General features: G+C 43.8%; 2 protein-coding genes and 1 long non-coding RNA gene across 7 annotated transcripts; 1 reads left to right on the top strand and 2 right to left on the bottom strand.

Annotated features, from left to right (window-relative positions):
- Positions 1-14344: 14344 nt before the first annotated feature.
- On the bottom strand, positions 14345-19127 carry LOC117808039. 4 transcript variants are annotated; one of them, XR_004630106.1, is made up of 5 exons: positions 19054-19127; positions 18858-18902; positions 18622-18771; positions 17468-17564; positions 14345-14660 (listed from the first exon to the last, which is right to left on the bottom strand). It is a non-coding gene; the product is annotated as an uncharacterized LOC117808039 (long non-coding RNA). The 4 variants fall into 4 exon arrangements; XR_004630105.1 differs by lacking the exon at positions 14345-14660 and adding an exon at positions 15229-15522; XR_004630107.1 differs by lacking the exon at positions 14345-14660 and adding an exon at positions 15537-15633.
- Positions 19128-23185: 4058 nt separating this feature from the next.
- On the bottom strand, positions 23186-63869 carry LOC117808446 (probable phospholipid-transporting ATPase IH). Of its 2 annotated transcripts, XM_034678200.1 has the most exons (39): positions 63546-63869; positions 63319-63457; positions 62315-62816; positions 60640-61452; positions 59584-59912; positions 59002-59191; positions 56866-56939; positions 55278-56630; positions 53722-53888; positions 53440-53619; positions 37940-38062; positions 37586-37675; positions 37335-37415; positions 37128-37235; positions 36006-36134; positions 35817-35920; positions 35678-35725; positions 35526-35590; positions 35242-35323; positions 35014-35164; positions 34738-34935; positions 34539-34652; positions 33592-33651; positions 33339-33505; positions 33192-33263; positions 33041-33114; positions 32818-32921; positions 32529-32710; positions 32183-32434; positions 31929-32106; positions 31743-31845; positions 31481-31626; positions 31333-31392; positions 31116-31243; positions 30893-31028; positions 29719-29784; positions 29526-29629; positions 29154-29319; positions 23186-26688 (listed from the first exon to the last, which is right to left on the bottom strand). In XM_034678200.1, exons 10-39 carry the CDS (start codon positions 53482-53484, stop codon positions 26416-26418), a joined length of 3609 nt encoding a protein of 1202 aa, XP_034534091.1. In that variant the 5' UTR covers positions 53485-53619; positions 53722-53888; positions 55278-56630; positions 56866-56939; positions 59002-59191; positions 59584-59912; positions 60640-61452; positions 62315-62816; positions 63319-63457; positions 63546-63869; the 3' UTR covers positions 23186-26415. The 2 variants fall into 2 exon arrangements, with proteins under 2 accessions (XP_034534091.1, XP_034534092.1); XM_034678201.1 differs by lacking the exons at positions 56866-56939; positions 59002-59191; positions 59584-59912; ... (2 more) ...; positions 63319-63457; positions 63546-63869 and having other exon boundaries at positions 53440-53888; positions 55278-56823.
- Positions 55328-67307, top strand: tubgcp3 (tubulin, gamma complex associated protein 3). The gene is made up of 23 exons (XM_034678202.1): positions 55328-55547; positions 56551-56658; positions 57490-57557; positions 57649-57726; positions 58272-58480; positions 58997-59160; positions 59676-59788; positions 60656-60781; positions 60875-60943; positions 61048-61180; positions 61255-61421; positions 62077-62187; positions 62357-62468; positions 62858-63047; positions 63140-63275; positions 63350-63418; positions 63516-63651; positions 63747-63835; positions 64046-64177; positions 64269-64409; positions 64484-64600; positions 64688-64782; positions 64918-67307. Exons 1-23 carry the CDS (start codon positions 55472-55474, stop codon positions 64982-64984), a joined length of 2706 nt encoding a protein of 901 aa, XP_034534093.1. The 5' UTR covers positions 55328-55471; the 3' UTR covers positions 64985-67307.
- Positions 67308-70820: the final 3513 nt, after the last annotated feature.

Below are 70820 nucleotides of genomic sequence, written 5' to 3'. Positions count from 1 at the left end.
ATGCTGCTCAATTCAATTAGAGCCTTTCATGACAATCAATTAGGGAGTACCCCCTGGATCTCCCCGGGGGCCTATAATCATCACACACCGTCTGCTCTCTCAGATGGGCACCGGGGAAGCCCCGCCCACTGGGGACGAGGACGCCTCGCTGAGGAGACAGTTTGAAGGCGTTTAGATTAGGTTCTCCCCTCTCTCTGTGTCTGAGTGTTTTTACACTTTAAGTCCTGAATTTACATGAAAAGCTTCTATAAAGAAGTTTGTGCTGCTTATTCTCTTTGTGATCATTCATCCAGCCTGTATCACACTCAGAGGTTAACGTTTGCTTTCTGGAGAGAATCCAGAAGCTATAATTTCACGACCAGGATGACTAATAAGTTTCCACAGTAGAAACCTAACTGTGCTTTATTTGTGCGAGTTTACTTTCTGCTAAAGAAAACAGATACAATGTAGAAAAGAAGATACGGTGCAACAGAAATTAAAATAAGCTCCATCTTCATCAGCTGAATAAATCAGACTGAACCTTTTTCACAAACAGAAAGTCACACTCCTGAAAAAGTGCTTTTTTGTATAGTTTCTTAAGTCACGTGTGGCTCCACCTGCTGTGTCTGCTGCTTCTACCTCACAGGAGCTGTCCAGGTGCTGAAATGCTCTCATGGATCTCACTCCTCACTTTAAAAAAACATATTTCATTCCATTTTAAAGACTTTAATGAAGAATAAAGCTTCTGAGTCATCAAAATGAAACGAGAGAGAGAAAGAATGTCCCTCTGTGGTGTGAAACCTGCATCCGAGCAGGAGCAGCACTGCGGTAAAGCGCCTCATAGTCATCTCTTGTAAGTTAATTAAAAATGAGAAATATTGAATGAAATAAATATATGGTCAGATGGATGATTTAAGTCAGAAAAAAAGAGGAAAAATGCAGAAGTATGAGTGAGCTCTCCTCGAACCAATTACCTGGAGCAAGGCGCTGCTGCTCCTGGAGGGTTCAACCTCTCTGCAGAATAAAGAGAGAGAGGGAGAGAGAGGGGAACACTAACATGATTACACCTGTAGCCGGGGCTCAGGTAATCACTGGAGTTAAAAGGTCTCCTGCAGGTGCAGAGGCCGCTGAACCGCACGCTCCGTCTCACCTCGGCCGAGGAGAGCTCTGTCATTTACAAACTGCAGGTGAGATCTGATTCACACCTCTGCAACCTCCCGGCAGCCCCGGCACCAAAAACACGGCTCAATTAGTGCCAGTCATCAGCGCAGGGGCCATAATTACTCGGGGATGTTTGACACTGGGGACCTTTCTGTGAGAGAGAGTGTGTTTTTACAGGAAACGTGACTAGAACTGGATTTAAATCTAAAGAGCTGCTATTTAAGGCTTTACAATCGTGCTTGAGAATGAGACACTGAAGTTCAAGTGTGATGCTTTTAGATTCAAACTGCTGCAGCTTCACAAGCGCTCGCAGCAAAACGTGCACGCAAAGATAATCTGATTCAAGTGTGGAAACACTCCGAAACATCACGCACGACAAAGGATTGCGAAAGAGACAAATGTTACGCTTGCTTCTGTGTCTGTTCTTCAGTTTTTTCTCTGATCTTATCTCAGAGAAAGGAAACAAGGAAGGAAAGAGAGACAAAGAAGGGAGGGAGGTGATAATTAATAAAGGAAGGAAGGAGGAGTGAAAGAAACTATTAAATAAAGGAATGAAACAGCAAAGGAGGAAGAAAAGAAAAAAAGGAAAGGAGGGAAGGAAACAGCAATAAGAGTTTTAAAGGAAGTAAGGAGGAAACATCACAGGAGAAAATGGGGGATGTAAAGTAAAAGAAGAAAGACTGGAAAAGGGATGCAAGAACAAGAAAGGCAAGACCAAAAAAATAAAGGAAAGACTGAAGGAAATCAAAATAATGAAAGGAAGCTATACAAAGTAAGGAGCAAAAAAGGAGGCAAGGAAAGTCTAGGAAACAAAGTTATCAAGGAATTAAGGAGGCAAAGCAGTAGTGAAGAAGAAAAGATTTAAAAGAAAAGAAAAGGATGAATGAAAGAATAAAAAAGGAGGCAAAAAGAACTAGAACAAGGAAGGGAAGTAACAAAAGAGACAAAGAAAGACTGGGCAAGGAAAAGGAAAGGAGAGAAATATGTGGTAAACAAAATATAAAAGGAAAGACTAATAAAAGTACTCAAGAAAGTAAGAAAGCAAAGAAAAGGAGGAGGAGGAGAGAGAAGAGGGCAAGAAGGTAAGGGAACAAAGTTATCACAGAAATTAAGGAGGAAAGGATATAGGGAAGAAGTAGAGATAAAAAGACACAAAGGAAGACTGGATGAAAGGCAATAAGGAAGACAGGAGTGACTGAAAAGAAATGAAGAAAAGAATAAGATAAGAACAAGTTTTTAAGGAAGAAGTTTTCAGACACATGAGCATGCAAACTAAATACTTTCCACGTCAGCGTGCACTAGCTAAAGCACATCAGGACCAGAACAGTTCTGACCTGAGGAGACCTGAGCTCCTCTAGACCTTTGAAGGAGACGATTCTTAAAGTCCTGAAGTTGTGAGGTATAAACTATAAAGGCTAACCAGACGGTGCAGATTTGATCATGCATCTCGCTTTCTAAAAATGTTAAGACCTCTCTTGGGTGAAGCTGAGACTTTCTGAGACATTTTATGATCTAAACTTAAAAAATCTTATTAAAGACTTCATATTAATCCATATAAACTCAAGTGTTCGATGCTCTTTCTTATAAACACTGCATGACATCACTTTTTCTCCACACAGAGCGCTCATACGTTAACCGTGAGCTGTCAAAACAGCATCACAAAGTTTTCCTGCGTCCTCGTCTGAGCGAGCTCTTCCCACCAGCAGTGACCAAACTGACTCTTCATTTTCAATTGCAGCTTTAAGTGTCGGTGCATCACTGTGTGTTGGTATGTGTGTGTGTGTGTGTGTGTGTGTGTGTGTGTGTGTGTGTGTGTGAAACAATATGCTAATCTCCGGCATGGAGTGGAGGGATTTAGTGCATAAAGGAGAGAGAGGGGAGCATGCTTGTTAGCGATAGCCTGGCTCAAGATTCCTACAGACACCCACCTCCTTGATCCACTTCCATGGGCCTCCGAGTGTGTGTGTGCGTGCATGTGTGTGTGTGCGTGTGTGATCTGCTGGAGTATATGGTTTCATCTATACATGCTTTTCCTGTTTCTGTGTCATTTGCGGATGTTGCATATTGAATTATCCCTGTGTTTGGTGTGTGTAGGTGTATGTCTACGCATGTGAGAGTGTGCGTGTGTGTGTGTTAGTGTGTGTGTGTTTGTGTGTGTGTGAGTTTACAGGAGGATGATCTGTGTTGGCAGCTCGTAGTTGTGGACTCAGATTAAACATGGAGAGGGATTCAGTCTGAGGGTATTTACAGATTCTCATTATAGCCTCAGAGTATGAGCACACACACACACACACACACTCCTATACACACACACACGCACACACACACACACACGCACACACACAGGCTAATCTTATCACCTATACAGCTTAATCTGTTTACTGTGATTACACCCCGTTTGAATGTATCATATTTATATGTTTCTACTTTCTGTCCCTGAAAGTTGAGCGTTCACAAAGTGGATAAATTCAGGAGGTGAAACAATCACGGGGCTTTGCAGTGCATGCTGGGAAACGCGCCCTGTGGCACCGAGCGAGCGAGCGCAGACAAAGAATGAATGACTCAGTGAATCAGAGACAAACACAGCTGTGAGTAAACCTGATCGTAAACCTGATGTGACCTCGTCACCACAAAACGGAGAGAGTCTGAATGTTCTTACCTCTCCTCTTAGCCGTGAACTACAAACATGAACGCACATAAACTACCTCTGACATAAAAGTCTTCTCTTTAAGATCAGCAACAAACTTTATATAAATGAGGATGCATCATGAGCGAAATTGTGCAAACGTGCAAAGATTTAAAGATGTTAAAAGGCGGAGTGGACTTCTGGTTGTTGAGGCTCCGCAAACTACAAGATGCAGAAATGTTCCGTCAGTCATGTAAAGTCCACATGCATGAAACCGTCTGGGATTTAGACTGAGCTGTGTCAAAGAGAGAACAACTTTACATGTAGAGAGACAGAGTGAAGCGAACAACAGAAGCAGGAAGTGAAGCTGGCGTCACACTCATCACTCGTGTCAAACATCGCAGGAGGAAACTTCACAACAATGCTCCTTTTGTTCAGACGCAAACTTTTTCTTGTTTTCTTTAAAGTCGACAGCTCGGCTGGAGGAGAGGAGGAAGCAAGGGATGTGGAAGGATGAGAAAAGACAGAGGGAGGACGAGCGGGAGCATCCATCCTTTAACCGGTGGGGAGTTATCGCCCGACAACAGAGCCGCTCCAAACGCTTTAAAAAGCACATTTGAAGATGTATTAGAGCATCCTGAACCCGAGCGCTGCCAACAGGGGGCTGCTCGCTGGGTCTGTGTGTGTGTGTGTGTGTCAGTGTGTATGTGTGTGTGTGTGTGATTTATTTTGTGAAGCTCCCTCCAAATTCCCTTAGCGAGCGTTGCTAAGGTGCTTTAGGGATGGGATTAGCTGCAGGCTCATCACACATTCCCTAAGAGAAAAAAAAGTACCAAGAAAAAAGGAGAGAGATGGAGAGGAAGAAAGAGAGATGGAGAGAGAGAGAGTGCTGAGAAAGTGTGAGGAAGGAAAAGTTATCAGGGAAGGAAGGAAGGATGCAAAATCAGAGGGAAGAAGGAGAGACTAAAATTAAATAAAGACAGGAGGAGGGAAGGAGTGATGAGAGAATCTGAGGAGAGGATCAGAAAGGAAACAAGGATGAAGAGAGAGACAAAGAAGGGAGGGAGGTGATAAAGAATAAAGGAAGGAAAGGAGGAGGGAGAGAAATAAATAGGGAGAAAAGGGAGGCAAGGAAATTCTAGGAAACAAAGTTATCAAGGAAGTAAGGAGGCAAGGAAGTACTGAAGAAGAGATTTAAAAGATAAGCTGGATAAGGAAAGTACTAAAGGAAATAAAGACGAAAGGAGTGAAAATAATGAATGAAAGAATAAAAAAGAACAAGAACAAGGAAGGACAGTAACAAAACAGACAATGAAAGACTGGAGGGATATATCAAGGATGAAAGGAAGCAAGGAAAAGTTAAGGAGAGAAATGTGTGTTAGACAAAATATTAAGGAAGGAGTAATAAAAGACAAGTACTTAAGAGACTAAGAAAGCAAAGAAAAGGAGGAAGAGAGAAAAGAGGGGCAAGATGGTCAGGGAACTAAGTTATCAAGGAATTAAGGAGGCAAGGATATAGGGAAGAAGTAGAGATACAAAGGCATGAAGGAAGACTGGATGAGGGAAGGGAAATGCTCAAGGCAATAAGGATGAAAAGAGGGACAGAAAAGAAATGAAGAAAATACCAAAATAAGAAGAAGAAAAGAAGCAAAAAGAGGGAACAATAAAGGATGAAAGGAAGTTAGAAAAAAGGTAAAGAGACGGGAGAAAAAATAGACAAGGAAAGTAGAGGAGACAAAGAGCTCAAGGAAGTAAGGAGGCAAGGAAATTGGGACGAAGAAGTAAAAAAAGGAAAATAAGGATGAAAGAAATAAGGAGTGAATGCAAAAAAATGAAGGAAGGAATAAAGAAATAACACATATTTAAGGATGAAAGGAAGCAAGGAGACAGAAATGTGCTGTTGACAAAATGATCAAGGAAGTAAGGAGGCTAAACAAAGGAGGCAAGGCATTAGGAAGCAAGGGGTAGTGAAAAGAACAAAAGAAAGTACTGAGGGAAGAAGGGGACAAGAAAGAGGCAGACAAGAGGGGAAGATGGAGGAAAAGATGTGAAGAAAACAGAAAAGAATAAAATCAAAAAAGAAAGGAATAAGAGAGGGACAAAAAGAGGAAACAAGGAAAATATGAAGGAAAGAGGGGATTGAACGACAGAAAAACAAGTATGGAATTGATTTTTAGAGAACAAGAAAGAGACAAAGAGAAGAGAAAAACAAAAAGTTTAAAGAGAGGGCAAAGTAAGTGAGGAAAGAGGGTAAGAAGAAGGGGAGGAAAGGAGGAGGAGGAGAGGAAAGAGTGGGATGAAAGGAGGAAGAGGAGGGGAGTGAAGGAGTGATCTTGCTGACTGTTGCGTCAGCCGTTCACCGAGGGCAGTGTGATGAGAATAAGCTGCATAATGAAGCGTGGAGGAGCAGAGAACCTCGTCTCAAATCCATCACAGCAGCACTTTTTGGCAGGTTCGTCTTCCTGCAGATTAAAGATGAAACTGCTTATTTTCAAATTCCTGATGGGTTATTTTTAGTCCGGACGCTCTCCATCGACATCACCTGTCAATCAAACGGTGTGGGCGGCGCTGTGGCGTTATTTTTGTTGAGGTGAGATTTTGGTTTTGAGCAGAAACGTCCCTGAGATGGTACAAAATAAGTGTTAAAAAAGGAACTTGCACGCTGACCGATCCAGGAAGTGGACAGCAGCTCCTTCATTCAACAGATATCAAAGTCACTCCTTTATTTTTCTGACAAACTCAGATTCTGGATATTGTTTCTTTGTTTAGCTGAACACACAGCTGTCCTCTCTTACACACACACACACTGTGTTTGCAGAGTGTGCATGAGAAGCAGAGGGATCAGGCTAATACCTGTTGCATAGGTGTGGTCTGTTGGGTCTCCAGTTCCCCTCCTCTGATACCTGAGCCACCTCTGTTTGGACACATTGATCCCTCGCTTTTACTGTTCAAACATCTCTCACTTTCTATTTTATATTTTATACACAACAGAGAAAAATACAAGACTAATATTCAGGAAGGATTCAGGGAGTGTGTTATTTATTATTCAGAACTATAATTCTATTTTATTTGTTCATAATCACCCTGCAGTTTCTCTCTCTCTTTCTTTCGCCTGTTTAGGGTTTCCATGATCTCATTATGCATCTATGAAAGGGGACAGGTAATGCAATCTGGCGTAGCGTGCATGACTCTGTGTGTGTGTGTGTGTGTGTGTGTGTGAGTGTGTGTGTGTGATTACCTGAACAGTCAACAGAGTCTCTATTTCACCCACTTATCTCATCTAGAAATAATCATCTAATCAGCACACACACGCACGCACATATGCATTGAATGCAAACAGGCATGCAGTAACACACACACACACTCCTCTCTGAGCTCTAACCCTTTGTTAGTAACTTCATTGACTACCGCTTAAGAACAGATAACTTTTAAGCCCCGCCCCCTTTTGAACTGTGCTCCAATACCAGCTCAGCAAGTTTGCATCCTGCCAAAACCAATCATCTTCCCCTGTTCCTGATATTGAAACTACATTTTAAAGATGGGGAGGATGTTGTTGGTGGACCTAAAAGCTTTACTCTACACTCTCCCACATTTAAATTAAAAAATAAAGAATGAGATAGGATAGGATCCGATCATTTAGGATATGAAACGCTACGATACAGTACGTTATGGTACGATACAAAATGAAACAAAATAAAAAGATACAAAACAAGAAATGCACGATGACACTGCTTTACGTAGACGTCCTGATGGGACCTCTTGTAGTCGGGCTTTTTGATTTTCCCAACATGTGAATGATCGTCTAAACAAGAGCCATCTACAGGCAACACTTCTACAGGTGTCATATGTGCCCATAGAGCTCCACACATCAGGACAAAGAAATCACACAATAAGTGTTGAAAGCTGCAGAAAGCCAGCAACGTACAGGTGTTATGTGCCGTAAAATCAAAGATTACGCTGCAGCAATAATTCAAAAACGTTCTGAAAATATTTGACATAAAGAGCCCCAGATATTTCAATATTGTGCTGCAAGACTCTGGTAATGTTTGTGAGCAGAATAACAGAATATCTCCACAGTTAATAATGCTGTTACACAAACACACAGGAATGAAGCAGTCTGTCAACCTTGAAAAACAGCCAATGATTCATCTAATTTAATTTCAGAGGATTAAAAAGGTGTGTGTGTGTTTGTTTCTCACATTATGCTCAATTTGGAGGTGCCTATGATATTAAAAATCACATATTGAACGGCTGCAAACACGCGACAGCAAGAGAAGTGAAAAATAGATCAATCACAGCGATGGGGAGAGAGGGAGAGGGAAAAAGCGATGAAAAGAAAGGACGAAAGAAAGAGGGAGGGCGATCGACTGTAGCTCTGACCTCTCTGTGCACACAAAGCCCCCCCTACCTCAGAAACCACAGCCAGAGCATTTTACTGTATCATACCCCCCTACTCCTCCACCCAACCCTGCTCCAGCGCCCTCCCCACCGCCTGCCCCTCGTGGTTGGACAGCCGATAAGTTGGAGGCGAGGACTAAAAGCCCCCGCAGAGCCAGCGACAAAAGGACTCCTACGGCCGAGGAGAGGAAAGTGCTCTCTCTCTACTCCCTCACTTTCTTCCTCTCTGACTCCCCCTCTCTCCCCCGCTGTAGGGAGACATTATGGACGTCATTATTCTGCCCCTCCAAGTCGCCACAGCAGCTTCAGGGGCTTTGACCTGGCTGTGTGTGTGCGTGCGAGTCCGTGAGAGTCCAAGCTCTGTGGGAAATAGTCCCGCCCCACAGCGAGCGAGATGAGGAGAATTAACAGTCTTTTTTTTCCTTCGTTTTCCACTGAGAGGCACATTTTACATTTATACTGTACACACTTTGAGACGCTGCTGAACACACAAACACACCTGGGACCAGGTAAAGACGGATCAAAGGTGGGTTCAATCCACAAAATCCACACACCTTAAAACCACCACCACAAGTGTTTTTATCAACAAGGGATCTGACGCGCCAACACACGATTAATAGTCAGCACACACACGGGACAATTCAAATCAATTAGACGAAAAACAAATCCCCACATCCTCTTACAAACAACAGAGGTCTGTGTTAAATACTTGGCTCTGATTGGTCAAAACCCCAAAACAAAAGTGGTCAATTCTCACTAGGAATAACCGAATCAAACACGTTATTTCAAATCTATCTATTTTCTCCTCTGCCTGTTGACACTTTGGCAAAAAAAACGAGAGTCCACCTTGGGAAAATGAATAATTTTTTAAATCAATATTCTGTCAACTTCCTCACGGTGGTGCTAATCACATTAATCCTGCACTTGACCTTTTAGGGGCATAAAGTAAACTTAAAGGCAGCAACAAGTCAGCTGGTTTGGTAAAGCTGTGCAGGTGACAGGTGTATGCTGCAGTTTTAGCAAACCTGAAAGCCTCAAAATGTGATTACAGTAAGCCATCTCTATCATGACGAACACATTGGTGCACCAGCGCAGCTTTTGGCCACATCTGCTCAAATGTTGAATTTCTGTTTGCACCTGAGCAAAATGGACATTTGACAGTAAAAGTCAGGGCATGTGTTCTTACAGTCAGGCTTTAGTCCTGCTAAGCGGTTTTGATTTCAGTGCATCTGAGATCTGTCACAGAATCCTGTGATATCCTGTTTTATAAAGAGCCAGGTGCCGCTTGATGTGAACCGAATTGTGAGCAGTTCAGAGCAGAGGAAGGCTCGCTGGCAGACGGTTTTTAAGCTGTGAGAGGCAGACGGAGAGGCAGAGAGGAAGTGAAAGGTTGAGCTAAAAAAGGGGAGATTAAAAGTGGATGCTCCAGAAGGAATGACCACAATATAAATCAAATATAGAGCATGCATTTCAGATAGAGGCGTTTTAAGTGCTTCTAATAGTGTGCATCTTTTTTTTCTGGTTGTAAATACGACATTTTGTGGATTTGATAAGTGCTACCTGTGCATACTGTGATGAGAGTATGAATCAGGCTGTGTCCGTTGGCTTTTGGACGAACGATTTGGAGACTTGAGTTTGACAGTCTCCCCTCGATGCATCCCCCGTGACTCTAAAGGGGATCATATCTGACTTGAAACTAGATCTGGAGACCATAAACTTAAGGGGTCCAGTCCACAACTCTGATAATCTGGTGCACGCGGCGCTGCAGGAGCCTCATTGGTCAACAGAGCTGTCACATGACACCACATTGCCTCTTTTTAGCATCTAATAACTAATTCAAACTAAACTTGTCAGAAGAAAAGAACACTTGGCTGCAGCAGTATCAAAGAAGAACATTTTTTCTCTGTCCAGCCTTAAATCTCACTCTTTTTCTCCCACTCCTCGTCTCACCCCTCCTCCCTCCTCTCCTCCTTCAGTGACAGTAAACAGCCCTCCTGCTGTGCGTCTCCTACTCCAGCCTCCATCCTGATTCCTCCTTTCTCCTCTCTCTCTTTCTCCCCTCCTCTCTCTAACATCAGCGGGTCAGGCTAAAAGCTAACGGCCCTCTCCAGACACAGATAAAGAGACACGAGAGGTCCCGAACAATCAGAGAGGAGAGCAAGGACGAGGTCAGGATGATGAGGATGACAATAAAGATGATCAGGGCAGACAGAGAGCTCTGATGATCGCGTTTAACATGACAAATACAGAGATAATACACAGATTAAGATTACAGACTTAGTTTGTAGTTATAGATGATGACGATTGTATTAAATCTACACTTTGAACTGAATTAACTGTGTAATAAATGTGATGATTTTTTAAAGTATTTAAAGGAGCATGAAGGTGTTTTTTTATACATGGTGCCCACTTTCACATTTAGTGGTTGAAATGACTGAAAAGAGCTAAAACTCTCTGAAGACTAGAAACAGCTGGAATAGCTGCACCATAACATGCACCCAATCAACATGCGGACATTATTCTACTGAAAAAATGCTACTATGTTACATTAAGAAACAAAACTTTACAATATGATATGATGCAGTCCACTACAATACGAAGCGGTGTGGTATGGTTGTTGCAATGCGATACGAAATGATAGGATAAGGTATTTCACAAGAGGTAAAAACTATGATGAGTTGACTTAGTAATTGGATTCTATTTTAGCCGTACAACTACCGTTTATAGGAACTGTAGAATTTCATATAAGCACAAGTCAGTGTGATAATTTGCTACCAGCTGAACAATTAAAAATCAGTCCTCTCTGAAGACGCCTGAGAGATAAACAAAACCGAAACAACACTTAGCAATGATATGACGATGAACTGATGTCAAACGCAAATGTTTCAGACCCTGTTGGAAACATTCACACACTAACTCTAATGTCTGCTGCTCTGAAGGGATCTTAGAATTAAATTAAAAGGAAAGACAATTTTGCAAGAGGTCTTTGTGCTTTCCAGGAACAACTAAAAAGAAGTCTTAAATCTTCAAACTAACACATCCATCTTTGAAACTTGTGTGTGACTTCCTCTGCGTGTTTTAGACGTCTGTGCCTCTCTGCGTGTGTTTCAGGTCAAAGCTCAGGAGAGAAAAATGAAGAAAAATACAAAAAAATAAAAATCTGTGCCTTCAAGGAGCTTGTTAACATTTGTTAAATTTGCACTGACCTCCAAAACTCAGCATAAAAGATTCTATATGAGGTTTAAAGAAGAGTTACCGTGAAGAAGGAGCCGGTCAATACTGATGAAACCGCAGGTGAACACTTCACATGGTGCTCATTGTCCCTGCTGTGTTTCAGAGTCCTTGAAGACTTGTAGGTTTGAGAGAAAGTACGTACACTTCTGAAAAGGAGCGGCGACCTCGAGAGAACTCAGGGTATCTTTTCAGACGTATAGAAAACAAACTTGTGAAGAAGTCGGTGAACTTAACATGTCGATGATTAAAAACAGACTTCACACCCAAGCTGTGTGAAAACATCTTCATTATAACATGTGTGTGTGTGTGTGCGGCTTTTCAGATAAACTGTAGGATCAATACTTTTAAAGAAGTCAGGGATACATTTTTAACTTTAACCTTAAATGTTATCTATTAATTAGTGAATATAATAATGATTTTGTTGACTGACCTAAAAAAAAGCAGCCGAAATGTCCTCTAAATTAATTCCAATTAATTCCTAAATCAATAATAATCCCTAATAATCTAGGAGGAGTCCAGTCATGCTGTGCATAAATAAATAAATACAAAATATGACTTTTTATTTATTTAATTAATTACATATATTAAACTGCTTTGATTATAGAAGCAAGGACAACTTCTCTTATAACTCGGGCAGTTATTTAATTTTAAGTCTTGATATTTTCCTATATCTACCATTCAAGTCTCAAGATATTTTAATTGTTTTTTTCAAGTTATTCTTTAAAGTTTCTTTACATGTTTTATATCAATTAATACGTACATTTTTATTTGGCTTTTGTAAATTAGGCTTAAGCTTCTATGTTTTTTTATTAACTCAATCAAAACAAGTATGCAAACATTAATTTCCTCTTCCTGCTCCACCCCAGCTCCTCCTTTCTGCTGTGTCTGATTTTACCTGTATTGTCACTGATGCTCGCTCTGTTCTTGGGACTTTGCTGATGCTCTCCCTGCCTTGGCTTCTCATGCATGCACATACAAGAGATGTGGGGGGGGGGCTCTTCCTGCCTCAGGCGTTGGCACTCCACGTAGGCACGATCTCCTGTGCCAGTCTGCATCTACCTGAGTCTTCAACAAACACAGAGCATGACCGGGTTAAAGACTGTTAAAGAAGTGTGAGAGCCACTCAGTCCTTACATGTTCACTAAGGGTTTTTTGTGCTTCGTCTCAACAACAAGAAAACAAGAGCATCTCTAAACATTTTAAAATACTCCTTTAAACTTTCAAATAATCCTCTTATTGAAAACATTAAATTATGGAGCAGCTTTTACTTGTCCACAGAAACACTTGAACGCCTCCCATTGATTGTAAACAGGTAACGCAGCCCTGCGCTGTACCCTGCCTCTCACATACACACACACACACACACACACACACACACACACACACACACACACACTCCAGCTCTCACCTATCAAGCTCTCTACCTGCTGCTGGGATCGACTCCAACAACTGTCAATCATCCGTAAAACAATCCTACGACCGATTGATGGGCCGGGAGAGCGGCGGATCGAGTTCAGTCTCCTGGGGATGTGTGTGTGTGTGTGTGTGTGTGTGTGTGTGTGTGTGTGTGTGTCTGTGTGGAATCAACCGGCAACACTGCTAAGCTCTGACTTCAAGCAGCTCAGGTTGACTTCAAGTCGATGGGCTGATAACACCGGCAACTTTGTGTATGTTTGTATGTTTGTGTGTGTGTATGTGTATGTGTATGTGTATGTGTGTGTGTGTGTGTGTGTGTGTGTGTGTGTGTGTGTGTGTGTGTGTGTGTGTGTTTGTGTGTTTTACAGGTCATGCTGTCTGTGAGACTCTGGGAACACACCACTAATCCTTTAACCACCACAAAGAGAAACGAGCACTTTAAATCACAAGATGTTCACAAGCCTGTCGCGTCTGATCTCAGCGTCGTTGTGAAGTTGATCTGGTTTTTAGCTTCTTCAGGTTAAAGATTTTAAGATGTTTCAGATGTTTTTATGCTTTTAATGTTTTTTTTATAAAGGTGCTTGTATTTAAATCAATCAGTTTGAAGTAGTCTATGAAACACTTTTTTTTAGTATATTTCAGAGAAAGACGTCTCTGAAAGGATGCCAAAAAACGGACAATTACAAACCTAAGAAAGGGTGAAGCATTGAACTTAACCTCATGTTTCTAACATGTGTGTGACTGTGTGTTTGGTGTGTGTGTGTGTGTGTGTGTGTGTGTGAAGGGCTTGGGGCTGTATTAATGTCCAGAGTTAAACGCTGTAATTACCGGCCTTTATTGTCCTCATAATACAGCCTATCAGTCACAGCCTGACTCTGTGTTTGTCTTTGAACGCTGGATCAGAAAGTAAACTTTCAACTACGATCAGGTGACCGCTGTGAGAGGAGGAGGAGGAGGAGGAGGAGGACAATGTGTATGGCTGCATCTGCTACAAAACTGAGGAAGAAGAAGAGGAAGTGTAACATTATTATTTCTGAGTGGAAGGCTGATATCAAAATGGAGATGGAGACATGACCAAGACCAAGGCAGGGAAAGAAAGAGACAAGACCAATAGCAAGCCTGGGTGGGAACGAGACAAGAACAAGACCAAGAAAGGGTGAGGCCGAGACATGACCAAGGCAGAGCAAGACCGCAAAAGACCAAGGCCAAGGCAGGGCGAGAAAAAGGCAGAGGCAAGACCAAGTAAGAGCAAGACCAAGAAAAGACAAAGGCAGGGCGAGACTGAGACAAGGCCGAGTAAAAATGCTTACGATTGCGAGATGAGAATTAGACCTTAAAAAAGTCGTCTAGAGGCCGGTCTCAAGACTAAGACTGGTCTCGGGAACTACAACACTAAAGTGGATTGATTGCATGACATCACCTGTGCTCGTTTACATCCGGGTAGTTTAACACAACGTATAAGCGGCGTTTGGGGCCTACAGTATTAAAATCTTCTTCTGCTGCAGACTAAAGATGATGCATGTTTGGAGGTTTAATTTATGACTCAATAATTTCATCTTTAATAACAGACTCGTCTGTTTAGTAAAGTTGACATATCACACGGCGATGGTCAGAGGAGCAGCTCGGTGATGAAGACGACGATGACACCAGTAGGCTGTGAGAACGATCCCCGCCTGCGTTGATGCCGCATTCAGCTCCGCAATCCTTGAAAACTCCCCGAAGGTTAGAAAACTTCACCAAGCACCGCGGCTTCCCAGACTCGTCCTATTGTGGACGGCTCCACCTCGAGCACTGCGGCGCTCTGAGGCATCCAAGGTTGGAGCGATAGAAAGGGAGAAAAACAAAGCTGGAGAGGCGGAGGAGAGAAACGAGAGAGAGATGAGAACGACAACAAAAAGTGAATACAGTTTTCCAAGGCTGCTCAGATTGGATCGATTCAGCGCTGAATGAGGACTGTGAGGAGAGGTAAACACGCTGGATGGTGTATGTGTGTGTGTGTGTCTCAGTGTGTGTGTGGGAGTTTGAATCGAGTGCATGAGCTCTTTGTCTTCTACATAAATGGAAGAACGAGGAGAAATATGAATCCTCAGTCTGAACCCATTGATTCCACACAAGGTTAGCGACTGTAGCAGGAAAACATCAGCTCCCCAAAGCAGACCGACGACACAAACAACGATATGAAGACCCTCTCTACGTCCCTGAAGCCTTCTCTTCTGCAATCATATTTCTTATTTCTTAGGATTGGTTATTGTGTATGAAGAAGTCAAGATATCGAACATGGATTTACTGCATCTCTCTCAGAAACTAAACGACAACAGATCAAACCAAACATGCAGGCTCTCACATCGCTCTTTAGGAACTTGAAGCTGCAGCCAAACACAAGATACAACATCAGATAGTCACGCAACCAAATCTTATCGTCATCAACTTGATATTTATTTTAATACAGAGTGTGTGCAGCTGAAGCCACAGGTAACATGAGAGAAGGTGTGTGTGTTTACAGCACACAGCTGAATCCCACAGAGGTCCCTTTGAATTTCATTTCTATGGCCTGTTACCGTCCTCTTTCTGCCGCTGACCCGCTCTAATTATCCTTGTAATGATACAACCCAGGGGGGAAAGGGGATCTCCTCTGAGTCCTGCACACTCTCACAGGCCGGGGCCTCCGTATTCCCACAGCAGAGCAGAGAGGCTCCTGCTGAAAGACGCTGGAAGGGAGTGAATATCAGCCGTTAATTAGACCAGACCGCGCCTCGCATTCACGCTGTGAAAACGACCTGACCGCGAGGGCACCAGATCACAGAGGAGAGGAACTGTGGCTGCACAAAAAGAGGAGACACTGTTACAGAACTATTATGAAATAAAGAATGAAGCTGCTCCAGAGTCCACCTGCTCGTCTGCATCACATTTGATTACAAAAATCTACTTCCTGTCTGGTTCTGGGAGTGATGGAGTTATCCTACTGCAGAGATAAAGACAAACTAAACTAAACTAAAGTTCAGCTGAACAAACACTGCAATGTCCTGCACCATAGTGCAACCTAGCAGCCTTTTGAGGATCTGTGCATCATCATGTTGGTGCAAAATTCATGCACAGGAAGTTTCATCATCTAAAGTTCAGGTCAGTATAAAAAGAAGCACAGAATTATCTCTCCCTCTTCATATTTATAGTTGTCTTTACATAAACAAACAGCTGTAAACGAACAACCGTAGAAAATAAAACTCTGTCATATTTCACTCGGCGTCGTGGCTCAAGACCCCAGTTTTTCCTCCTGCAGAACACACACATCCATCAGCAGCCGTGTGACAGCTCAGACCTTTGAACAGAGAGGCGGGTCAGAGCAATTAAGTGAGATCGATAGCAGCCTCACACACACACACACACACACACAGATAGAGAGAGGGACCAACAGAGAGCTCATGTATAGAGATCCAGAGTTTATCCTTTGCAGCGGCTGTGTGGTGACGCTGTAGTCACAGGTAACAAATTAAAGGGTAGTTCTGTGATTTTTTGCAGTCTACATGACTCATAGATAAATGTGTTGGAGTTGCACAAGCTGAGATTCTACAAAACAGGTGAAAAATTATTAAACTCATCCTCTAAAACTTCTTCTTTCCATCCCTGACAGGCTGTGAAATTATGTCTGTTTGGACAGAAGCCTAAATCTGAAGACAAAGGGACAGCAGGGAGTAAGAGCGGTCCTTGTTGGTGTCGTGCAGCTCCGTGGTCACTCTCAGCACGCTTTTAATTTCTGTTAAACGCCGCTTCACTTACTAAAAACGCCGAAAAATAATCCACAGAACATGAACAGTGTGTGTGAAAGTGAGGAAGAGAGACACTGGCAGGAGGAGAGGAGCTTTGGCACGCTTTCAAATGTACAACAACTCACCCTGCGTACTGCTGAGTGTGTGTGTGTGACTGTGTGTGTGTGTGAGCAGGGCCAGAGGACAGGCGACATTTATTGACACGGCTGCTCCATTCGATAAGAAGAGGCGTAAAATCAATCAACCTGATTGGACGACAAAACAGAGGGAGAAAGGGAGAAAGGGAGAAAGGGAGAAAGGGAGAAAGGGAGGAGGAGGAGGAGGAGGAGGAGGAGGAGGAGAGGACAGGAGGCATCTAGCGAGAATAGGGTGGATTCAAGAAGATATTGAAACTTTGAAGGAGGAAGAAGAGGGCTTCGGTGCTCCAAAACAAGAGGAAGTACTCTATGTGGACTGTTTCTACTACATATAAAGTCAAGAAGTCTCATGGGGTAACTTTTAAAAAGACAAAGAGCTCAAAGCGTGCACTGGATTTATTCAGATACAATCGTCCTCAACTATTCTGCATGTGCTTGCACACCATCCTCCACTCTCTCTCATGCATTCACCTCCTTTTTCCTCATCATATACATCTAATTAAATGTCGACATGGTCTAGATGGTGCATTTAAAACATGACGTCAAAAATTCGTTCCTAAAGGAATACAAAACCGAGGTAAGAAGGGTACAAAGACGAGTCTACTCCTCAGACTAAACACAGCAAAGTTTAAGCCCTGCATCTACAGTCCTGTTCTGTTATTGTGACAGTTAAAGTAAGGGTTGTGGTTAGCCATTAATAATGTTTAAGTTGCACACAAGTAATCCAATGCACCAGAACTACAACAACTTACTGTATGTGGTCCTGAATCAGCCGCCTCCGGGTCTTCAGACACACGTTGCTCCCTCAGGTCCATCGCTCCCTGCACAGCTGCGTCAGGGTCAGCAACACTGATGTGACAGAAACATGACATTTAAACACTCATGCAACCATATGCACACTCCTAATGTTCATAAAGCTAACTATCAATGACAGCACTATAATATTGATGTTTGCAGCCTGCAGCATTGTACTGCTGTGTTACTGTCCTCAAATATGCACGTACTGCATGTATTTAGAAAATGTAGGAGTAGCAGTAATAGTATAGGTCTTTAAAAATACTTCTTAAAAAGGTGACATAAATCCAGAATTAGATGAACGTGTTAGCTAAATGTTTAGATTAGGTTTATTTAGGTCTGCATCAACAACCAATACTTAACTCCACAACATGGGAGCCATGTAAAAATCACAAATAAAAGCAAAAACAAAACAATCACTGAGGGATTCATCAAGAAAATATCTACATACACACACATATCGGTATGTACATCCATGCATACACATCCACATATATTTTAGCCAATCACATGCTGACCAAAAAAGGTGTAGGCCGAAGCCAAGGTTTATCCTGCTTACCCTTTTCACTTACACTGTATATAGGCAACATTGTGCAAGTAATTATGTTGTTTTATAACAAAGCAGTCTTTAAACATTTCATTCATAAACAAACGTACAAACAAAAAACATTTCAATCAACAAGCAGCAGTTCAGAAATCTAAGTGAAATCTAATCTAAATTAAGATTTTACACTTCTTTTATATTTTTATTTATCTGTTTATTTAATTTTTAAACATGTTTTTAAATACACAAAGGGACATTTGTAATTCCTCATCACAGCTGTTCCAAAGTTCCAACTGTTTAAATATGAATCAGTATTTGTACCCATGTAAAATAGGGGCAGTAAATCCATCATATAATAATAATCTGAAGAACTTCTGCTCATACAGATTAAATCACAGGTAACAGGTGAAGAAATGTCTCTGTAGACTACATACAAACACGAGACACAGCACAGCAAGTTTTTAAAGCAGCGTAACAAAGCGAACAGAGTTTAAACAGTGAATAAACAGAGTCGTGTCGGCACAGACAGATTTAAGATAAGATATAATTAAAGTTGTGTGTACTCACTTGTTGTTTGAAGCTCCTGTTTGTTTGTTTGGTTGTTTAAACAGGTGTTAGCAATTAGCATCCCCGTCAGGTAAATTAGCGACAGGTAATGCGTCCAACGGCCGTTCAGTCTCACATATCTTCACTTTTCGGTGTGCAACCGGCTTGAAACTGAAAAAGGAAGTCAAAAGTTGTTTTCCACTGCAGTTTGTTCAACAACAGGTCAATGTTTATCAACCAGAGAACACCTGTTTCACCTGAGGCGTCAGTCTCTGTTTGGCTTGACCACGGGGGGAGTCCAGCTTGATGAAAACAAAGCCATTTAAACGAATAAACACATAAATAACTTTGTTTTTGACTACACAGGAACAATAAAACATATATTCTTTCATAAAAGTTTGAAAAACATATCGAATTGTGTGCTATTAATGTTACAAAGTGCTTCAAAAGTACCGTCATGTGAGTTGGGCCCGTAGCCTGTATGGCCGCACATGCGCAGGAAGCGTTACGACCACGTCATCAGGGGGCGCCAAAATCAAATAGCTTTTTTAAGATAAGATAAGATAAGATAAGATAGTCCTTTATTTTATACAGTCTAAGCATTTTATACAGTCTATGAGTCTAAGTCCTTTACTTGTCCGGTCCCACAACGGGGAAATATATATATATATATATATATATATATATATATATATATATATATATATATATATATATATATATATATATATATATATATATATATATATATATATATAGCAAACAAGAGCCTATAAAGTAACAATCATTAAAAATAAAATATTAAAATTAAAGAGGTAAAAAATAAGCATATGTTACAACATATATATTTTATTGGTTATAGAGTCTGACCACTGCAGGAAGAAAAGACCTGCACAATCAATTATCTGCACATAAAATGAGAAACTGCAACGAAATCATATTTTTTAGAGCTCCATTCTGATGTCTTGTAATTAAAAAATGCCTTTTAATAACAAATGCAAGCAAATGCCTGGATATATTCAACCTTTCTTATTAAAAGTCCTTTTATCTGAGTCATTTTTTCGCATTTTTCCACCATTAGATGTCACATAACAATACCTTTAAAATGCAACTTGAAGAAGTGATGACTGACAGCAAGCCTGTAGTCCTGGAGTCTGCAGGGATGCACCTCCAAAGGCCCGATTTGCATTATAACTTCAGTCTCTCTGCTTTGAGCGCAGACTTTGGATGCTGATCATGTGCAAGAATCCACAGATAACACAGACAGCTTCTTAAATGTGGGCCTGCATCATCTTCTGCACATAATGTAAATATTTGACGTGAGAAAACTTGGAGACACATTTAGTTGATAACATGTTAAAGCCAACACATCCTGCAGTCTTCCTCTAAATGGGATATCATTTCTATTCTTCTTTGTGTTTTAAGTGTTTGTCTTGTGAAACGAGTCGCAGCCTTGGTGCTGCTGCAGGATTCAGCTCCGGCCTTGAGAGCATGAGAAATCCTTGAGCTGACTGTACATTGTTCCCGTGTTCTCACGCCGACGCCTACGAGCTCTCAGCTAACTGCACGTCTTCACGGCTCAGACTGTGTGCATTGTGTTTGACTCCATTGTGTGTCAGGTTGTTGACGAGCGTGACAAAGAGGAGACGAGACCAAACCGGGGGACAGATGGAATAAAGTTTCTGCACAATTTCCCCTGTTTGGATGAGAGATGAGAGTTTAATAGAAGAGACAGAGAGTGAAGGAGAGCTGGTTAATTGTCTGACAGAAGATGAAGATTAAAAATGATCAGATTTTACACACACATCCATGTTCCTGTTCAATCTCTACATTACACAAATATAAGCATGCATCTGTCTTTAAAACATAGTAATGTTAAAGAAAGCACAATCAAGGAGCTGAAGCCCCGCCCTCCAAAACAACAACAGCACCGTGCACTGAGTCATAAACAATTGGTGACAAATAACAGCAATCTCAGAGCTAATTCCTGGATTTCACGTGTGGACGCCTCCTTTAGCTCCCTCCATTTACTGCTGTGAATAGAAACACATGTCGACATCATAACATGAGGTCTGACGTGTGACATGGAGGTCAAAGGTCACATGATTTCAGTTTTATTTACAGACTTAAAAACCCTTTTAGAGGTAAATCAAATGAAACTCTCTGCAGAAGAAGAGAACTACATCACTGCAGAGAAATTAGAAACAGATAGACATAGAGCATTTAACTGAAAAAGAGAAAGGAAATACATTGAATCAAATGAATTAGTTAAATAAATAAAAATAATAAAAAACATTAAAGAAGAATAAAAAAGTTTTAAGAAGAAGATGAGAACACATCAGAAAGAAGAGAAAAAAAGGGAAACAATAAAATATTAAATAAACAAATAAATACATTTGAATTAATTAGTTTAATAGAATAAAAATGCATTTCAAAAAGCTCAGGGTGAGACCCAGACGAGCTTTAAAAGAGGTCAAATCTTAAAATCTAAAATAGTTTTGAGTCTTAGTGTTGTGTTTATGTCATGCTCCCTGTGCAAACCTGGAGGAGTGACACGTAACAGCAGGTCACGATGCAATGCTAATGAAGTTTTACTTTCTTCACATTCTTGTTGAGATCACATCAAGTTCAGAGAAGTTTTTACTGGATCAGAGCGGTAAAAGCAGCCTGTGCAGAGACGTGATGAAGGGAAACTTGTTGGATGAACAGAAAAGAGGCCCAGGACGGAGCCGTGTGGAACCCCTCAGCATCACTTTGACACATAAGAAATAAAAGATGTAAAAGAGGAACATCCTGCACACACACTTTTCACCCCCGTGTTTTTAAAGTCACCTGTTGCTAATCTCAGCTTAACCTGACGTGAAACATGAAGCAGAATCTCCTCCATGTCTTTCATTCTCTTTAATCCGTCACACTCGCGCGTCTTTCTGCCAGCTCTGCGTCTCTTTCTAAACATTTCACACAGTCAACTCGACGTGTGGAGTATTTTCACACACTTGGGGGAGTGTATTCAGCTCTAAACCTTTAAAAAGTCTCAACACGTCTGACTTTAGAGCTGCAGATAACAGGAGCTGAATTAGAGGTAAAGATGTTGTAAAGAACCCGGTTACACCTTCAATTACATCTCCCACCTCTCCGTATATTCATGATCTCCACCTTCAGAGCGTAATCTCAGGTAGACACTCGTCATATTTATGGTTTTAAGCTTCTGGAGTTGATGAAACAGGAGGTAAATGTTCAGACTCTGCTCGTTCTGCTCTCAGGTTGGAGATGATTGAATGAGTCATTGCGATTTAAGCGCTGAGAGAATATCTCAGGGAAGGTAAAAGAGGTCTGAGATCCCACAAAGACTTTCTCTGCGACATAACGCTTCACATTTCTTCACTTTCTCTCGCAGATTTCACCTCTGACAGTCATGCCCTAGATATTTCTGCCTCCCTGTCACACACACACACACGGGCACAGTCGCAGGTCTGCCAGCTGTGGAGGAGAGCACGAGGAGATCAGCGCAGATGAGAAGTGAAAAGGATGAAGGGAATCCAAATCGATCCAAAACCTCCATCCTAATCTTGTTGACGTGTTCAGATGGTGCAGACGGCAGCCCTGCAGCGACTTCAGGGAACGTGTTGATCCTAAAACACTCGTGTTTAAACGTTTCTCTCTTTGATCCGTCTTTAATCATCATTACTGATCGTTCAGAGTCTCTATCTCCTCCTGAAATCTCCCCTTCATTGTGCTTCATCAATTTCAGATCTCCACAAACTCCTCAGGTGTTTGATGTGTGAGCACAGACCTGTCAAGGCCTCAGAAAGCTCCACACCCATTAGAAGGACTCTACTGCCACCATGTGGCGGATTTAGAAAGTGCAGCTACAAAGAATCACAGGACATAGGAGTCACATCTATGAGCTTTACTTTCAGATTAAATAACATGCAAGATGTTTGATGCATCATGTGTTTTTCTGACCCATAATCCTTTGCATTGCACAAGATACATCCCTTGGAAATGTCAGGCTGCAGGAATAACATGTTGCATCTACAAAGCTACATTTGTTTTCCGTCAATATTCAAAACAATATAAGAGATCAAGAAAACATGAGGCATCTTTAAAAGTGCAAACAGGAGGAATCAGAGGAAGAGGAGGATATGACAGGTACCAAAAGACTGCTGGAATAAATCAGCATATTTGAAATATTAGGAATTATTTAACAAAGCATCAAAATATTCAAACCTCAGGGCCCAGTCAATCAAACCAGATGACATGTATCAGATTTGGTTTTATCTAATCATCAGGTTGTTCAAAAGAGAGAAGGATGAAGACATTGGATGAGCTCTGGTCATAAAACACTCACAGTTTGTGTTGTTCAAACTTTGATCCATAAAATCTGGATTATCCTGCACCCTGGTCGCAGCAGCATCAAACCCAAAGAGCTGAATCCCCAGCAGCTGTTCGGACCTGTCAGGATGTACGGATCTGGCGCCCCCTGTGGACAAACTGTGTAGTACAGGGACTCATTTCGAGCCCTTAAAACCTTGATTTGTTCAACAGTCACAATGAGGTTGAATAAATAAAGACATGATTCCAGTTTCACATTTCCACCTTTGGCTTTATTTCCAAGCGGTGTACAGAAGTCTGCTGTCGATGATACAGAGAGGTCGGATCGGACATTTCACTCTGTTAAAAACTGTTTATAAAAAGAGCTCCAAACTGTACATGAATGAACATAACTACATTCTATATTTATAAATATTTATATATGTATATATATATACTGTATCTGAGCGTACAGACGGATAGATACTGACGGGTGCGGGACTTACTGAGCGGTGACGATACATTCTGTGTGAAGGCAAAGTCATCGTCTTTCATTCTATAGCAAAGGAGACGGGTCACACACACACACACCCTCACACACCCACACACACCCACACACACACCCACACACACCCACACACACACACACACACACACACACACACACACACACACACACACACTCTCTCACACACACACCTCCAGTGTTGAGACTCAGTTCCTACATAAATAAGACACACGTTACATCTCCTGGGAGTTAAAACGTCTACTTCTCAGAGGGTTTATGGCGGTAACAGAAACGCTCCAGATCCCTTAAAGAGCCGGACTTCAGTCAGTGACCAGCAGGGGGGCAGCGTGGCCGATAAATCACGTGACATCCTGCAGAATCTCACTGCTAGGTCGTGCAGAAGCAGAGTCAGATCGTCCAGATTTCAACAGGAAGCAGATCTTATCTCGTACGTCAGGTTTAAGACTCTGATCTCTGAGAGGACGGAGAAGCTGCTGCTCAAACTTTGGGGAAGCGTTTGCCAAAAGTTCCAGAGTGACTTCTTTGTTTGAAGAAAGCATGCACGGCTGCAAACCTGCAGAGGCGGCTTCTTCTTCAAGTGGATTTCCTCTCTTTGCATCCAACAGTTTTGGATCGTCTGTGCTCTCGGGTGGTTTCAAATAAATACTGAAGCGGAATCCAGAGAGTCGTTTGCTCGCTCTAAATGTGCTTAAAGGGGATTTCTTCACAACACATGATAGAAAACAGTAAAAACAACATCTCAGAGACGGGCGCCCTTGAGGATCGTATAAAACTTTTGGAACAAAACAATAAAAAACAAATATTCAACATGACTTTGTTCATCGTGTTGTTTCTGATCCTGAACTAATCCCACATTTACCTATTCACTCGCTCCGTCAGCCTCCATCGAGTTGTACATTCACATTCACGATTAAAAAGAAGCAGAGGAAAACTAGCACAAGGCACCTAAAGGAAGCAGCTAACTATCTCTAGCAGCAAGAAGGCTTTGGTTCAGAGTCAAAACAAGATCTCTACTCTGCCTCGAGGACCGTGGATGGAGACGTGGAGAGGAGGATGGTGATGGTGATGATGATGAGACGTGTGGAGGAAGCGCTCTCACAGAGGAGAGACAGAAAAGAGAGGAAGCTAGAAAGAGAAGCAAAGAGGACAGAGAATAAGGCAGACAAAGGACAATCATGTGTTGAGTTTTAAAAGGACGAAACCATGATTCAAGACATTGTCCTCTTTGTTCTGCAAAGATGTCTACATTCTGTTCTGTGTCTTTGGTAGAGATTGTTCTGCAGGAGAACATGCTCTGCACGTTAAGGCTGACAGGAGAGCTAAGAAGCATGAAGACATAAAAACACTTAAAAGGAGTCTTGAAATAAAAAAGGAGGTCTACGGTTAAAGTGCTTCCAAGACAGGGACACTAGATATCAGCACACTCACATCTATCTCATCAAACACTCACACTACATCTGAACCACTGAAGCTCAAAGTGTTGGAGATCGAGCTGCTGCAAGCCTCAAACTTTACAGAGGGGTCTTATCTTTGACGTATTCTGAGGTGCAAATGATTTCAGCTGTTACATCACCCTCCTCTCAGCCACCACACACCACTTTATGTTGCAGAGCATGGGAGTTGTTGTTCTAAAGTCTTGTGAGTGAGTCTCTCCCATCCATACTCAATGTCTGACATCTCTGTTTGTTGCACCTCTCTTTCCCCACATTATAATCTCTCTCTAAAGCTGTCCAGTAAAGGCAAAAAGGCAGAGGTAGACAAGCAACTCCAAAAGTTAAAAGGTAAAGTCAGTAAAAGTTTCTAAAAGTTTCTGTGTGGCTTTTTATTCCTAAGAACTAGTTTGGATCCGGCTAAATATTTACGCGACAAAAACACAAAACTAACCATCTCAAGGAGGCACAGGTAGACAAGCAAGTCCCATGTTTTGCAATATAAACTACTGTTCATTGTCAATGGAGTTAAGTCATGTTGAAAAGAAAGCGTGATGAAGGTATTGGGCTCCTATAGGTGAGAGGCAACTCCCGTGTTTTGCAAGATAACTTACTGCTCTTGTCAACAGAGTCTGGTGGCTTTAAAGGGACGATGTAATGTGTTTGTGGCTTTTAGTGACTCTTAATAACAGGAAAAAATTGCTTTTAAGGGTACAGGTAGACAAACAACTCCCATGTTCTGCGAGGGGAGATTGCTTTTGTTGTCAAAAGAATCTGGTGGCTTTAAAGGGATGATGTAATGTGTGTTTGTTACTTTTAGTGACTCTCAGTTGCACAAAAAACTAGCTCTTAAAGGCACAGGTAGACGAAAAACTCCCATGTTCTGCCAGAGAATAATACTGTTTTTTTCAGGGGAGTCTGGTGTCTTTAAAGTGATGATGTTGTGACCGAATTTACACCCCAAAATACGTCAAAATAAGACCCTAGATTATATAATAACTCGTTAAATTCAGTAAAGTGAGAACATCAGCTCAGTATCTCCAACTTTTTGACTCTCCTTTGTTACTACTCTCCTCCTTACAGTGTCGTTGAGCGTGACGCAGACCTTACGGAGTGTTTCGGGACAGTAAGTTTGCACACATGCAACACACGTTATTCCTGAAGAGAAACAGAGAGACAGAGCGTTAGAGGACGAGGAGGAGAGAGGGATAATGGAATGAAGAAAGGTGTTTGATCGGAGAGAAAGCTGTAGTGGCTTCGTCATAATCGTCAGTCATCATAAAGAACACTTCTGCAGCCTGCTGTCAAACAGGCAGATTTAAAGGGCCAGTGCATGTTTTCTTTACAATTCTAGTATCGTAGTGACATCATAACACTGAGCCCTTTGCAGCGGCGAGCGAGTCCCATAATGCTTTGCCCCACATTTAGCTGCTGACAGTCTGAAGGTCACTTTCATTGCACGGTAACATAAATAAATGTTTGTGAGCAGCTTCAGGACCAGGACTCCAAACTCTGCTCCTGACAGAGTTAAAGAGGAATAAATTAAACAGAGGTGTCAGGCCCCGCCCCGCTGTAGGCGTGTCCCTGCTTTGAGCCGTCAGCGAATCGGAGGAGGGGGCTGAAGGTGCTGTAGTTTGGCGTTTCCCGCCAGTGCGTGAACATGATTTTCTTGGATAAGGGTTCAGACCTGCGGGGGTTCTGGATGTTCCTCTGAGCGCCTGAGCCTCGCCGCGGGCCGGCCGCCTTGTGTGGAGCATGGAGAGCCGCCAGGGGGGAGAACTCGGACAGCTGGCCTTTGTAGAGTTTATCAGCATTCTGCAGGGGAGAGAGGGAGAGACACAGAGGCAGACAGGAAGAGGGAGAGAGGAGGAGAGAGAGTTACAATGTAGAACACCTGCAGAGAGGAGGAGGAGGAGGAGGAGGAGGAGGAGGAGACTTTTATCTCAGCTGGGCAGAACCGAAGACGCTCTTCAGATTGATCTTTAAATCTTAAGTTTGGGAGGTGAAATGACACAGGAAGGTCGAGGAAAGATGATGTCTTCACCTCAAATAAGATAGAAATGCTAAATCCTGCAGAACCAGGGTCATCCTTGCAGAACCGAGAGATGACAAGAAGTTTCAGAGCTAAACTAAAGAGTGATCAGTCTTTCTTGACCCTCTAGTCATGCCTTAGAGATACTAAACATCGTTCTGCAAGCTCACTGAATGTGCAAATGGGTAATCCTTTCACACAACAGGTCTCCTGCTGCAGGAAGTCGTGGGTTAGGGTAGACAAAAAGGTAAACTTGCATGCATTCTGCAAAAAAGAGCATCTGTAGTCGGGCTTCCTGGTTTTCAAAACCTGGCCATGACTCTGCTGCACCGTGCATCTTAATCCCTTTAACCTGGTTCTGCCAGCTGTGACAAAAATGTCTCGTCCACTCCTCAGAAAGTAGCAATGCATCCCAGGCGGAGAGGAATGAAACTACACACAGACTGTGATGAAGTTCAACCCCAAAGAGCAAAAACAAAACATGCAGAATAGAAACTTGACTTGTAAACATGCATGAATGTTCAGTCCCACAGTAATACTGAAACAAGTCACCAGAGGGTGCCAGAGCTCTAAAAACACCAAACCTTCAGACACAAACTTACACAAGTTAGAGTCCCAGGAGTCAGATCAAACCACTCACCACTGCAAAGTAAAGTTATCACCATCCAGAGCAGCCACACACACACTTTCTCACACACACGCACGCAGGCAAAGGCAGGGTGTGTTTTACCGTGCTGCAGATCTCTAGGTTTCTGTCACAGCTTCATCATCGAGTAAGGAGTCAGAGCTGTGGTAGGCCAGCGCTTTCTCAAACTCTCTCTCATCCCTCACATTCTGCACACACACATGTTCAGAGACACACACACACATGGCACATTAACACACATTAAATTAAAACATGAGGCTCCAAACACGATGCATGTTCACGACAGGTGGGACACAAACGTCATTTCTGATGTAGCGTGCAGCAACACGGCTCACTTCATGCAACACAAAACAGAAGGGAGGAAATTAAAAAAGGGGGGATGAAGAAAGGGAGGTGTATAAAGGTTTATGGATGAGAGGAGAGGGGAGGCAGAGGGTCACCTCAGGGAGAGCAGGGTTAGAAACTCATTCTGCTGGAGGTCTGAGACAGCATGAAGATGGTGGACGGCTCGGAGGCCAGACACCGACGCTTATTCTGTCGCATGGGAGGACAAGAAGGAGGAAGAGGAGGAGGAGGGAGGAGAGGAATCAAAGGAGAGGGAGTTAAAAGGATAAATTTATGTGACTGGAGTTAAAAGATTTGACCAGGAACTTTGAGATGAAGTCTGCTGGGGGATCAGAGAGTTAGAGGAGGAGGAGCGATTAGAGACATGTGGGAAGAAATAAAGAAGGCCACTCGGAGGAGAAGATCAGATTTTACAGCCAAGTAACAGTAACAGTCGACTAGTTCTGCTGCAGCTGTTTCTACCTTTAAATACTGTGTGCATTAACACACCTGCAGGGAGAAGTAGTCCTGTTATTCAGGCTGCACCTGCAGCTATAATAACAAACACGCTTTGAGCCTTCTATTTTAAGCCTAGGCATGCTTTTTTTTCATGCATTTTTCTCTACTGAAGTTTTCCAACAGCTTATGCAGACATTCTGAGCGGCTAATGAACAGCTGTAAATTGCAAATACATGTCTCTTGCAGACTCACATGACAGTTTTTTGAGCTGTCCTCGTAAATCTTTTGGGAGCTTCCGTTTAAGGAAAGGCAGCAGAGGTTACGTTTGTCTTCTACACTCTCTATCCTGCTTCTATCCTGCTCTTTTCATGCACAACAGTAACATCCAGCTGTGCAGAGAGTAAAAACACGAGCTGAGCATGATGAAGTATCTGAAAGGTTAGTTTCTTGTTAGGAGTAAAGGAGCACTGCACACAGAAACACAGTTATTCACTGACTTACATCCAGCAGAGCGGGGACGTAACCGAGGCCAGCGCACACCTGCTGACCCACAGTCACACATTTCACTCTCTGCATCATCACAGCTCCTTTATTTAGTTCAAAACAGACCCTGAGGATCACTTTTATTACTTTTAATCTGCAGGAAATCTTGCTTAAAATTGTAAAATGTGTGCAAAATGATTCACAAAAATGACCAGCAGAGGGCGCTGTTCAGTCTGATCAACCTGCTGTCAACAAATCAACAATGTTTTGGTTTCTCTCAAGCATCATATGTGTAAACTACCAGTGTTTGTGTGTGCGTGTGTGTTTGGTACACACCTGTATGCGTTCAGTAGTGGTGGGCCACAGCGCCCTCCAGATCACCTTTTTCACCACATCCGGCAGCAGACTGGCAGTGATGAGGAGGATGATGCTGAGCCACGCCGGACCGCTCGACAACATCTGCATGAACACGTAGTACATCCTCTGGTAGTTCAGGAAGGGCCTGAGGAAGAGGAGGAGGAGGAGGAGGAGGAAAGGAGAGGAGAGGAGAGGAGAGGAGATGAGATGAGAGGAGAGTAGAGGAGAGAATAAATGAATGCAAGAAGGATTACTTCCTCAGAGTTGCCCTCTGGTGGCCATAAGAAAGAATGCAGGCACAAAACACTTCTGAGGAAAATGAAATCAAAGACATTTCTGTCCAAAGCGTACCAGATGATTCCTCCCCACAGCAGAGAGAACACCACAAAGAAGATGAGCGAGCCCCAGATGACGAAGTGGTTGATCCAGGTCCAGTAGTGCGTATCCAGAGCGAGCTACGACAGAGAGCAGAGAGGATGAGAGAGGAAGAGTTCACCTGTCAGACTCTGATGAGTCTCATCCAGCCTCACTCACGTGTGTTTACCTTGAACGTGACGGTGAAAACCAACACGGTGAACACCAGCGTCCCGAACGTCCAGTTTCCAAACATCTGCAGAGGCCAACAGAGAAAGTCTAAGAACTCAAAACCAGCTGGAGTGAAACTGAACGTCTGTCTTTAAATATAATGATGGATCAAGTTACAGGCCTGCTGTTTTCGTGGTACACACGAATAAAGCTGCACATCTTCAAAAGGGAATCAATCAATCCAGCAGATGGCAGGGAGCTCAGACAGTGAGGGTTAGATCATCAGGTGACTGATGGACGGGGGACAGGTGAGATGAGGACCACGTGATATGCATGTGAGGGATATCATCAAATACTTTGTTGTATATTTTAAATGATGTGTTTCTAACATGAGTCTGGTCCTGCTGGAGGTTTCTGCCGTTAAAGGAAGTTTGTCCTTGCCACTGTAACTTGCTAAATGCTGCAAAGTGCTCTGCTCATGGTGGATTAAGATGAGATCAGAGTAAGTCCTGTCTGTAAGATGGGACTGGATCTTATCCTGTCTTGATGTAGAAATAAAGATAGATTGATATTGACCCTGGACCTTTCATTTTTGCAGAAACAAACCTATAAATAATCCGGATGCTTCAGAAAAAGCCACAAACTGAAGGAGAATCCGATTAGAGAGACGTTCAAAGTCTCAGATGTCGTGTAATGGAGGAGGGAGTGCAGCTACGTCTCGCACACAGAAAGGGAAGCTAATGTCGGTATGGATCACAGAGAACTACAGTCAGAGCGTCTAAGGCAAGCGGTGAGGGCTGACATGAGATGATGAGATGTAAACGAGTGAGAGATGACAAAGAGAGAGAGAGAGAGACAGGGACAGCTTACCATCTGTGTGTTGGTTGTCATTAGCTGGGAGGAGGAAAGAGAAGCCAAAAAAGAAACAGCAACAGAAAGGTAAGAGGAGAGGAAGAAGAGAGGAGAGGGCCAGAAGAAGAGAAATCATAATAAAACAATAATTCAGAAGCTGCAGAAGAACAAGAAAATCAAAGGCATGAAGAAAACATCAGCTCGAGCTCCAAATAAGAAGAAATAAAACCGAGAGAGATGAAAACCTGCTGAGCGTCTTCAACAGGTTCCTTTAAATCACTTCACTTATCATTTGAAAGATGTCTTTAAAGAAGCAGCAGGTGTGCAGGTGAGGGTGTTACCTGTCCGTTGCTGGTGAAGGTGGTGTTGTCAAACAGGAAGTAAGCACCGAAGAACATCACGATGGCGTCATAAACACCCAGGATGGTCCAGTAGATGAAGATGGGCCACCGCAGCAGAGAGTTCTTAGCGATATCTCTGTGAGGACGAGGCAGAAGTATTAAAAAAAGCAGCAGATTAAAGCTGCACAGGTCAAAGTTTCCGCCCCTGGACGTAAACACTGACCTGTAGAGCGACGGGTCCTTCTTCAGGATGTCCATGTTGATGTGCTGCTCTATGAGGCTGTAGAGGAGGATGGGCAGCGAGGTGAAGCTGATGTTGTACAGAGTCAAGTAGGCTGTGTCGTACAGCGGCTGGAGACGGCAAAGAGAGGAGTTAGAAAGTTATTCCTGCACTTCATTCTTAACTTTCCTTTACGCTGTGCACTCGAGTGTGAACCGACCTGCTGCGAGAAGCCGCAGAAGAACTGGTAGAGGAACTGAGGGAAGATGAAACACACGTTCTGGGGGAGAGAGAGGGAGATTTAGTTAGTTCTTCGTGGAAATAAACGTACGCTAATGTTTCAAAATGTGATGTAGCAGATGGGTCACCTTGTAGAAGAAGTATTGCACGAGCTCAGAGATGCGGATGTAGTAGTAATGTCCGTGGACGAGCAGTATCTTCTTGAGATGTTTGAACTTTGGGACGGCGTAGTCGCTGTTCCTCACGGCCTGACGACCCTCCTTACCCATGATACCTGCAGAGAAGGGAACAGGTTAATCTTTTAGAATCAATAATCTGAACACTGAGAGAATAAACAGGATGTGTTATCAGTTTAAAGATGCAGGATTAAAAGAGTTTAAGAGTGCTAACCAATGCCGACATGAGCTTCGAGGATCATGCTGACGTCGTTCGCTCCATCTCCAATCGCAAGCGTGATCGGGTGCTCCTTCGAGGCTTTGATCAGCTTCACGATCTGCAACGTAACAAACATCACACATGCATCCTGCTCACTCCTCCCCGGTGAGTCCATAAAGGTCACAGGTGTGTTCTTCGTACCTGTGCTTTCTGCAGCGGGGCCATCCGACAGCAGAGCACCGCACTGCAGTTCCTGCAGATCTCCAGGAAGATCTCTTTGTAGTTCCCTGAGTTTGAGTCCTCCTGAGCCGGCCTCATCACCGCCGAGAGGGTGGCTCCGTCGATGATTAGGCCGTAGTCAGTGCAGTCGCTGGATAAACTGGAGAACAGAGAACACGAGTCAAATGCCAGACTCATGAGATACAGCACGGTTAATCCAACACACAGACACACACCCGGAGAAGTTGTCCCTGGTCATGCCTCCGTGCTGCCTCAGGACCGTCCTGCTCAGGTCGAACAGGACGTCGTGGAGGCTCTGCTCCTCTGTGCGTTTGGTCGTCAGCTCCAGGATCTGAGTGTTGCGGCGGAAGAGCTTGCTTGCGTAGCAGGTCGCTGCCGCCGTCTCCATCTTGTCGCCGGTGAGCACCCACACCTTCATTCCGGCTTTGTGCAGAGACTCGATGGTGTCTGCTGCTTTGTCCTGGAGCCTGTCGGGACGGAGAGGACGGACGCAGACAAAGAGAAGTGTTATGTTTATTTTATTAAAAGCTGAAAAGCCTCTGTTCTGTGTATTTAACAGACCTGTCCTCCACAGCAGTAGCTCCCAGCAGGATCAGGTCTTTCTCGATGATGTCATAGGCCTCGGCCAGCCGCTTATCACGGTCCTGCAGAGCCAGTTTGGCCCCGTTGAGCAGGTTGCAGACCTCCTGGTACTGGTCAGGACTCAGAGGACGATACGCGACACAGAGTGTCCTTAGACCCTCCTGCAGGATGGAGGGAGGAGATGCAAGCGGGTTAGACTCTTATTTAAAACCCCTTGACCACAGTTATTAACTTGCACAAACATGAGCAACACCAGTGGGCTACTCACCACAGCATTGTGCTCCACCCGAGCTTTGACCTGCTCCACCTTTCCCGATATAACCCGAGGGAAGATGGAGGAGTCTGCACCTTTACAGAAGAGGTAAAGCTCACCTGCTCACACAAAAACACACACGGGGAGACAAGGAAGCAGAGGAAGTGTGTGAGAAAAGAAAGTCCCACTCATGTTTGGTGGATATATTCGTGCACATGCTCCGTTTGAAGCGTGTTACCCGTGCTCGCTCTGACGATGACGCTCATCCTCCGTCTGACCGAATCAAACGTTAGAACTTCCAGCAGCTCAAACCTGAAAGAACATAATGTTTAATTCACAAAAACTTGAAGGGACAGTCTCTGCAGACGGATTTAAAGAGGAACACTCACCTCTCGATCTCATCCTCCCGGTTTAAGATCTCCATGTGACTGTCCTTCAGCCTCAGGTAGGTGAAACCAAGTCTGCAGAAGAAGAAGAAGAGTTATAGAAACAAGACACAGATGAACTGATGCATGATTTGACTGTAAAAAATCTACCTCTTCATCCCCTCCACCAGCGCCACCTCATCAGGCGACGAGGAGATGTAGAAGGACGTGGACTTTCCCGCATGGATGCCCTGTTTGATTCCGTCCACCGTCTCCTCCTCCTTCACCTGCACCGTGTGACACAGACACAAGGCCCGGAAGAACAGCTCCTCATGCTCCTGTAGGGGGGACACAAAGGCATCAGCTGAGCATGCAAACACACAAACACACACTAGATACACACTAAATCTGAGGCTGCGTTTACCCTCGCTCCAGGGCCGGGAGATGTGTCGATCATATCCATCCCTGCTGCACCGGTCATCACCTGCAAATGAGTCAAAGAGAGTTGGTTTAAATAAAGTCATGATATCAGGGTGTGTGTTTAGAATAAGAGGCATAAATAAAGATTGTCTGTAAGCTGGAGAGCGGCTCCTGGTGCATGAGAACACTTGTAGTAAAGTTAAGTTCTTTATTTGCAGCGAGTCTGCAGCAGCGCCAAAACCTAGCTCCACACTCATCATGCATTTGTGCTTCTGGAACGTAAATGCACCAACTTAAAGTCTCAGTTTACACCTGGTGTTGATATGCATCCTCCAACGGATAGCAACAAGTATCACACCTGGTTCTGCCCTGCTCTGTATGCAATTACGAGTTCACTGCAGCCCATGAACTTAAGCTTCCTTGACCTAAAGGAAGCAAAGACTGAGGTAATCATGTTTGGACACCCTCGGCCCTCTAGCCTCCAATTTTCTATTCACTCTTCTTTCAAGAGTCTTGCTGTTTAAGTCCAGCTTTCTTTCATGCATTCATAACATCTTCACTCTTGAAGTTCTTTGCATGTGGGTGTAGAGAACACCTGGTTGTCTCCTGGCAGGAAGCGAAAAGAGGAACCACATCACACCGGTGCAGCTCCACTTTGAGGCTCTCATTTGGCTGAACTTCTTCTTGTGTATACTCCAGTTAGAGTGCTGAGGTCAACCAAGCAGCTACTCCTGGTTGTGCATAAAACCGGCTTTTGCAGGAGCTGCCTCTCCTGCAAGACCTCTCTCTCCTCTTTGGTCCTACTTTTAAGATGAAGACATTTCTATCCCTTCAGATTTGACTATGCGCGAATCAGGTCTGAGGCCAGATTAAACTTGTGCATGCAGCTGCAAACAGTCATGAGGTGATGGATGTGCAGTCTCGAGGTTCATCCAACAAACACGTGCTCACCTGTCCGTTACAGATGATGTGAGGTACATAAACGTGTCCGTCCACACAGCACTCAATGAACTCCATGTTGTTCTCCGTCAGAGTCCCCGTCTTGTCTGTAAACACGTACTCCACCTGCAGACGGAGCAGAGAGAGTGTAACCACAGAGTGAAGCGTGTTTCAGGTGTTAACTCTCCACTCTTTGAAGTTTGTCGTCTACCTGTCCCAGCTCCTCGTTCAGGTCCGACGTGTTGACGACCGCTCTCTCCCCCAGCTCCTCGTCGAACATCTCGTCGTCCCACATGATGTAGTACGAGCCCAAGAACTTCTGCATCTCCACCGTGACGTACATGGACACGGGGATGATGTAGTTGAAGAGGACCATGAAGGCGAGGAAGTCCGTGAACGCCCTGATCACCTGAAGAAGAAGACGACGAGAGGTTAGAGAGAGGATGCAGATCTTACAGGACTGAAGGATGGTCGTAAACAGACTCACGATGTGTCTCTGTCTCTCTGACTCCGTCCTGTCGTTGTACCACGGCTCGTCTCTGTTGGGGTCGGACTGCCAGGCGTACTTCATGATGGTGTTGATGATGGATTTGCCGATGAGAATGCAGAGGTAGACGACAAGGTAGGCATTCATTGACCTGCAGGAGGAGAGACGAGAGAGGATTAATATCTAACTCCAGAGACGGTTTATGAACATTAAAGGGACAGATCTTACTTTTCCACTGCAGACCGTTTCTGAGACTTGGACTGGTAGTTCAGAGCCATCTTGGTTTCCATTCCTGTGTAGATTGCGACCGCTGAAAGAGGCAGAGGAGAGGGTTAAAAAGGATCATCGTCCTTAAAAGGATAACTCTGTGTTCTTAAGTTCAGTGTAATTGTCTAAATGAATAACAGGAGCAGAATGTTTTGGAGTTACTCCTATGGATCATTTAACAACGGCTCAACTTTAAACATTAAATGAAAGCAAAAAAATTCTACAATCAGAGTTGTTGTCTTTACCGTAGATGTACTCTGTGTTCTTCAGCGTGGCTCCTCGGAGCAGCAGGTTCTCTGATCCTAACGGCCTGCAGACACACATCAGCTCAGTTTTAATACTTATTTATAATCGCCTTTAATTCCTGATTTTAAAACTCAGACTCTCTGTGCCGTACCTGGCCATTGGCTCATTGTCCATGTAAACGTTGATTCGTCCCACAAATCTGTTCAGAGAGAAGTCCAGGGAGGGATTAACTACTTCACTCATTACTTTGTTTTAAAATCAGTGTGTGTGAGGGTGTGTGCTGTACTGACTTGTAGAGGTCTGGTTGTGGTTGTTCACATTCAATGATGGCGTGAATGGAGTCCACCTCCTTCTCTGTGTTGTACGCTTTGGTGTCCTGGACTGCATAGTATGTCTGAGAGAGGAAACATTCATCTTGAATCAGTTTTAAAACATTGTTTTAATAAAGCTGTTTGCACCATCACACACAGTGAACACACCTTGTGGCTGCTCTCTCCATCCAGACTGGCCGTGGTAACAAAACAGGTCCCATCGTCCCGAGACGTGGAGAGGAGGATGAGGTCGCACGGAAACGTCTCGTCCTCTTTGACTGAGACGACGTCTCCCACCTGAGAGAGAGCGAAAGAAGAGGCAGGATTATTAATTCATCATCGTTTACATCACTCAGGTCCAACAAGAGCAGCTAAACACAGGTCAACTTTCAGACTGAAGACAACAACACAGAAGATTTGGGTCATGTTGATGAGATTATTTATTTATATGATTAAGCAGGGAGAATAAATCTGGATTCACATTAAGAGATTACAGCTCAAATTAAACATTCTACATCTAGAGACGCTCAGATGATGATGATGAACACCGGCTGCCCACCCTGATGGGGGATCCATCATTTCCGATGCGTTCCAGGAAGTTAGGAAATCTAAACGCTGAATGTTTTAGTGACACAGCATCAAGCAGATTTGTGTCTCAGTGTAAATGTTTGATCTAGAACACTTTGTGCAGATATCTGTTTATAGAGAGAAAGAAATCCTGGATTATGTTCCTCCTGCTTCTGCTCTCCATACAGACTGTTTTTCCTGCAGACACCGGATTGGTCAACACTACAGGGACTACAAACATTTTTACGTAGAATCTGTAAATAGAAGTCAGCCCTACTTTCTAACAAACTAACTCCTGACTCCAGACTCCAGACTCTTCAAGGATGGCATGCGTCTTATCCTGTTAGAATTACTAATACAGTTGCTGCTAATGCAGTTAGCCTAACAAGCTAACCGTCTGCCTCACCACCTGTAACCCTCTGAATACCGGCCAACAGCCGCTCAACATTTGTTCCCTCACAAGATCCTCTCTGTCTGTTATTAAAGCTGCAGCTTCACTCCCTGATTCATTGCATAACAAACATTAATATGAAGGACTTCAAAGCTCTCAAATGTAGGCCTGCAGGCACACACACACATGCACACATGGCTTAGTATCAGGAAAATCCCTCTGCACGAGCCGATGAAACACACCAAAGCTCTGCTCGTGTTCTACAGTGTTTTATCTGATCACACACACACACACACACACACACACACACACACACACATACACACTCGTACCCTGAGCTTGCGGCTTTGTTTGCGGACTACTTTCCCGTGCTGGACCACGTGGACTGGACACTGGTTGACAGAGTTGTCTGCTTTGTGTCTCAGCCAGTCCTCGTAACCCTGCCACAGAGAAACACAGAGAGACACAGAGGGATGTAAATGTGATATAATGGAATAAAAAGTGAACGTGAGTCAGTCCTGAGGGGTTTTAAATCTCACCTGTTTAATGGCGGTGACTGTGATGACAAAGAAAAGTGGAAGTCCACTGGTGATCGGACTGGTGGGAGTGTCGATGAGTAACTGAAGTGAAACAGAGGTTAATTTAAAAAAGGATGGAAACATGAGGGATGAAAAACTGAAGGGACAAAAACATGTCATGCTCCAATTAATGGAGGAGAAATAGTAAACAAATAAGTAACCAATAAGGAAAAAAGTTGGTCACAACCTGAAACAAATAAACATATATTTACCTGGATGAGGAAGATGATGAGAAAGTAGAAGTTGGCGACTCTCCTGAACTGCTCGAACATATTCTTGGGGATGAAGTTCCAAAACGTGTACTGAAAACGTGAGACAGAGGTAGAGTTAAGAGACCACACAGATAAGGTGCTGCAACATAAATAGCCTTACTTTAAGGCTCAAACAAAGTGAGGTGTACGTTTTTAGAGACCCTTACAAAGAAACACATGAAGAAGAAATTAAAAAACCACAATGGAGTATTTGGGCCACGTTATGGAGAATGTGTGTGTGTGTGTGTGTGTGTGTGTGTGTGTGTGTGTGTGTGTGTGTGTGTGTGTGTGTGTGTGTGTGTGTGTGTCTCTGACCTTGGAGGAGACTATCCTGTTGTCGGGGTATCTCTGTTGTATGAAGGCCTCTGTCCCCGGGGGCGGCTCCTTGTGACCGATATAAATGGTTCTGCTGTCCACCCAGTTCTCCTCACCAACACACTGTGTAGGAGGAAACACACTTTAATAATCATGTGAATTATTTGTATTTATTGAACTTCAAAGGTTTGAATGAGTCATGAAGTGATAACAGAACACAATGACACACAGAAGCAGACCCACAGATGTTTACACAGAATGAATGAGTAACTTCTCCTCTATGAATGAGAGCTTTTGTTACCGCAGATACACAGACCTGCATGTGACTTGGACTGGAATGCATGCACACACACACACACACACACGATATGCTCTGCACACACACTCTTAACACGCCCTGCACACACACTCTGATAAGACTCCTGCAGGGTTCTGTTTGTTTTCTGTGATGGAATTACCCGTTGTGAGATTTCAGGGCTCAGATTAGATTTACCATCTTTATTAAAGAAGCAGTTTCAGACTCTTTCACTGTGAGCACTCTTAAAATAAAAGCAGGATTAAAGGTGAAACGGTCAGACACATTTTCATGAAACCACGGAGGAAAGTTGTGACGAACTGCAGGGTCCTAATAAAACTCACGAACAAATCTGAGTCTCTTTAGGACATGCAAATGTTCTCGTTTTGCTCGTTCACACACGCCCTCGCTTGGTGAAGTTTTAAGGGGGAATATTTAAATAAATTAAACATTTTGATGAACTATTTTATCAGTAGGCTATATGGCAGACTTTCTTCCAGCCTTTGGTGCACAAATCATGTCAATTATGGATTCTAATTAACTAATTTGTCTCCTCTGATGCTTCTCATGGGATCTCTGACATCCCTGCTCTTTTTATTTTCCATTTATGGACTTTGTGCAACACTTAAAGCAAAATTCTGCACCTGAATCATGCATAAAACCTTCTACCTTCAAATAATCCTGCCCAGAGTTGAAGCTTTCTGTCATTCTCACTCTGCTTCTTTGCATAAAAATCTTTGCATAATCTTGCAAAATCAGTGAATAAGCAGATTAAACCTGTCCAGAGGTGTTTCATGTCTCTGCAGGTTAACAACACCTGAAGGTAGAGAGCAAGGGGCAGGTCTGGACTAGACGGTTCAACCCTAACCACACCTTCCTCTCTCTCTGATATCACGTCCCGAGGCAGCTGTCACTCATGCACAGTAAACCTGCAGATCGTCGTTTAAATCGTCCCTAAACGCTCCGTCTCCTCGTCCTCACCTGCTAACAGGACCTGACAGTAATCTGTCAGATTGAGTGTCAGGAGGTTGTCCCACTTTCTTCACTCTCTCACACAGTAACCTGTTAGCTCCCTGCTCTAAGATTACACCGTTCAACGTGGAGGAGGACTATTTATATCCTCTGACCTCCATCGTCGTCCACCGGAGGGAGAGAGAAGAAGAAGAAGAGAGAGCTGAAGGAACAGCTGATTTCTGTAGAGAAACTCAGAGTTACTGCAGGCTCTGCCTCCCACACACTGCTCCTCTCAGTCTGCTTCTCCTCACACATCTCACACACACTTACTGTGAGCTGTCTGCATGTGGAGACAAGCCACACACAGGAATATATAAGCACAGTGATCGGAGGACTATTAGTATAAGGTGGTGTGAAAATCGATCAACAAGGAGGCTGAGTTTGCAGAGAAGATGCTTGGATTTGCAAAGTGCACACTTGCAATGTATTTTTAATATCTTCATGCATTCATAAAGCAATATAAACATATTTTAGTTTCACTTGACTCCCGAACAAAATCAGGAACGTTGCATCAAATCCATTAATCGTGCTTCTCTTGGCTGATTTCTCACCGCCCGCCTGGTGTCACTTCAGCTCGTTCAAGCTCCTCTAATTATTTCTGGCATGCTTTTGTTGTGAGTGCTCTTTGATGATCTGCTTAAAGATAACAATCTGTGTTGCTTGAGCAGCTTTGAGCGTAGATTGTGTAACTGAGAGAGCAGTTTTCCCTTCTGGATGAAGCAGAGACTTGAGTATTGGCTCAGGAGGGGTTATCAGTTATTCGAAATATGATGGGAAAGCATGGATGTTTGACTTTTTCTAACATCTGACTCTCTGTTAGTCGGTGTTAGCGAGTCAAAGCACTGATCTGATTGGATAACACTCCCTGAGTCCATATTTGAGGTGTTATCAGAGGCCAAACTGGATGCTGATTCAGGTAGTGATACATCTCTGCTATCATCAGACGAAGATAAATGCCTCTGAGAGTGTTCCAGTCCCATTAAAGTTACTAACCATAGACCTTTCTGGAGTCCCTGAGCTCCCTTGTCTCGTATGTTCCCCTGCCATAGACTCCAGCTTCTACAACTACTACTATCCGTCTCACCACTATCATCTCTCTCTCTCTTCATCTCCCTCTATCCCTCTCTCCAACACGATCTCAGCAGATGTGTGTCTAACATGAGTCTGGTCCTGCTGGAGGTTTCTGCCTGTTAAAGGAAGTTTGTCCTTGCCACTGTAACTTGCTAAATGCTGCAAAGTGCTCTGCTCATGGTGGATTAAGATGAGATCAGACTGAGTCCTGTCTGTAAGATGGGACTGGATCGTATCCTGTCTTGATGTTGGGTCTTTGTTAATAACAGAACATAGAGTACAGCCTAGTTTAATCAAGCTTGTACCTACGGATTCTCAATTTAAACACAGAATCTTTAAGTAAAGATGAAGTCTTTGAACACTTCTCCATTTCAGACGCTTCTTCCTTTCTTCTTGAAGCCTCATCCAAACATGAGGCTTCAAAACTGCAACATCTACACGCCAGGTAATCTTTGAAATAAGGATAAGATGAAAACCTCACAAAGTTTGGTCTGATAAAGTCAGGAGCAACATTAAAATCTGCAGACAGGTGCAGGATAATCATTAAAGCAGCCTTGTGTGAATTGATTTGTGTGAAATCAGGATTTTATGGATCCATTTCAAACGAAAACATCAACAAAGAAGGAGAACCAGATCGCTTTCTCTCCTCTCCTCCTTCTTCCTCGTAATGTAGCTTTATTGGTTTTCTCACCTCGTCCTCTCCATCTCTCACCACAACCTGGAGGGCCTCTAAGCCCGCCATCTATCTCACATCGATTATGTTTAGCTTTCATCCGGATTCCAGCTTTTTACATGAAAGCCTGTCTGCGTGTAATCAAATCAAACGGCATCATCGCAAAAATAAAAGCTGGCTTTATAAAATAAAAGCGCCCTGTGTTAGCCTTTCGGATGTAAGCGGAGACTTTGCAGCTATTCTGGACCGGGATAATCACTTTTCACAGCGCTTCATGTTACAGGATGCGGCAGGTTTCTGGGTGTATTTATAGTTAGCAGGGAAACATTTGTGGTCTGCAGAGAAGGATGGAGAGAGCTGGCAGGGTTTGTTTCAGTCCGCCTCAATCAGCACACAGATACACTTTGAGGAGCGAGCACACACACACACACACAAACACACACAAAAACACACATACACACTGATACATCCCTGCTCCATAAAACATGTATGAGAGTGGCCATACAGCAACAATTACACGTCATGTTTCTGCTGCAGTCACCGGACTCCAGGATATATTTAGAGTCTCACTTCCTGTTTTCTTTTGTGGTGTTGTTTTGTTTTTATTTACGTCTAGGAAAACCATACGGGGGAATATTTAAGCAATGTGTAAGTTAGGATTAAGGCGCAGGGTTAAAGAGCATGAATTTTAAAGAAGTGAAACACCTGAACATGAATGCACGTCTGCAAAGAGGGCACAACAAAGATGCTTTCTTGTAGCAAAGTGAAGCACCATCAGTGTTTCAGTTTCTTTAAATAAGCGAAATGACGTGATAGAGCTGACACGTCTGCAGAGATTGAAAGTCTAGCTTCTGTTTCAGGTCAACAAAGAGGTTGAGGAAACACCGGGGTAGATTGGGGTGCGTTCAGGGACTTAAATGAAGGCTGCTGCACTGAAGCAACAACCTCTGGACTTAAAAAGGAACAATAAGGTTGAAAAGATAACAGAGAAGGTGACAAATCAAGACATCCTTAAATATATGTTGCAGGAAAATTGCACTGAAGACTCGTCGTGGTTGTGTATGCCATTGTTCCTTTAAAAGTGACGTGGATTTTTACTACAGAACCTGAATGCATCACTCCAGATCCAGGAACTGAAGCCCCTCTGTGATCAGGAACAGAGGAACAGATTGTAAACAGGAAGAGCCGGTCCTACCCACTCTCACATACGACACACACACTTCCTGAAACCTAACGCTGAGACAACGGTTTGTGTCTGTGTGTGTGACAGTTATTCCTCATCTGTCTACCCTCGTGCTGAGTTAATTCCAGAGAGTTTCAGAGCAGATGCATCCATTAAATCCATCATCCCAGCAGCACATGACTCAGATGTGACTTACTGGGCACCGTGACTCAGACACAGACTGTTACAGGGAAAGGCTGAGCATTAGAAACCATTTGAAACACATTAAATTCAAGGCCACGGACTGAGCAGGCAGGGAGCTAACGCAGCAACTGTTCCCTGCTCACTAACTTCACTTTAAGGTTTTAAAGCAGCTTGTACTGCAACGTGAGCGCCCTGTTTTTGTAAAAAGAGGACGAGAAAAGGTATAAAAATACTGGAGTTCCCCCTTTAACAAACTACTTCTGCTTTTATTGCTTTGAAAAACCTGGAGAGTAAAGATAACCGTGCACAGATGGATCCCTGTAGCACACACACATGCATGGCTTTTGTTCCTGCAGCTTTAAATGCTGTTGTTCCACCGATGAATAAAACCTACCAACCTGCGCTAAAAGATACCACACACAAAAACACACACCTGAACCCCGAGTCATGCATCAGGGCTGCGGGTGCAAACATCTCCCTGCAGCCACTGAGCAGAGGAGATAAGACGAGTCCTTGGTCCTCTCTGTAAATCAGAGGGTTAAACTCAGACATGTCGGCCTGTTTGCTCTCACTCTTCAGATAAGGAGCTGCTGTTTGTTCTTAATGTGACACAGAGAGCTTTAAATTGGAGCTGAAGATGATCAGAGGAGCAACCGGTGTCATAAAAATCAAAGTGCCCTCATAAAGGCTGTATCACACATCCCTCTGTCAATAAGAACTGAGCATAATTTATTCAAATAGTTTTTCTCTTTCTTTATCCCTAAATATTTTCTTTTTCTTTCTATTACTTCTTTTTTTTTTCAGAGTCACCACTTTCTTCTCTTCGGCTCCCGATGGACTCAAAGTTGAAAAACAGAGCAGGTTATAAAAAGCAGCATTGTGTGTTTCATGCAGGTGCAGCTTGATAGCCTGCGAGGCAACAAAGTGATGAACTGCAGTTTGTCTGTGCACACGCTGCAGAGACACTACCACAACACACATAATGTGGGATTAAAGATTTAGTGTCTGTGTTCTCTTTGATATCCTGATGAATACGTCTGATATCAGAGTGTGACAGACAGACAGACAGTGTGTGTGTGTGTGTGTGTCACCTGAGTCACAGATTAAATACCAGCTGTGCCTCCCATCTGTCGCTGCAGCCTCGGCCTCGCCAGGCTCACAGACCAAATAAGATAACGATAAAATCCTCATCGTGCACCAAGTCCATCGCTCTAATTTCAATTCATTAATGTGTTGCACTAAAGTTTCCTCCAACACATCAAACATGCAGACAGCAGAAGAACTGGTGTAAGAGTCAGAGCAGGAAGGAGCCCTGCAGTATGACAGCACCATGTCCTCAGACGTGGATTAGATTTGTCTTCTTAAACGTCTGCAAGCACGAGACAGAAACACACATCTCTGCGTTTCACACCTCGGTGGCTCGCAGGTAGAAAGTTTGTCTTGAGGGTGAATTCAGACGCTGAGAGAAACTTTAACTGAACATGGCTGCTGCTGGGAGGAGACATTCAGGAGCAAAGTTTTGAGTCTGATAGTTAATTTATAAAAGCTTGACAAGAGGAAAGTCCAAGCATGAACCTGTCATTCATTCTTCCTTCCTTCCTTTCATTCTGCCTCTCTTTCTTTCTGTTTTCTTCCTTCCTTCCTTTTATTCTGCCTTTCTTTCATTCTTCCTTACTTCCTTTCATTCTTCCTTTCTTTCTTCCTTCCTTCCTTTCATTCTGCCTTCCTTTGATCCTTGCTTTCTTCTTTTCATTTGTCCTTCCTTCCTTGTTTCCTTTCTATCAGTATTCCTTCCTCCCTTTCATTCTTTCCCTATTCCTTCTTCCTTTCTCCATCCTTCATTTCTTTCCTTCTTCATTTCTTTCCTTCTTCCTTCCTTCGTTTCATCCTTCCTTCCTTTGTTTCATTCTTCCTTTCTCCTTCCTTCCTTCCTTTCTTCCTTCCCCTCTCCTTCAACCCTTCCCTTCTCTTTCCTCCCTTCCTTTCTCCTTCCTTGGTTTCATTCTTCCTTCCTTCCTGTCTTCTTTCCTCCCTTACTTTCTCCTTCCTCCTTCCTATCTTCTTTTCTCCTTCCTTCGTTTCATTCTTCCTTCATTCCTTTCTCCTTCCTTTGCTTCATTCATCCTTCCTTCCTCCCTCCTTCCTTCAGGTATCAGATATTGTCTCCTTCTCTCAGAGAGGAGTGTAAACAGATTCAGTGGAGATGATCCGTCTCTGAGCGTAAAGGAGATAGAAAGAAGTCACCTGTTTCAATTACCTATGTGGGTCAGCAGACCACTCTCAGCTGAGCGTAGGCCGCTCTGTGCTGCAGCGTGAGCGCTCACAGCAGCATGTAGCTCCATTTATAAAAGATGTTACATAAATGTTATTATCTATAATCAACGAGTCATTGTGAGTGATTATAAAACCCACGTCTCTGCAGCTTTTACCTGAGTGTTCGAGGTTGATGACACAGCATGAACACAGGTTTTAAAAACACAACATGAGGGGTTACTGTATCTCGAGTGCAGTGAATAACACCTCGATGAAAAGAGGAGCAAGAGAAGAGGAGAGGAACGCTGTAACCTCTGCTTCTGTCAGCTATACAGAGACAGTCATTAGCCTGGATTCACAGAGCAGATCTCAACAGGGAGCCGGACTGAGAGTCTGCTTTCCACACTTAGAGCTCTCACAGAAACTGAACCTCCTCCTGCAGAGTTTATCTCTAAAGAGTTAAATAAGTCATATCTCTGGTTATAAGTCTGTCTGAATGGCGTTGGTCACTCTAAGCTCCTCTCAGCTCTCAGTGAAGTCTGTGCAGAGTAACTCAGACAGGCAGACCGGCAGACTGGCCTCAGAGCTGATATAGGAGCACCATTGTTGTGGATTTCCTCTAAACTTACTCAATGCTCAGTCGGGTCATTGTGTCGGCTGCAGAGTGAAATTGAGAGGAAAGACCTGAACGGGGAGGAGGAGGGGAGGAGGGGAGGAGGGGAGGAGGAGGGGAGGGTCACATGATCCTCCATAACTTAGCCTCATGCTGCAGACCGGTCACGTGATGGAAGAGAAGTTGTAGGGGTTTCACTGGGATGGGTCTACAGGTTTCTGGGACTTTCTCCATCATTCTTTCTTTCTTTCCTTCCTTTATTCATCCATTCTACCTCCTTTTCCTTCCATTCTTAGTTCTTCCTTCTTTCCCTCCTTCCTTCATTTTTCCTCCCTTCCTTCCTTGATGCTTTCTTCCTTCTTTTCCTTCCTTCGTTCTTCATATCCCCTACCTTCCTTTTTCCTTCCTTCTTCCCCCCTACGTTTCTTCCTATCTTAGTTCTTCCTTCCTTCCTCCTCTCTTCCTTGACTACTTCCAGGTTGGTGATAAAAACAATTTACTCTACCTTTAAATGTGTTTCTAATACAGAGACAGTTTTGTGTTTGTTCCTTTCTTTGCCTTCATATCATCACGTTTCTGTTCTCCGTGCCTTGACCGGACTCACACACCTGCAGAGCACTTCCAGTAAGAGCCACAGAGTGTTATTGGGAACTGCTTCCTGCGGGGCGTCCTGATGCTTAGACATTCCCCTTTGGGTGACAGTGCCATTAGCCGTGCGCACGTTTCACCTCACTCTCACTTCCTGCTGCAGAGTAATGCAGCCTGCTCATGTCCCAGAGGAGCAGAGAGAGAACAAACATGCTTTTAATACTTTGATCTCCTGGTGTTTTTGTTCCTTCTGTGTCCTCGTTAATGGAGCTCTAATGTTTGTCCTGCAGGAACGTCTAAATTATATTTATGAGTCTGTTTGTGATTCAAGAGATCATCCTCACTTTACAAACAGAATCATCGAGCCAGCTGGATCTCTAAACTGTCATAATATCGCTGTCTCTCTGCAGCTTTATCCCATGAAATGCATGAAAGAAGTAGTGCAGTGTTGCAAATCCCTGCAAGCTCAGCACACTTTAGGGGCTGCGAGCTGAGCTGCAACTCACCAGTTGCAGCTTGTATGCAACTTTCTTTGGAGGGCATTTTTCCTTTGTTGATTTCTGAAGAGCAACAGGATTGGCTAAACCATCACCCCCCTTTTCAGCGTTTTAGCATGTATCTACATATCATCAGAAGAGGACTCTTTATTGCCAAAACAAGCCGACACTGATTGAAACTCATGCAAGCACTGGCTTAAGTAGCTTTCCTGCAACATAACGACTTTCCTTGATTTATTTTATGCTCTGCCTCAAAAATGTACAACTATAAAACCACAAAATCAACAAAACAATGATCTCAAACACAAAAATCTAAGCAATGATGTCAGAAATCTTCACGTGGTTGATTTGAGCTGATACAACCTTCCTGTGACACTTAACGAGGTTTTAAAACTTGCCGAAAGTTTAGGTCCTTCAGGTCCCTGCAGTCTGTGTAAACCTGAACCTCATGCAGAAACCAGACTCAAGCTTTACCTGAATCGCCCTCTTCATTCTCTCAGCCTGATAATAATCCACTCATGCTCTGTCGGCCATGTTTCAGCCGGGTCGTGTTGCTTTAAAGAGGTATCAGGTCCATTCCTCTCCTCTCTCTGTCTCCATCTGAGCTCCCTCTGAAACTGGTCTACCCTGCTGGTTTGGTTTTTACTGGTTCGGGGAAATCGATCACATGATGATCAACTGATTAGCAGTAATCCTAATTCCTCTCTCTCTCTCTCCCTCTCTCTCTGTTTGGACCCCGCTCTCTCAGACTTCAGCGTGGTGGATTTATTGATTTATTTGATCCTCATCAGGTTCTCAGAAAAACCCCGTCTGGGCAGCAGAGAAAAGGCTGTTTGTTCCAGGAGCAAAACAAAAACATCGACTGTAAAGGTAGAGTTCTACGAGTCCATGATGTGGCATCTCTGTTATTTAATCACTGCATGCACCCTGAGATACTCAGACTTTATCCTGTACTAGTTCTGATTCCTTCAACGTGATTTCACTTCAACATTTATTTCATCCAAGAGCAGAAAAAGACAAAATAATCTGCCTGGCAACAGGTTCGATTCTCACATCTCCTCGGGGGGGATGTAAACTCCAGAGTGGGGGGAGCCTGATGGCATCATGTGGCCCTCATGAGACTGGTCACCTGATGGTGGCCGAATGCCACGGTGGGAAAGGATTCCTGGACGTTAAGCACATTCCTTTGCTGCTGAAGGTAAAAGAGATGCGATGCTGTCATGCATGGTCATGATTACAGCTGCAGGAGTGTTAGATCTGACACTGCAGAGAAAGATAGTTTGACTTCACTCAAGAGCTCTGCAGGACGGCCTGGCTTTAACTATTCTGAAAATGCTGCAGCACTTTTGGTTGTGCAGAACTCAAACTCAACACAACAAACCAGGAGAAGATACCATAAAACCTAGAATATAAGTTCCCCCCATAGTGTGAGACTTCACTTCCTGTCTTTGTTGCTCCTGCAGAGTTAGAGCCTCACTAACCCGCGGGTCACAATCATAAAATAAAAAGTGCTGCCGTGTTGCAGATTTAGCAGCAGCCTCTATTGTTTGGGGCAATTACACTCAAATATTAATGCGCTGCTTATTTATTAATGCTAAAATGCTGCACGCAGGTTTAAAGGAATTAGCGAGGTCACTCAAGTTCAAACGAAGAAAACATTTATGTGACCTTTGTTTTATTATTGATACCGATCCCCTGTGTTTACCTGTTCCCGCTTGTGTTTGATCTCATGCTGCGTCTTTAACTGCATCAACCAACTCTCACGGGACTCCTTAAAAACACTTCCCACAATGCACTGCAGAGCTCCGATTCAGGCTCGATACTTCCCGTCAGTCATAAACTGCTGATTCTGGAAAATAAATGCAGTCGTGTCCTCTTCTAATTATCTATAAACACAAAGAGGCATCCATCTCTAGAGCTCGTTCAGTCTCTAATGTGACAACATGCTACCTCAGCTGCATCACACACATTCAGGGAGCGCTGAAGCGAGTGTGTGGCGGTGTGTGTTCGGTGTTATATCACTCTGGCAGTCTGACAGAGCCGTAATGGTGGATCAGTTGGAATAATTGATCATGTTCCATGTGCAGGAGTCGTTTTGGACGCTAACTGCTCTGAGTTTTAACTTCAAGCTGCTTTGACGGGCACAAGATTGATCCTGCAGGAGCTCCAGACTCTGAGATACATCAGCGACATGAAACATAAGATTTCAGCATCATTCACACGGCCAACTTCCACCTGATCCATGTCTGATCCGTCACAGCACCAGATCTGACAGGTTTCTACTCTTGTCAATGTGTTAACTTCCACTGGATCCACTCTGCTTCTCTGATCCAGCAGGTCAGAGCCCTCCGGATCAGATACGCAAGACTTCTATTTTTGCTGGATGCCAGGGCACGACGCATCAACCTCAACAGAGCAGATGGAGCGGGACAGGAAGTCAGGCTCTATGTTTGAGTCAAACTAAAGTCCAAGGGAACAAAGAGAGAGGGCGGATGATGTCATCAAAGTGCACCGTCAGCATCCAGGAAGAGGCTGAGTCCACTCTTTTTCCTCTGACAGGAGGGCCCTGAGTGGAATGGCTATCACTCCCTCTGATGGGGGGAACATTAAAAGGTGTACCTGCCCCCCTCAGCACTTTCCCCCTAAACTCCCCCCTGGAGCAGAGCTACAAAGACGAGCGGGGTTCAAACGGCGTCTCTCTTTGGATAGAAACCTCCGTGCACCATTAACCCCGGGCGATCCATCACCTGTCGTCCTGCTCACCGGGCCGAGACACGCTGTTAATGTAACTGCAGATACGAGGCTTAATGGAGCTTGCAGTCTGCAGCAGGTACCGAGCAGGTAATGTGAGGAGGAGATAAACTGTTTAAAAGCAATAACAGAGTACTTTTACGTTTTTATGTGTCAGCAGATCAAACTTTAGGAAGGGGGGGGATAAAGCTTTTAAGAAGTGACGTCAGACTTTAGAGACGTCAGAGTTGTTCCAGGAAAACAAAGAGGAACCAACGCCAATAAATGAGAGCTCAATAGGAAACATGCACGACTAATAAACAAACATTTTACTTTTTGTAAACAATGAAGCATGTGCAGCTCAGCTCCGGATATATGGAGCCGAGGACGATAGCACGCAAGTAGATAAAGCGCCCTAAACAAGCTGACTTTGACGGATGGTTAATGACAATAGCGAGGGTCAGATATAAACACGTATAAGTGGACAAATTAAGAGTGCACAAGTCACTCCATGAGTATGACAATGTTATTTCAGGTCATGCAGAGAACGTCAAATCATAAGACAGAGACTCAGCAATGCGGAGGAGACTGAGGTGCTTTAGTGAGTAAATCCTTCAGGTAAAGAGGTTAACCCGCTGCTCTCTGCTCAGTATGGACCAGCAGGTGTTAAATGATTATCAGGAGGCCCAGAGGAAACTTCACAACAACAGAGCTGTCCTTCAAAATAAAAGATGCCCCTCCTGAGTTATTATTCATCTAAATTTAGTGTTTTTAATTGTCAAAGGGAGATAACAATAAGGGGGAAAATTGTGTAAAAAAAGAAGATAAAAAAGACTTAGTTCCAAAAAAAATGTGATGAAATTTAGAATCACTTACACCCCCCAAAAAAATACAAAAATGATGAGCTTAAGTTATGGTAATATTATAATAATACATTAATTATGGTCTCACAGTAAAATATGCTAAGTGGCAAATACATAAGTTAACTTATGGAAACAAAATGAGGAAAAGAAACCAAAATATGAATTTGGAATATGGAGGTGAAAGTAAAAACGTTCAGTCTGTTGTTGATATTCCTGCTGGACGCTGTTATCCCCTCCAGCCCCCTCAGGTGTCCTCAAACCTCACTTTGAGCCTCCCTGCTGAGGAGGACTCCTCAATAAGAAGCTGCTCAGACGTCAGCCCACATTATCAGCTGCTCTGTTTATGAATTATTGACGAGCAGACAGAAGCGAGGAGTTCATGTGATCCGCTGCCCTCTGCGTCACCCGCCTGCTGCTGCTTTGCTCAGCCTGCTCTCTCACATCCTGCATGAAGTCACAGACACAACCACCGACCTGCAGGCACACACACACACACACACACACACACACAACTCTTACTCCTGCCTTATACACAGCATCCAGATCAGCTCCACCAGGGGACCAATCAGCAGGTGGCAAATAAGCAGCAGGAGATCAGTGATTGGCTCGGATTTGAAGTATAGCTGTAAACTGGATTAAGTGGGTGAAGGTACAGTGAACACTAGTAACCCTTTAATCCAGGAGGAGAGGGCAGGAAGAGCCAGACAGAGAGAGAGAGAGAGAGAGAGAGAGAGAGAGAGAGAGAGGGAGGGAGAGACGTCCTGTCCTGGATTCCAGATTAGTCAGCAGCCGAGGAATGCTGCCCGCCCGGCTGCTCTTAACCCACCTACACACTGACGTGATATCAACAGATCGTTCCTGCACACTCAGCTGAAACACAACTCTTTGATATGCATCAGATTAAACCAGGATTATATGATCAAGATACTCTGGGATTAAAATATCACAAACATTCATCAAAGAGTGACGGTAACATGACGTTTAGCGTGCACGACTGCAGACTTTTTGGACTGTTGCATGTTTGGAAACACCGCCTCTGATCACTTTAACGTTTTAAAGACACTGATGAAGCTTTCTTCTTCTAATATAGGATGGTTTTCTACTGCATGGCTTTGCACGGGTCTTTAAGTGAGCACTTCTCCAGGACCTTCTTTCCCTGGGTTTTCTGCATGCACGATGCAAACCGTGAGCATCGTTAACACTTCACTCGTACAGTCAACGTCTATCAGCCTCAAACATCTCCATGTGAGTGTGGACATTTCCAGCCGGCACACTTACGCTTGCAAAACCACAACAAGCGACTCAGATGTGAGCTTAGGGATGAGGTCAGACACTCCTCCTTTGAGCTCCTCCTGGGTTTTTATCTTCTACTGCTGCTGCCAGAGCAAAACAACTCTCATGATGTCCTCCTGCTCTCTCTTCTGCGTTCCCTGTACGATATCCCTGAACCACCACAGCTCACAACCTGACATATTAATGCTTTGAGAGGGGATCTTTGTGTGGATTTCATCTACTGCTGCAAAATAATTGGGAGAAATGCAACTCCAATCATCTTTTCAATGCTAAAGTGAAAGGTTGAAAACAGGTTTGATACATTCATACCTGATTTCACCGGTTTAAAACAAATTTCAGTTCTGAGACCTGACTGAAATGAAACCCTATGTGCACAAACACTTTGATTATTTATTTATTTATTTAAAGTTGCAAATTTTAACTGGATTTGTAAAAACAAGGAATCAGAGGAGGCTTGTTTTTCTTTTTGCACACTGAGAATTGTCTTAAATCAAACTTAAATCCACACCACATGATCTGAATTTAACTCTCAGTGTTGCAGATAAGAGCCCAAATGATGCACGAGGGTTGTGAACTTCCTTCATAGGACTTTATCTGCAAATTTTTGAAGCTCTTCTTGCTTTTTTTGCATGAATGGATGATTTATTGTTCCTTTCTTGTTATCAAACTGAAACTGATGCATAAACAAGATATATATTTCTGATTCATTCTAAGGTCAGAAGGAGAATCCATCCTCTGACTGATTCCTCATAAAGCTCTCCTATCGACGGATGAATGTTCCTAACTCTGATCTTAAGCGTCCAGTAGACAGTCTCTTGGCATCCTGTTTTTTTGCAATCAATTTAAACCCCGACCCATTTGTCTAAAGCAGTTATCCAGATCAATTAGACCTCATCAGCATCCCACATCCTACCATCACATGCTTGTCTCTGCATGTTTCTGTCTACAGAGGCTCCACTCCGGCCTCCTCGCAGCAGGGGGTTTATGTTATCTACCATTTGGGAGTCTGAGCGTGGAGCCGGAGTCTAAACCTCGCTGGCTCTCATGTGATGAGTGGGGCTCGACACATTACCGTGGAGCCTAATGCAGTGCACACAGACTGCTGTCCATCGATTCAACGGGCAGGCAGAAAACAACGGGATTACATAATTCATGGGGCTGATGGGGCTCCATTTGTAGAGTGGAGGAGAGGGCGCTTACATGAGGTCATATCATGCTCAAAATGTGCAAAGATACAACATTACACTGCTTTTCACAACTGCTGCCTGTCTGCATATCTGTGCATGTTCTGTCATGCCTTGGTATTCCACCTCCTCTCCTGTGTGCTGAATTACAACAGGTGATAACGAAAGGTGACCCCACCCTCACTTAAAACAGCGGCACTCTGATTTGTTGACTTATTTGTGCTGCTAAGTGCTTAATAAATTGAAATAGTATTGTTTTAGATCCAAGTAAGGATGGATTTAAGTGCAATAAACCTCATTTATATCTGAAACATGCTTTCTAAAGTCTGAATACTCTGCTCTGTGCATCATAAACACTGCACCACAGAGTATTACAGCAACCTAATTAACCATAAGATATAAATTGTGTAACATTTGAGTGTGGTGTTCTGTTATTTACAGGACTGTGAACCCAAATAATTAAAAAATGTCATGAGCTCCAAACCTCATTCAAAAATCTGCTGATTTAACACGCCTTTAGCGCGCAGGAAGCGCCTTTTATCTCTGATATCACACTTGATTTAACAAAAGTAGTAGCTTAATGTGACTTCAATACAACGACGATTTGTGCTTTATGGTATATATTTGCTTTCCTGAAAATGTCAACAACCTGTTACGTTGTGTATAATAGATGATGGCTGTTTGAAAGTAAATGCACGTTAGAGTTTTTTTGCGCTGCGTAAAGGTTGATCCACTTTGCCGGTTTGTAACTTTTAAAGGCATTTGTTTTATTTGTAAATGACACTTTAAAAAGAAAACAATCCCTTCATATTAAAGGGTGGATCAGTGTTTTTCCGGGTGTCTGACAGTTCCCCAGTCCCCTCTGAATGAGCCTCTCTCCACTCCCTTTCGCGAGTGAAACTTAATCCGGATGAGTAGCTGCTTCGGCGGAATGTGAAACCAGTAGTAGATAAAAAAAAACCTCTCATTTTCTCTTTCTGATCAGATGTGTGATAAGGTGTTGATAAGAAGTGGTGAAGATAAGGAAGGAAATCACACATGAAGGGATTTCAAAACTCACATATCTGCTGATGAGGGTCCGAAGAGTGCTGAAATCCATCCCCATCTTGTTCCTCTTTCCTCTCCGGACGCGTCTTCTTCTTCTTTTTGCGTCGTTTTTCCGAAATGATATTTCACAGAAGGCGCTAACTTCTTCTTAGATCTCCTCCTTTATCCATGACTTTACTCTCTGATCTTCTTCCTGAATTAAAAAGATAAATAAGTGGGACTGCTTCTCTTAATCTTAAACTCACCTCCACTGCTCTGAAAAGGAGGAGCGTCTGAGCGTAAAACAGGCACAGACAAGTGTGATCCTCCTCCTCCTCTTCCTCCACACACTATGAGGAAGAAACTAGTATCAGGTCTGTCCTCCTCCAACCCCGTGGTAATAATCTTCTTGTCTCGCTGCGGGGAAAGGAGCTTTTCTTCCATCGACGTCACGAGAGCCAGGTGGTGCTGGTGTTGCGCTGCCTGGAGGTAAGAGCATGCGCACCCTAGTGACTTTGGTGCGTAATTGATCGGACATGGTAGTTAATTAGAGGGATTGATTTCTTTTGCTGGCGTGACTGTGATCCAATATCTTGTATTTATTAATATCTATTATTTGTTTATCAATTTTTGTATCTTTGTAATCTATTTATTTATTAATTATTCATTCATTTATTTATTTATGACAGCCCAAGTCTCAACTGATGCTGTCCTGACAAAATAATAAGTTAAACTATAAATAATATAAGACCTTTCACAACATATTTTGTGTCAAATTCTCAATTTTAAATCACATTTTGCTTTTACCCAAAAAATAAGGGGGACAGAAAATAATGCCTTTTCAATTTTCCATTTCAAAGATTTATTTTTTTATGTCGGAATTTTAAGAAAAATATTTAAGCACATAAAACAGCAGAGATATTGCTGATGAATCAGAATGACAACCGAAATATTAACCACTCTAGTCAAATTAAATCTTTTAGTGCTGTGTTGTGAAAAACTAATAACAAAATAAATGTATGAATACATATGTATTACAAAATTATAACAGTTGAAAAACTAATAATAACAAATAAATATAATAATAAAAAGTAATTATATCAAGCATAATAAAATACATTTATGAAAATAATAATTGATCATGATAACAGTCAATGAGATTTATTTTAAGCATATTGAAAAACTAATATAAAGAACAATTATAACTTGTTCGATTATGTCAACAGATACCAAAAAGGCAGAATATAGATAGAATATGTATAGATAGATATGGAAAAAGATATATTTAAATGTATCATAAAACGTTAATTGGTAAAATTGATCGGTTTGGGATCAGCCGGGTCAGAACTACTGTTCATGCTTGTTTCCGGTGGGAGATATTTTCCTTAATTTGTCCGTCCTCTGTTTCCTGGAGACGCATTTCGGCGGGTTATGTTCGAACACTCGTGTCACATTAACAAGAGTAACAACAACCATATCCGGTTAGGACCTACTAATTAAAACCGTTATTCAAGCAAGGTTCCACTTTTTGGTTTAAAGGTAATTTAACTACGTTAAGACGGAGTTACATTGAAATTGTAATCTATATTTCTTTTTTAAAACCTTAATTATTATATTATCAAGTACTTTACAATAGTTTTTTTTTACAAGGAAATATATTTTGAGTACCAGTCATTGACACAAGTGGTGTCTTTGTCATTTTTTCACAGCCCTATTTCCCTATTTCAACGGTTTTTAAGAACATACACTTTTCAGACTACTTATGTTATTTAATTTGAAGCCAAGTTATCCATAAGTACTTTCTGATAGCAAACTAAAAATATATTTATTAATTTAATTTAAATTCAGTCATATATATTCGCTTAAACTTACATGCACATCCAGCGATGACATCCCGTGCTCCTATTTTGTAGGAGTCATGGCGGTTCCGGCTCCCACAATGCCTCTGCTCCTCTCGCGCTTGACCCATCTTGTCAAAATGGCGTTGTCCGTAGTGGGCGACTGGAGTTAGTTCGTGTTATTTACAGGTATTTACTGAATTACAGAGCCGCGATCGCTCCCACAGAATGGCGACCCTGGACCAGAAGTCTCCCAACGTGCTCCTCCAGAGCCTCTGCTGCAGGATCACGGGGAAAAGCGAAGGTACATCAGTTAGCGTTAGCATCCTGCGCGCTGAGCTGGAGGCTGGGAGCGTGACACCAAACCTCCACCGGAAACAGAACACTTTCCGGTTTTATCGTATTTTGACTATTTTACACATGACACTTAAAATTTTAAGCACTTGAGTAAATGTTTTAAGTGTAATGCACAATTCGGCTTAGCTTTTTCACACATCATAGTATTTGATTGTATCATAATACACTTGTTTTAGCCTTTACTGCTAGCTAAACTCAACGCGTCTTAATGATGGAGTGATGCAGAAAACGGGGAAAATATGAGTGAGATTCAGGGTGTTTCCTTTTCTGAACAATGCCGAATTAAAGCAATCTGACAATCAGATCTTGTGTGTAAGGATTTTAAAATATAAAGAATATAAAAACAGAAATAATTTGAGTTTTGTTCTCTTTAGGTAGCTGTGTATTAGCGGCGCTGCGTAGCTGTCACAGGCTGGGCTGGATGCCGCTGTCAGTGCACTGCTAGGTTCAGATTGATAACGCAAACAGCTGATCCATCCAGCTTTCTAGCTTTATGTTTGCATATCAGACAGAGAGCTCACATGTTGTGTAAAATGACTGCACGGTAGCTGAGGGGATGCTTTGTTTATTCAGTGCTAGCTGCAGGGCCCAGCTGGATGCAGAGAGGAGGAGAGGAGGGCAAATCCAGGAGAAATGTCAATATATCCGGTGTTTTTGTGTCACTTGACTTGATTCCAGCTGACTAAGGATGCACAAGTGTGCAGTTTTGCAGTGTTTGCATTAATGCAATGCAGACTTGCAGACACACTCATTTGGTCCCTTTATTTACAACTCAACCCCCTTTACATCACTGATTCATACTCCAAGTTAAGTGTCATGTTTACAACTTTTGATGTGGAAAAAAGGGGTTGCACGCATGAAAGAAAATGTGAAATCTGTCAGACATGTTTCACTGTATTTTAAAGTGTTGTTGGTAATTAACCCACGCCTCTATTTCATCCCGCCTCCAGCTGAAGTCGCCCACCAGTTCCAATACGCAGTGCGAGTCATTGGCAGTAACTACGCCCCCACTATCGAGCGAGATGAGTTCCTGGTTTCGGAGAAGATCAAGAAAGAGCGTGAGTACCCTGTCGGATGAAAACTGGCTCTTCAAATGACAACAAAGTTATAAAACAGGTTATGTGAGTGCAATAAGAGACAGAAATGTGCAGAAAATGTTCAATTACACTGCAAAATGACATGTCAGCTCTTAAATATATGAATCTACCTCTACCCTGGGGAAAGAAATCAACATATGAAAGACAATTCTACTGTAAAATACTTACCCTAGGTGTGCACGATGTGGATCTGGGGTTGGATCCTGCAGCCCTCGTTGCAGCGGTCCTGTACTCGCTCTCTCCTGTCAAATAAAGTCAAAATTGCCTGCAAAAAAACCCTTTAAGATCAGGTACACTTGATGCATTCAGCTCTTTTCAGTCCTCCTCACTCTTCCACATATTCACTTTTTATCGGGATCTTAAAGGATGCTCGTTATCTTTTATTTTGAGCCTTGATCTCTAAAAAGAAAAACCTTTATGGCCTCATGAATAACAAACCTCAGAGGACCGTCATTAAAGCAAAGGTAGCACCATTAGTGAGAAAACATCGACCCGTGCATGAATAGTTCATCACTCAGTGAAGAGTGGTTATTTACATCAGGAGGATGGAGGAGTTACGGCTCAGGTTGGTGTGTTTGTTTATCACTGAGGTGTTTTTCTGAAGTTTGAAGTTAAAAAGGTCGACTAGAAAGTATGAAAACGGGGTTCCCGAGGTTTTCCTCTTCTGAGGAGTGTCATGATGAGACGATTCTTTGAGATTTGTTCAGAGCAGACTCCTCAAAGCTGTCTTTTGTTCCTCTTCTTGAAGCTTGTTTAAGTGTGTCAGGGTTTCTCTACTCTGTCTCGTTGCAGTGTTGAAGCAGAGGAGAGAAGCCGACGCCGCTCTGTTCTCAGAGCTGCACAGGAAACTCCAGACGCAGGTGAGCGCTCTCCGTACGCTCACGTGTCGATCAAGACTTTGAAGGCGAGGTTTTACTGATGTGTTATTTACGTTGTGTGTTTGTTTGACAGAGTGTCCTGAAACATCGCTGGTCCGTCCTCTACCTGCTGCTCAGCCTCTCTGAAGACCCCCGCAAACCGTCCGGCAGGGTGAGGACACACACTGACACACACTTGGTGTCACAGTGTGTGTGCATGCTGCAGATTTAAATGAAAGAGCCTACACACATGAATGATCAATATTATTGTTTTAAGATGTTTGAATCTTGTTTTGCTCTTTGTTTACGTTTATGTTTTTTATTATTCCTCCTTTTTTAAAGGTTTATTTTTTGTCTTTTCATCAGATTAAAACTTATAGTTGTGTTTCTAAAGGTTTCTTATGATTAAAACCTTCTTATTATGAAAAATAAAAACCCTAATAACATTTTAAAAGTATGTTTTTGACGAGGATTACTCCCTTCATAATTTTCCTGGTAATTATTAATTTCTTTTTTTGAGTTTTAAAGATTTTTTAAACGAAATTCTTGTGAATAAAAACTGAAATATTATCACAGTAAAAATAATAACTTTATATTTTGTGCAGCTTTTCTTTCACCAGGTTTGTGCTTTTCTTAGAGAGTATAAAAAGCTTAAATTATAAAACAGCAGAAGAAGAAGAAGATTAAATAATGATGGCGTTTTGTTTTCCCTCTCAGGTTGGAAACTATGGCGCCCTCTTCGCTCAGGCTCTCCCCCGAGACGCCCACTCCACCCCGTTCTACTGCACCCGTCCTCAGAGCCTCGCTCTGGGCTACAGTGACAGAACCGCCGCTCTGTCGGGCAGCGTGGGCACCAGCGGCATCTCCAGCCTGGGCGTGTACACACTGAACGGACCCACGGCCACGCCGCAGTCCCTCCTGGCTGGGTGAGCCATGACGAAATCAACTCCCGCACTTTGACGCCATTGAGCTCGGCCTCGCCCGTCAGCTGTGTTTAAGTTGTGAAACCTCGAGGGAGCAGGCGTTATTTATCCGTCCTGTAGAAACACTCAGCGCTATATAAAGAGAGCATCAATTAGCACCGGGAAATAAAGCTCGCTCTCGGCCGCTCTTAAATCTGTTTTACGAGGCTGTTAAAATCCATCTACCCAAGCATCCTGCTCAATAATGCAGGAGGCCTTCAGACCTGCCGTCAGGGTTCAGAGTCCATCTAAAAGAAGGAGAATCCTCTCTTCTGTCGCCGAGGTGAAGTTATACTCGGAACAGCAGCTGTTTAATTATGTAAAGGTCTACTTTTAACTTTTTCTATAAGTGCATCATCCGACAGAAATCCTCTAAACGTGAGCGAGTGAGCTGATTCTCTTTATGAGTCTCCATTAAGCTAGGAGAGCTAGCCCCTGCAGAGTGTTTTTAACATGTGTGTGTGTTTGTGTGTGTTTCAGTCAACCTCAGTCTGCAGCAGCCGGCGCTCAGCCTCTGGGATCTCGCTTGGCCTGGACTCTTCCCGTCAGTTGCTCCCCGTCCTCGGCTCTGGCTCTTCCCGCCACTCGACTGCCGCTTGGAGCCGCAGGGCCCGCCAGCAGAGCGCTCCAACCTCGCAGAGACGGTCAGTAAAGACGATAGGTTGTGGTTGCTTTCTGCCATTTAAAACACACAGAAGAAGAAAAAAAAATAGTGTTATCATCAGACAAATGAGTGCATTTTGCAAGAACAACAACTGAAGCATGATACGACACAGACCTGTAGGGCCAGCTAGTGGTTGGAGGATGCAAGGTGACAGATATTTCATTTTACATTAAAAATGTGACAAGCGGAGGAAGTGTTTTTGCAACAAGGACACCAGATAAACATTTTAAAGATGAACCCTCCATGCAGTAAATGAATGTGCTGCTTATGCACAAGATGTTCAGAGTTTTTCTGCAGCTAAAAGCTCAGACTCTCGCAGGAGCTGAAATGAAGCGTGTGTCGATGCGCTCTACAGCAGAATGAGCAATCGTTTGATTTCTCCTCTGATGTTTGAGGAACTAACCTCCTCTTCACGGAGGATAAACTCTCTGTGCTGTGCTCCTGATGTCCAGTTAATCCTCTGCTGTCCTCTCGTCCTCTGTGTGGGGGGTGCAGGAGAGGTGAGCGAGGCGGCGCTGGTGCGGGACATCCTCTACGTCTTCCAGGGAATCGATGGCAAGTTCATCAAGATGAGCGCCCCGGAGAACTGCTACAAAATAGACGGCAAGGTACCTGGAGCAGGCGAGCCGGCGTGCAGCCTGTAAAACTTTTATTAGAGGGATTAGAGGATCAGCAGGTAGCGCACATTACACAGAGTCACCTGAGAGGACGGGGCAGGTCTCGGATCAGCGGCTGCAGAGGGAGGGAGGATGGGGTGAAAAAGAGAAGTAGAAAAGGCTACATGAGGTCAAGCAGAAAGGACACAATGTGTTGATTAAACCTGGAGGTCAGAGCCTCAAAGTGTCTCTGTGTTTGAGGATCTCCGCCTCACATCCAGAGTGTGTAACATCATCTCTATCCAGGATGATTGGACTTAAAAGAAAGATTCAACAGATCAATAAGAAGCTCTTTGGCTCTGATTCACATCGACCTTCCGTTTCCCTCTCTTTTCACCGTCCCGTCTCCTCCGTTTATTCCCCCTGCTCTCTGTCTTTATCGAGTCCCACGGTCTCTAAACTTAGACCGCTGCGGTTTGCTGCTGTCAGTGTCCTGACGGAGGAGGTGGAGGAGACGTGGAGAGTGATTCGGACTCGATCGAACAGCTGGGAGATGATTCCTGTTCTTTAGAGAGTCACTGTCTGCAGCTTGTTTGAGAGATTCCACGACCTTGATGCGTCCGTGCATTTTTAAATTTGTACAATAGTCTCTCAAAGTTTTGCAGGAAGCTCTAAACATTAATTTAAACATCATGCGGAGACAAAAAGTAAGAAACATCAAGTAAACGTTGTTCACACCTTGATTTAAGGTCAAAGAAAACCAGAATGTGGAGGTTCTATATCTTCAAACATAACTCAGTTCACCTTTAAATTTCAGCTAATTCATACATCGAAGTTAAAGTTGAATGTCTGTGTTGTAATACCTCCTCTCTCCACCAGGTGGTGCTGTGCAAGTCCCTCAGAGACACCAGCAGCCGCCTGGCCGAGCTCGGCTGGCTCCACAACAAAGTCAGGAAGTACACGGACGCCCGGAGCCTGGACCGGGCCTTTGGACTGGTGGGACAGGTGTGTGTTCACCTGAAGCTTCATGTCATGATTATTACTCTCTCTGTATTCTCAGCTCACACTCCTCCGTCTGTCTCCTTCCTCTCCCCTCAGAGCTTCTGCGCCTCTCTGCACCAGGAGCTGAAGGAGTACTACAGGCTGCTGTCTGTGCTGCACTCACAGGTACACGCCGAACACAGAGAGACACCTGAAACACATCACAAACACAAGGTACCTTTGCTCTATGAGAGGGATAAGGTTAATAAAGAAATCTGTGTGTGTTGTAGCTGCAGGTGGAGGACGAGCAGGGGGTCACAGTGTGCTCAGAGGGCAATCTAACCCTCAGGCGGCTCCTTGTCTGGACGTACGACCCCAAAGTTCGACTCAAAACGCTGGCCGCCCTCGTCGACTACTGCCAAGGTGAGCTCCACGCGTGTCCTGCATCATCACATCTGCTGATTCAGAGCGTTAACTTCTCACTGTTTGGCGCTCAGGTCGTAAAGGAGGCGAGCTGGCCTCGGCCGTGCACTCGTACGGGAAGACGGGAGACCCTCAGATGAGAGCGCTGGTGCAGCACATCCTCAGCCTGGTGTCGAACCCCATCCTCAACTTCCTGTACCGGTGGATCTACGACGGAGAGCTGGAGGACACCTACCACGAGGTACACACGCTGCTCCGGCTGTCTTTGAGATCTGAAGATGATAAGATAAGAAAATCAGTGTTATTATAGTGCCATCATGATTAAAACTTTAATCTTTTAACGTGTGGCCGAGCTTTAAAAATGCAACAGCTCCCTTTAATTTGTCGTTTGACCCCGGTGAGAGAGGACGCTGCAGAGACGAGGAGAGGCGGGACAGCTCCTGAAATGAGGACTGATGAGAGCGGTGTAATGGAAAGCTTGGTGATGGATGTTTCTCCTTTATTTCTCCCTGCCCTCTCTCCCTCTCTCTCTCTGTTCCACTAAAGTGTTTATTTCTGCGTCCAGGATTAACGGTTTGTCTTCAGAGCTTAAGTGCTGCCTTTGAGACACAAGTTATTGAGCCTTTTAGGAGGGAATTCACATCCAAACTCCTCCAACTTTTGGGGCAAAGTGTTGGGCTTTCACCCAGAGTTTCTCTCATGAAACTTCAGCCAGCGTGAGTGTATGTGGCGATGGATAAAAGCCTTCATCATCAACACTCATCCTCATGAAGCACATCCATCCATCAGTCAGTGTAGCTCCCTCTGCTGGATGGTTGTTGTAACGCCAGTTTCATCGTTCTCTGTGATATAAGCTCCACAAAGAGTCTGAATATAACCTGTGTTTTTATTTCTAGTTCTTTGTAGCATCAGACCCCAACGTGAAGACAGACCGCCTGTGGCACGACAAGTACTCCCTCAGGAAGTCCATGATCCCCACCTTCATCACCATGGACCAGGCCCGCAAGGTAAACACACCTACAGGCTACAACTTTGTCTGTAGAATGTTAAATGTTATATTTTAAAAATGAATAAAAAGATTTAGAACAAATGTTCCCAGTTTTGTTTAAACAACACGTCCAGGTCTCTCTTCACCTCACTTCACTTTAACATCTCCTCCCTCTCTCTCCGCTCTAGGTCCTGCTGATCGGTAAATCCATCAACTTCCTGCATCAGGTCTGCCACGACAGAACGCCGCCGGGAAAAATCACGGCGGCGGCGTCCAAATCTGCAGACACGACCAAAGATGGTAAACGTGAAACCACTCACTCTCACCGTTTGATTTACTCACACACTGTTGTTGACTTTCGTGTTGTAATGACATCATCAGCCGGTGTGTCCTCGCCGTATTGATATTGTTGTATTGACGTATGCGAGTTGACTGGCAGTGATCGATGCTCTTACCACTCTCTGACCTCGTCCTCCTCTGCTTCAGACGATGAAGAGGAGAGAGGTATACTTAGCTTTGTTTATTGATCCGGTCTGCCGGACCAGGTTTGATCCGTGGCTCTTAGAGGATCAGCTGAAGGCCGGCGAGCTGTCTCCTGTCCGGTCGTCAGAGCTTTGACCTTCCTTCTCTTCGTTTTCTTGACTTTGACTTTAATGAGAAACAAAAGTAAACACAATGTTAACTCTCAGCTGCAGAGCTGCTGTCCGACCTGGAGGGGGCGTTCCAGGAGAAGATCGACGCCGCTTACTTCGACACCAGCAAATACCTGCTGGACGTCCTCAACCGCAACTACCTGCTGCTGGAGCACCTGCAGGCCATGAGGAGATACCTGCTGCTGGGCCAGGGGGACTTCATCAGACATCTCATGGACCTGCTCAAGTTAGCAAAATGTTTCCTCCTGCATAACATGAACGATGAATCTTCTCTTTAGTGATTAAAGCATAATAAAAATGTGTTTTTTAACGTCACAGGCCAGAGCTGGTGCGTCCTGCTACGACTTTGTACCAACACAACCTGACGGGGATCTTAGAGACGGCGGTGAGAGCCACGAACGCTCAGTATGACAACGCAGAGATCCTGAAGAGGCTGGATGTCCGCCTCCTCGAGGTAAAGTGTGTTTTAATGTTTGTGAATGTGATGACGTTCCTACCTGTTTAACTTCCTCCTTCTGTTCCCTGCAGGTGTCTCCAGGTGATACCGGCTGGGACGTGTTCAGTCTGGACTACCACGTGGACGGACCCATCGCCACGGTATCACACACACTTTCTTACAGCTCTTTGTTGATGCTTCTGCAGAAATAAATATGTACAAATGAATGCTCATGGATTGTGTGTTTGTGTGCTTCAGGTGTTTACAAGGGAGTGCATGGGTCATTACCTGCGTGTGTTCAACTTCCTGTGGAGGGCAAAGAGAATGGAGTACACGCTGACCGACATCTGGAAGGGACAGATGTGTAACGCCAAGCTGCTCAAGACGATGCCTGGTAAGGAGAAATACATCTTTTATGAAATCGTGTTTTTAAAATGTGTGCATCAGAGGGTTTCACCTGCAGCCGTTTGTTGTCCTCTCCCCCTCCAGAGCTGTCCAGCGTCCTGCATCAGTGTCACATCCTGGCCTCAGAGATGGTCCACTTCATCCATCAGATGCAGTACTACATCACCTTTGAGGTCAGCCCATTAGCAGTGCTGTTACTGTCCCCGGCTGTAAAATGTAGTAATTACAGCGGGGCAATCTGCTGCGTGTGTTAAAAGCCACTGCGCTCTGAGACTGATTTACAATATGGACAGAGAGGTTAACTTGATTTTAGGAGTTCAGGAGAGGTTTGTCTCGGTGTTGGAACTTTTCTGACACAAAGAAATGTGTGTGTTTACGTGAAGGTGCTGGAGTGCTCCTGGGACGAGCTGTGGAACAAAGTGCAGCAGGCTCAGGACCTCGACCACATCATCGCTGCTCATGAAGTCTTCCTGGACACCATCATCTCCAGATGTCTGCTGGACAACAACAGCAGGGTAACACACACACACAAACACACGATTCCTTCATGTGTCATCTTCTCTGAGAGCGCTTTCTTTAAACCTGTCCCTCTGTCTGTTCTTCCAGTCCCTCCTGAACCAGCTGAGAGCCATCTTTGATCAGATCATCGCGTTCCAGAGCGCCCAGGACTCGCTCTACCGCTCAGCTCTGGAGGAGCTCGCCCTCAGGCTGCAGTTTGAGGAGAAGAAGAAACAAAGAGAGGAGGAGGTAGGACATGTTCTACCTCTTACAGCAAGTTAAAGTGTGACTCTTCTTCGTCTGATCGTGTGTGTGTGTTTCAGGGCGAGTGGGGCGTCACCGCCGAGCAGGAAGCCGAGGAGAAGAAGAGGATCCAGGAGTTCCAGGAGATCGTCCCAAAGATGCGCTCTCAGCTCCGCATCCTCACCCACTGCTACCAGGTAACACCCTGAGACCGTGCAGGTGCAGCGGTCAATCACTCTCTCACACTCCTCCTTTAACGTCTCTCCGTCCTCTCGTCCTCTCAGAGCATCGTGCAGCAGTTCCTGGTGCTGCTGATGACCAGCACGGATGAGAGTCTGCGCTTCCTCAGCTTCAGGCTGGACTTCAATGAACACTACAGGTTCGTCCTCTGAGACTTTCTGAAAAATAATAAAAGGAAAAACACCTTAAAGTAAAAAAAAGCGCATGATTAATTTAACATTGAGATTAACAATCGAACATGTAAACTGTCTCTAACATCGACTCTGATCTGCAGGGCCAGAGAGCCGAGGCTGCGGGCTTCTCTGGGCACCACCAGAGGGCGACGACTGTCAAACATCTGACGTGCCGGCTGTAGCATCGACAGGACGAGGATCTCACTCATTGGAGCGCGGGGTATGACATCACAGAGGAAGGCCGGCTTGCAGACTTCCTGCTCTACGATGATGTCATGCCTCAGAGGAGCGATCTCACGGCGCTCGCAGCAGAATTAATCTTTCGACATGGACTCTGAGAGAACTCTGCAGACGTGAGGAGAGAATAAAAGCTGCTCACACAGCGCCACGTCACATGGCATGCCTTATCCCGAGACAAACACATGCTCAGCGTGGTCGCCAAATCTAGTCCTGACCGTAGACTGCACACGAGAGGTGGACATAGCCTCTGAGATACCAGTGACTTAATTTAAGCCTCCAGTTCAGCTTCCTGTCTGGTGTTTATTTAGGTGTGTCTTTAAGTTCAACAAAACTCTTCACACAACACTTTTCAGGAAGCTGTAGCACCAATTAACCAATCACGCGTAGCCATGCCTTGATTTATCGCCTATCTGACTCCCTATTGGATCATAGTCTGCAAATAAACATCATAAAAATGAGTGTTTGAGACTTTTGAAGCAGGAAGTCTCAGAAAACATCTGTAGCTCTCTTCTCAGAGTCTTTTAGTCAGATTTAACCTTTCACGAGACACATACAGGGTTGAACTTGTAGCCCCGCCCTCAATCTTTCCTCTCCGTGTGGTCCATGTGACTTTAAACATGACTTAAAGTTATGATTTTAACATCAAGATGACTTTAAAGTAAGGATTTAGAGCACAAAGGAGTCGCCCCCTGCAGGTTTAAGACGCTGCGTCCACTTTTTGTGCAGTGTACGGTTCAGAAACATCAAATGTATGTAAATAGAGTTTATGCAAAAAGTGTGTGTGTTTGCATCTGTACACATCGACACGTGTGGCTTTGCATCGTATTGCGATGGTTCAACCGATGAGTGATGTTTTTTTTGTTTTTGTAGCGTTGAATAAAAAGTTAAACTTGAAGCAGAAAGCAGAAACCGACCGGAGTCTTGACGTAAACGTGAATATCGCTCCTCGCTCTCCTCCTTTGAAGTGCAGGGTGTTATAGCGTCAGGTCAGCTGTCCAATCACAATCACACACGCAGACAATTCAGCTTCCAGAGACGTGAACTTCTCTCATGCAGACGGAGGCGCTCCCTCGTTCTCGTTCATTCGGATCAGAGTGTTTTGTTGACATCTAACAGGATCATTTCATATCTTAAGTGTCTGACAAAGTCGCAGAGAAAAGAATCAGCTGTTGCATCGCTCTCTTTAAATCCACCAGACTCCTCGGGTGCTGGAGAAGCCACCCTTGATCAGTTAGCTTGTTTTTGTTATTATGAGACTCTGCTGATTTAGACGGGGGATTATAATCCTGCAAAAGACTGACAACTTCTGTGTTCTGCACGGTTCAATCGCTGCTTTGTTGCCTTCGAAGAGGCGATGCAACATCTGTTTCTGTTTTAGAAATACAGATCTTAAAGCTCCATCTCTGCAGGGAGACACGCGTCAGACTCTTAATCAGAAAGCACACCATGTCCGGATGAGAAGAAGAATCCCCCTCGTGCTTCTATGTCTGCATGAGAGAAAGATCACATCGTAGAAACAATCCTCGCAACAACCACGACAACCTCACAGCATAAACAGGAACCATGAATATTCAGATGTGTCTTTATAAATTGTAAATATTCCTACGTGTTCAGAGAATGTAACATAACATATATTCACTCTGGTGGTTAAAGAGCGAGGCGGAGAGGTTAAATCGAGTCTCAAACGATGCAATCAGTGGGAGTCTCCCCCTGCTGGCCGTTAAAGGGAATGCATCTACACACAATCCTTTACGCAGACCTTCAGATTTCAGCTGTTCTTCCTCTCAGATAATCTTTGAATCTTTGCTGCTGCAGTCAGACATTCATATTTGCTGGATTCTGTCGGCGTTGACGATCTGAAAGCTTCTGTGTTAGCATCGATCTTACCTTGACAGAGCGCTGATCCCGGGGCGGGGAGCACGTGTTTCTGAAAGCAGAAAAATCAAACAAACGTCACACATTGGTCAGAATCATCAGCATTTCCTGAGACATGAATCTTAATGGTGGAGTTTCAGGAGCAGATATCTTTGATTTAATCCATGAAACAAACTGGTGCTGGATTTGGTCACATGACCTGCTGTCTGATAATTACCCCCCTCATGAACTCCAGTGACATAAAGTGAAACTAAACCTGGCTCTGCCCTCCTCCTGTGTCCGTCTGTCCTCCACGTTGTATAGCACATAATGTACAGAATCCAGGGGAAACCAACCATCCTGCTTCTTCTTTAATAATAAAATGTTTTTTATATTACTCCGGCTCTGACTTTTACTTCCTTTAGTGGTCCGACTTCAATAAGAGTAGATTTGAATGTGCTGCTACCTACAGGCCAATGCACCACCCTACCTTAAGAGACCAGTTTCTGGACTTTAAAGTCAAATGTTGTCCTATTATTGCCTGATAGAGGATTTCAGCTGCTCAACAGTTCAGGGTCTCCTTTGTCGTATTTTATGGAGTCAGGGTTGCAGTTTTATGCAAATAATTTCTACAGATGAGTGGCAATAAACTTCTATCATGCCATTGTTCTTTTAAAGCACATGTAAGGAGTTTTTTAGCTGCTTTAAAATAGTCTCTTTAGGGCCTGCCAAAACTAACAAAACCCCTTTTCCTGACATGATTTAGTGCATTTCAATCCCTTTCTCTCCCCCTCCACATTCCCGTCTCTGTCTCCAAACGAAGCTCCAAAATAATCTTTGGAAATAAAACATCTCTTCTGCAAGTCTTCTGCAATTTTAAAAAATGATTCTTTCTGCAGAATAAATTCCCTCCCTCTCCTCACCACTAGAGGGAGCTTTAACAGCATCAGTATCCATGCATCTTAGATCTGCTGTGGTGCAGATGTAGCAGCTAAAACTACACTAACAGCTCCTAAAAGGCATCAAAATGAAGTTCATGCTCCTTTATTTCCAGCTTTAAAACCTCCTCACAGATCTGGAGTTTCTCACATCTCTGAAACACTTTTATCTTCATGCATTTGTGAGTTTTTTTTGTGTATTTTGCTTCTTGAAAGTCCAGAACGACAGACTAGTGATGGTTTTATCTTTCAGGATTAAGTCTTTGTGATGTTTTGCACATTTGGAAAAGAGCTTTCTGCACAAATTTCACTACAAACATTTGAATCAGATCATTTCTGTGACTCCTGCATTCACACTTCACTCTGGACAATGCAGGTGTTACACCACTAGAGGGAGTAGCAGCCCTTTCTGTCTCCGTCTGGTTTTGGATGCTGATGTGGAGAAGTTGTTGTCAAAAGATGGTTGTTTATTCAATCAATCAATGTTATTTGTGCTGACGGGGGGTTTAAAAGGTTTTTGGAGACTTGAGATGCAGTTTTAGAGAAATGTTCCCGAAACACAAAGAGGAGTCGTGCTCTTCTCTCCTGTCTGTCTTTATTTATCTCTCTCCTCTCAGACCTTTGATTTTCTGCTTTTGTGTGTTTCCTGAATGTGTGTGTGTATGTGTGTGTTTGTGTAAGTACCTGTTTATTTGTCCAGAGAGCCATCCCTTTACGCCTTTATACTTTAACAACCTCTCATCTTCGTGGATAACACTCGGAGAAAATTGTCAATTTAGCGAGCCGGAGTCCCGGGAGGCCGAGAGTCCTGACTGCTGAGCTGGAACAGACACAAAACCCAGATGTTCATTTTGACTCTCCTTTATTCTCCTCCTTTCTTCGCTGTGTCTGCATGAGGGTTAGATCTCAGAGTGTGTCAGTACTCCCAGCATCCCTCATGTCATTGTTTCTCTGTGAAAATAGCTCTGCTCTGATGACCTCTAAACCGAGCAGCACAAGCCGATCTGTTCGCTCTGCTCGTGTCAGACGGTTTGATGGGTTTTAAAAAGCCTGCTGACAAAAGAGCAGCACATTATCCGGACTAACCCTTTAACTGTTTCATGGTTCGACTTAACTAACCCCTGATCAATCTGGAAACAGGAGAAGAGGTGGAGCTGAGGAGGAGCCTGTCAATCAAATCAGCCGAGCCGCTTATTGGATGCCGGGCTGTGGTGCATGTCAGGGTTTGGTGTCCAGGTTTGTTGCATGTTGAGGTTTGGTGCAGCAGCAGAGCACAGAGAGAACACAGAAAAGTCTACGTCATCCCAACAAGATCATACATTTGATTTAAGTCAGCATTAATGAAATGAGCTTTGATCGTAAACTCCTCAGAGGTCGTTGAACTCCTTGAACTGTCCTTCTGTGTTCTCAGTCAGGAGGAAGCCCTCGCCCTCGCCCTCACCTCTCTGTGACCACGAGCCCCAAGGTGAGTCAGACTGCAGGTGTGTGTTTGGAGCAGCTGGGTTTGTTCCTCAGGTATCAGTGAAGGTTCACGACTTAGACACACACACACACACACACACACGGAGAGAGGACAATCAGTCAGAACATGAAACTCATAAACACACACATGAAGAACGTCACTGAAAGCTTCTTTATTCCTCCAGGGCTGACTAAGACTCTGATCTTCTTCCGTTCTTAAGGTGAGAAAAGAGGAAGAGTGTCAGAGGCTGAGCGTGTCGTCAGCTCAGGAACAGACAGATGACATTTAACGGCATTCAGGGGAGCAGGTGTATCACAGAGAATCCCCTCAGAAGGATGAATCCTTGCTCTCCTTTCTCTCTCCTGATTGCCAGCTGAATCCACACTTTTCTGTGTGTTTAGTTTAAAACTCAGCTCAGACCAAACAACAGAACAGAGCTCCTCGCTTCAGCTCACTGAAGACCTAAATTTAAAACATCCTGCTTTGTGTCCGGGACCTCCACCTTCTATTGTTCCAAGTTAGCAATAATAAGAGTCCTGAGGATAAATGAGAAGCTTTAATTGGACATTTGCATTCATGGGATGTTAATGAAGCTAATTAGAGCCGCAGACCGAGTTCTACCCGGATACTACTCGCAGCTCTGGATCATTTTCACCTCATCCAGCCTCAAGTTTCCACCTTTTGAAGTGAATCCCGGGTTGGTTTCTCGCTAATGTGAGGCGTGAGTGCGTGAGTGCGTGATTCTAAAATTAGAGCGGCTGAAACAAAGAAAAAGAACAGCCGAACTAAAACACAAGTGATCCTGACTGAGTGGTTGAATGTAAAGCAGAGTTTGCATCATGTTTTACCAGCTTTCTTCAATTTTTAGAAGTTAAACCAGGCGTCTTCTCTGTGCAGCTTTACAGGACTTAAAGATATTTAACTTTTGCAAACACATGTTCACCCCTTCTACCTTCAAAAACTCCTGCAGGTGAGCTCACTTCATCTCTGGATTTCCTGATGTTGCAGCAGGCTTACGTTCTTTCCACCCTCCTTCTCTTTACTCCACTCCTCCGCAGATCCACATCCCGACAGCTTCCCTCTGTAGTTTGAATCTTAATCGAGTCTCCACACCTCAGCTGTCTGAAGCTCGTCTCCGTCACCTGGATGACACCTCGCCTGCTCCCTGAGACGTTAAAGACATGAAGTTAATTTAAAACTGAAGGTCGGTGAGTTTAAACAGAACATTTAAAAGTGTAACAGAAAGAGAAATTGCACTCTTAGGATGTGTGATGCAGTGGAGCATTGCAGACAGGAGGGATGTTCAACAGGAGAGCAGACAGCGTGCTCACAGTTCCGGCTGAGCGAGCAGCGCTCTGATCAGATGATTTCCTTGTTGTGCACGGTGCTGCAGCTCCTCAGCACTCACAGGACAGCAGAGCTGCCCGTCAACACGCTGCTCTGAGACGGGCTCAGCTGGAAGCTCTTGTTTTACTCAGGGCTGAAATATTCCAGAAAATCAAACATGCAC

The sequence above is a fragment of the Notolabrus celidotus genome, chromosome 24 (genome assembly GCF_009762535.1).
Source record: "Notolabrus celidotus isolate fNotCel1 chromosome 24, fNotCel1.pri, whole genome shotgun sequence".
In the NCBI taxonomy this organism is placed as follows: Eukaryota; Metazoa; Chordata; class Actinopteri; order Labriformes; family Labridae; genus Notolabrus; species Notolabrus celidotus.
This window is presented reverse-complemented; position numbering and strand designations above follow the sequence as displayed.

Coding starts and splice junctions, on each gene's coding strand:
- tubgcp3 (XM_034678202.1), top strand. CDS start 55,472: ATGGCGACCCTGGACCAGAAGTCTCCCAACGTGCTCCTCCAGAGCCTC. Junction 56,659..57,489: donor GGAGAAGATCAAGAAAGAGC/GTGAGTACCCTG, acceptor GTCTCGTTGCAG/TGTTGAAGCAGAGGAGAGAA. Junction 64,410..64,483: donor AGAAACAAAGAGAGGAGGAG/GTAGGACATGTT, acceptor TGTGTGTTTCAG/GGCGAGTGGGGCGTCACCGC.
- LOC117808446 (XM_034678200.1), bottom strand. CDS start 53,484: ATGGGGATGGATTTCAGCACTCTTCGGACCCTCATCAGCAGATAT. Junction 38,063..53,439: donor GGACCCTCATCAGCAGATAT/GTGAGTTTTGAA, acceptor CCTCCTACACAG/TGTGTTGGTGAGGAGAACTG. Junction 35,324..35,525: donor GAACACAGAGTACATCTACG/GTAAAGACAACA, acceptor TGCCTCTTTCAG/CGGTCGCAATCTACACAGGA.